The sequence below is a fragment of the Aythya fuligula genome, unplaced genomic scaffold (assembly GCF_009819795.1).
Source record: "Aythya fuligula isolate bAytFul2 unplaced genomic scaffold, bAytFul2.pri scaffold_54_arrow_ctg1, whole genome shotgun sequence".
Lineage (NCBI taxonomy): Eukaryota > Metazoa > Chordata > Aves > Anseriformes > Anatidae > Aythya > Aythya fuligula.
The window spans coordinates 232,280-294,789 of record NW_022473992.1 but is presented as its reverse complement, the minus strand read 5'-3'; the positions used below and the strand labels follow the sequence as shown (position 1 = coordinate 294,789).

At 58.7% G+C, this 62,510-nt stretch overlaps 3 protein-coding genes and 2 long non-coding RNA genes across 5 annotated transcripts; 1 reads left to right on the top strand and 4 right to left on the bottom strand.

Annotated features, from left to right (window-relative positions):
* Window positions 1-12,001: 12,001 nt before the first annotated feature.
* On the bottom strand, window positions 12,002-16,420 carry LOC116501625. The gene is made up of 4 exons (XM_032207213.1): window positions 15,866-16,420; window positions 14,092-14,470; window positions 13,125-13,195; window positions 12,002-12,031 (listed from the first exon to the last, which is right to left on the bottom strand). Exons 1-4 carry the CDS (start codon window positions 16,418-16,420, stop codon window positions 12,002-12,004), a joined length of 1,035 nt encoding a protein of 344 aa, XP_032063104.1.
* Window positions 16,421-19,335: 2,915 nt separating this feature from the next.
* Window positions 19,336-20,161, top strand: LOC116501632. The gene is made up of 3 exons (XR_004254471.1): window positions 19,336-19,353; window positions 19,466-19,485; window positions 20,134-20,161. It is a non-coding gene; the product is annotated as an uncharacterized LOC116501632 (long non-coding RNA).
* Window positions 20,162-26,009: 5,848 nt separating this feature from the next.
* TEP1 (telomerase associated protein 1) lies at window positions 26,010-34,243 on the bottom strand. The gene is made up of 9 exons (XM_032207212.1): window positions 34,188-34,243; window positions 30,825-30,927; window positions 30,567-30,728; window positions 28,783-29,042; window positions 28,562-28,703; window positions 27,665-27,835; window positions 27,487-27,579; window positions 26,700-26,829; window positions 26,010-26,158 (listed from the first exon to the last, which is right to left on the bottom strand). Exons 1-9 carry the CDS (start codon window positions 34,241-34,243, stop codon window positions 26,010-26,012), a joined length of 1,266 nt encoding a protein of 421 aa, XP_032063103.1.
* Window positions 34,244-37,426: 3,183 nt separating this feature from the next.
* On the bottom strand, window positions 37,427-38,618 carry LOC116501631. Its single transcript, XR_004254470.1, has 4 exons — window positions 38,554-38,618; window positions 38,343-38,467; window positions 37,590-37,655; window positions 37,427-37,500 (listed from the first exon to the last, which is right to left on the bottom strand). It is a non-coding gene; the product is annotated as an uncharacterized LOC116501631 (long non-coding RNA).
* Window positions 38,619-42,259: 3,641 nt separating this feature from the next.
* Window positions 42,260-44,442, bottom strand: LOC116501627 (telomerase component p80-like). Its single transcript, XM_032207216.1, has 4 exons — window positions 44,380-44,442; window positions 43,672-43,781; window positions 43,491-43,572; window positions 42,260-42,329 (listed from the first exon to the last, which is right to left on the bottom strand). Exons 2-4 carry the CDS (start codon window positions 43,762-43,764, stop codon window positions 42,280-42,282), a joined length of 225 nt encoding a protein of 74 aa, XP_032063107.1. The 5' UTR covers window positions 43,765-43,781; window positions 44,380-44,442; the 3' UTR covers window positions 42,260-42,279.
* Window positions 44,443-62,510: the final 18,068 nt, after the last annotated feature.

Here is a 62,510-nt window from a genome sequence, read left to right as displayed (position 1 = left end):
CCCCCCACACCAACAAAACGGCACCGAGAATCCCAAAACCTACAGAATTTACCCCAAAATCTGCCCCTCACAACCCCCAAGCCCACCCCACAACATAAAACTGAACCCCAAAACCCCAAAATAGCGAAATTTTACCCCAAAATCTGCCCCCGCACCACCCCAAATCTTGAAAACCTATAAACACCCCTAAAAACCCCAAAATCCCTAAAATTCACCCCAAAACCTGACCCCGCACCACCCCAAACCCCCCCAATATATAAACACCACTAAAAAACCACCAAAATCCCCCAAATTCACCCCAAAACCCGCCCCCACACCCCCCAAACCCTCTAAATCCCCAAAACAACGCAAAAACCCCAAAATCCCTCAAATTCACCCCAAAAATATTACCCCACCCCACCCCAATCCCCACCCCCAACACCCCCCTCCCCTTTCAAAACCCCCAAATCCCCCGATTTCACCCCAAAACCCATCCAATCGGCCTCGAAAGGGCCCCAAAAGGCGTTTTTTTGCCCAAATTTGCCCAAAATTGCCGTTTTTTGCCCCAAAACTCACCTGGCAGCAGGCAGCCCCCCGTGAACCAGCGGGTGGGGCCGTGGGGGGGCAGCGGGGCCCCCCGCACCGGGACCACGACGGCCTCGAACCCCGTCCCGTGCGGAGCCTGGCCCCAAAATCGCCCCAAATTGACCCAAAATCCCCCCCGGGCCGTAATCCCGCCCGTAATCCCGCGTAATCCCGCATAATCCCTCCATAATCCCGCACGATTCCCACATAATCCCAGTCAAAACCCCAAATCATCCCAAATCCCCTCAACCCCATAATCCCCCTCAACCCCATAATACCCCCCAACCCCATAATCCCTGCTAATCCCCAATAATCCCCCCTAATCCCGCCCCAATCCTCCTTAATCTCCCCTAATCCCGCCCCACTCCCCAATAATTCCCCCTAATCCCGCACCAAACCTCTTTAATCCCCCATAATCCAGCCCCAATCCTCCTTAATCCCCCTTAATCCCGCCCGAATCCTCCATAATCCCCCCTAATCCCGCCCGAAACCCCAATAATCCCCCCTGATCCCGCCCCAAATCCTCCTTAATCCCCCCTAATCCCGCCCCAAATCCTCCTTAATCCCCCCTAATCCCTCCCCAATCCTCCTTAATCCCCCCTAATCCCGCCCTAATCCCAAATAATCCCCCCTAATCCCGCCCCAATCCCCCATAATCCCCCATAATCCCGCCCGAAACCCCAATAATCCCCCTAATCCCGCCCCAAATCCCCCTTAATCCCCCCTAATCCCGCCCTAATCCCCAATAATCCCCCCTAATCCCTCTTAATCTCACCAGGTGACACAGGTAGGGGTCCGCCAGCCCCGCCCACAGCAGCCACCCCCCCCCGGGCAGCGCCTGCACCCCAAAAGGGGTCCCGTGGAGGGAGAAGGGGGCGGGGTCTTCGTCCGTGACGTCATCATCCGTGACGTCATTGGTAACGTCATCGGTGACGTCATCGGTGACGTCATCATCCGGGGGGGCCTCGGCCCCGCCCCGCCGCAGCAGCTCCAGGAGCGGCCCCACGGAAGGGGAGGGGGAGAGGGCGACCCTAAAAAAGGGGGGAGGAGGGGGTGGGGGGGACCCCAAAAAAAACCCAAATCCCCCCGAATCCATCCCAAAAGTGCATAATCCCCCATAATCCCCCGTAATCCCCCGTAATCCCCCCAGTATCCCCCCAAAACCCCTTAATCTCCCCCATAATCCCCCGTAATCCCCCCAAAACCCTTTAATGTCCCCCATAATCCCCCGTAATCCCCCATAATCCCTTAATTTCCCCCATAATCCCCCATAATCCCGCCTAATCCCCCCAAAACCCCTTAATTTCCCCCATAATCCCCCATAATCCCTTAATTTCCCCCATAATCCCCCATAATCCCCTCAAAACCCCTTAATGTCTCCCATAATCCCCCGTAATCCCCCCATAATCCCTTAATTTCCCCAATAATCCCACCTAATACCCCCAAAACCCCTTAATTTCCCCCATAATCCCCCATAATCCTGCCTAATCCCCCCATAACCCCTAATTTCCCCCATAATCCCCCGTAATCCCCCCAGTATCCCCCAATAATCCCTTAATTTCCCCCATAATCCCCCGTAATCCCCCTATAACCCCCTAATTTCCCCCATAATCCCCCCAAAACCCCTTAATTTACCCCGTAATCCCCCATAATCCCGCCTAATCCCGCCTAATCCCGTACCGGAGGGGCCGCGCCCCGTCCTTCCCCCAGCCCCAGAGGGCGCCGTCGGCGAGGGCGATGAGCACGGGGGGGGCGGGGCCGGCGTCACGTGATCGGCAGAGGTGGATTATGGGGCACGGCAGGTGGGCGGGGTCAGGGAAGCGCTTTAATCTATGGGATTAAGTGGGATTAGGGGATTACGGGGGATTAGGGGATTATGGTGGGAAAAGGGGGGTATAGGGTCGTGGGATTGGGGGATTATTATGTGGGATTATGGGATTATATGGGATTATATGGGATTAAAACATGGGTTTATGGGATTATATGGGATTATATAGGATTATTATATGGGATTATAGGATTCTGTGGGATTATATGGGATTATTGCAGGGGATTATGGGATCATATGGGATTATATGGGATTATTATATTGGATTACGGGATTATATGGGATTATATTGAATTATTTAATGGGATTATCGGATTATATGGGATTATATGGGATTGTAATATGAGATAATGGGATTATACATTATTATAATCTGGGATTATGGGATTAAATGGGATTATATGGGATTATTATATGGGATTATGGGATTATAAGAGATTATATGGGATTATTACATGGGATTATGGGATTATATGGGGTTATACGGTGAAAGGGGTTATAGGACTGGGATTATGGGATTACGGGAGGAAAATGGGGCTATGGGGCGATGGGATTATGGGATTATGGGGTTGTAGGATTAGGGGATTACCCACCTGAGCCTCCCCTGGCGGCCCCGCAGGGCCCAGAGCTCCAGGCGCCGCCCCGCGGCCACCAGGAGGCGCCGCTGGGCCCAGAAGGCCACGGCCGACACGGGGGGCGGGGCGACCTGCGGGATTATGGGATTATTATGGGATTATTAGGGGATTAGGTGATTAGGGGGACGTAGGGCTGCCCCTAACGTTTGGGGCCACGCACGGGATTATGGGGTCGGCTGTCGGGGTTTAGGGAAACAAGGGATTACGGGGTCACTCGTGGGATTATGGGGTCAACCATGGGATTATAGGGCCAGACATGGGATTATGGGGTCATCCATGGGATTATGGGGCCACCCATGGGATTTAGGGTCACTATGGGATTACTGGATTAAGGGATTATGGGGCCAAACATGGGATTATGGGGTCAGACACGGGATTATGGGGTCGCCTATGGGATTATGGGGCCTCCTATGGGATTATGAGGTCACAGACGAGATTATAGGGCCACCCAAGGCGTTACGAGGGTTACCAACGGGATTATATGGGATTAGGGACGTTACCCATGGGATTATATGGGATTATGGATGTTACCCATGGGATTATGGGGTTTACCCATGGGATTAGGGACGTTACCCATGGGATTATGGGGTTTACCCGCGGGATTATGGGGTTTTCCCGCGGGATTATGGGGTTTACCCGCGGGATTATGGGGTTTTCCCGCGGGATTATGGGGTTTACCCGCGGGATTATGGGGTTTTCCCGCGGGATTATGGGGTTCCCCCGCGGGATTATGGGATTACCGTGGCACGCGCCAGCACCCGGCCGTTCTCCCATAGGGCCAGGTGCCCCCCGGGGCCCCCCGATGCCACCCGCGCCCCCCGAAGGTCCCAATCCAGGGCGGCCACGGGGCCCACGGGGAGGGGCGGGGCGGGGTCGTCGTCTGCGGGGGGAACACAGGGATTACAGTCCCATAATCCCGTAATCCCATATCCCCATTCCCCCCTGCAAGGCCATAATCCCATTTCCATACGCCATAATCCCATCCCGGATCGCCATAATCCCATAATCCCATCCCCCAAAACCCCATAATCCCATAATCCCTACCCCCAAACCCCCATAATCCCGTAATCCCAACTCTTAAACCCCATAATCCCATAATCCCAACCCCCAAAACCCCATAATCCCATAATCCCTACCCCCCAACCCCATAATCCCATAATCCCTACCCCCAAATCCCCATAGTCCAATAATCTCTACCCCAAAACCCCATAATCCCAACATCCCTACCCCCCAAACCCCATAATCCCATAATCCCAACCCCCAAACCCCCATAATCCCATAATCCCTACCCCAAAACCCCATAATCCCATAATCCCAATTCCCCAAACCCTATAATCCCATAATCCCAACCCCAAACCCCATAATCCCATAATCCCAATCCCCCAAACCCCATAATCCCATCATCCCACGCCCCCAAACCCCATAATCCCGTAATCCCTACCCCCCTAACTCCATAATCCCATCATCCCACGCCCTCAAACCCCATAATCCCATCATCTCTACCCCAAAACCCCATAATCCCAACCCCCAAAACCCCATAATCCCGTAATCCCAACCCCCAAACCCCCCTAATCCCATCATTTTACGCCCCCAAACCCCCTAATCCCATAATCCCAGGTCTCCCCGACCCCCCGAGGCCCTAATCCCATAATCCCACAACACCCTAACATCCTAATGCCATAATCCCACATCCCTACACCTCTATAACTCCATAATCCCATATTCCCAACCCCCAAACCCCCATAATCCCATAATCCCACATCCCTACACCCCCCTAACTCCATAATCCCATAATCCCAACCCCCAAAACCCCATAATCCCATAATCCCAACCCCCAAAGCCCCATAATCCCAACCCCCAAACCCCATAATACCGTAATCCCAACCCCCAACCCCCCCTAATCCCATCATTTTACGCCCCCAACCCCCCCTAATCCCATAATCCCAGGTCTCCCCGACCCCCCGAGGCCCTAATCCCATAATCCCACGGCCTCACCTTCCCGTTCCAGGTCCCAGAGGGCCAGGAGCCCGCAGTCGCTCGCCGCCAGCACCTTGCCCCCGGCGCCCCCCGGCACCACCGCCAGCCCCACGGCGCGGCCGGGCAGCGAGCCCAGGGGGCGGGGCGGGGCCGGCTGGGGGCGGGGCCACCAAAAAGACCCGAAAACGGGAAAAACGCCGAAAATCCGGCGAAAATCCGACGAAATTTGGGCGAAATTTGGGCGAAAATCGGGCGAAAATCGGACGAAAATTGGACGAAAATTGCACGAAAATTGCACGAAAATTGCACGAAAATTTGAGAAAATTTGAAAAAAAGAAGGGAAAATGACACCAAATTTGACAGAAATTAAACAAAATTAGACAAAAAATAGAAAGGATGCATTAAAAAGGCAAAAATACAGTAAATAATTAACCCCTAATTAGCTAATTAACGCCCTTAATTAATTAACCCCCCAAATCCCCCATTTCCCACCCAAAACCCCCTTAATCCCTTACCTCCCACCCCCCCCAATCAAGTTCCAACCCCCTAATTAATTAATTAGCATCTCTAATTAACTAATTAACCCCCTAATTAACTAAATAACCCCCTTAATTACTTAATTAAACCCCCAAATCCCTCAAATTCCCCCCCAAAACCCCTTTAATCCCTTACCCCCCACCCCTGCCAATTAACATCCTCCCCCCTAATGACCTAATTACCTTCCCTAATTACCTAATCTCCCTCTTAATTACTTAATTATCCCCTCATTAATTAATTAGCCCCTTTAATTACTTAATTAAACCCAAATCCCCCACTTTCCCCCCCGAAATCCCCCCAAATTCCCCAATTCCCCCCCCAATTCCCCATTAATCGGGCTAATTACCCTCCCTAATTACCTAATCACCCCCTTAATTAACTAATTACCCCCTAATTAGCTAATTAACCCACTTAATTAATTAATTAAACCCCCAATTCCCCCCAATACCCCTTAATCCCTTACCCTCCACCCCCGCCAATTAACATCCGCCCCCCTAATGACCTAATTACCCCCTAAATTAACTAATCACCCCCTTAATTAACTAATTAGCCTCCTAATTAACTAATTAACCCTCTTAATTAATTAATTAACCCCCCAATTCCCCCCCTAAACCCCCTTAATCCCTTACCCTCCACCCCCGCCAATTAACATCCGCCCCCCTAATGACCTAATTACCCCCTAAATTAACTAATCACCCCCTTAATTAACTAATTAACCCCCCTAATTAGCTAATTAACCCACCTCCGTCGGGTGCCAGAGCCGGGTGCGCCCGTCGCTCCCCGTCACCGCCACCAGCGCCCGGGGGGCCCCTGGGGGTCACCCCATAATTAATTAATTAGCTAATTAACTATTAATTAGGGGCGATGACGTCATCACAGGGGGGCGGGGCTTACCCAGCGGGGCGACGTCGCCATTGGCCGGCGCCCGGAGGTGACCCCGGAGGTGACCCCGGGGGCGCCCGGCCCCGTCCCACGAGGTCACGGCCCCACAGCGGGACACGGCCACCAGGACGCCGCCCTGCCCCATAGATCCCGCCCCATAGATCCGGGCCCATAGATCCGGACCCATAGATCCCCAAAGAACCCAGCCCCATAGATCCTGCCCCATAGACCCGGACCCATAGATCCCGCCCCATAGATCCGGACCCATAGATCCGGACCCATAGATCCCCAAAGAACCCAGCCCCATAGATCCCGCCCCATAGATCCGGACCCATAGATCCGGACCCATAGATCTGGACCCATAGATCCGGACCCATAGATCCGGACCCATAGATCCCGCCCCATAGATCCCAGCCCCATAGATCTGGACCCATAGATCCCGCCCCATAGATCCGGACCCATAGATCCTGCCCCATAGATCCAGCCCCATAGATACCAGACCCATAGATCCTGACCCATAGATCCCGCCCCATAGATCCTGACCCATAGATCCCGCCCCATAGATCTGGACCCATAGATCCGGACCCACAGATCCGGACCCATAGATCCTGCCCCATAGATCCAGCCCCATAGATACCAGACCCATAGATCCTGCCCCATAGATCCAGCCCCATAGATCCGGACCCATAGATCCGGACCCATAGATCCCGACCCATAGATCCGGACCCATAGATCCCGCCCCATAGATCCGGACCCATAGATCCGGACCCATAGATCCTGCCCCATAGATCCGGACCCATAGATCCCGCCCCATAGATCCGGACCCATAGATCCGGACCCATAGATCCTGCCCCATAGATCCCGCCCCATAGATCCGGACCCATAGATCCTGCCCCATAGATCCCGCCCCATAGATCCGGACCCATAGATCCACAAAGATCCCAGCCCCATAGATCCTGACCCATAGATCCCATAGAGCCCACCCCATAGATCCGGACCCATAGATCCCCAAAGATCCCAGCCCCATAGATCCCGCCCCATAGATCCCGCCCCATAGATCCTACCCCATAGATCCCATAGATCCCAGCCCCACAGATTCTGCCCCATAGATCCCATAGATCCCAGCCCCATAGAACCCAGCCCCATAGATCCCAGCCCCATAGATCCTGACCCATAGATCCTGACCCATAGATCCCATAGAGCCCAGCCCCATAGATCCAGCCCCATAGATACCAGACCCATAGATCCCAGACCCATAGATCCCATAGAGCCCAGCCCCATAGATCCTGTCCCATAGATCCCAAAACATTCCAGCCCCATAGATCCCAGCCCCATAGATCCCACCCCATAGATCCTGACCCATAGATCCGGACCCATAGATCCCATAGATCCCAGCCCCACAGATCCTGACCCATAGATCCGGACCCATAGATCCACAAAGATCCCAGCCCCATAGATCCTGACCCATAGATCCCATAGAGCCCACCCCATAGATCCGGACCCATAGATCCTGACCCATAGATACGGACCCATAGATCCTGACCCATAGATCCCACCCCATAGATCCTGACCCATAGATCCGGACCCATAGATCCCGCCCCATAGATCCGGACCCATAGATCCGGACCCATAGATCCCATAGATCCCAGCCCCACAGATCCTGCCCCATAGATCCCATAGAGCCCACCCCATAGATCCGGACCCATAGATCCTGACCCATAGATACGGACCCATAGATCCCGCCCCATAGATCCTGACCCATCGATCCTGCCCCATAGATCCCAGCCCCATAGATCCTCAAAAGATCCCGCCCCATAGATCCGGACCCATAGATCCAGCCCCATAGATCCCATAGATCCCTGCCCCATAGATCCCAGCCTTATAGATCCAGCCCCATAGATCCCCAAAGATCCCAGCCCCATAGATCCTGACCCATAGATCCCGCCCCATAGATACCAGACCCATAGATCCCAGACCCATAGATCCCATAGAGCCCAGCCCCATAGATCCTGCCCCATAGATCCCGCCCCATAGATCCGGACCCATAGATCCCGCCCCATAGATCCCACCCCATAGATCCCCATAGATCCCAGCCCCACAGATCCTGCCCCATAGATCCCATAGATCCCAGCCCCATAGATCCTGTCCCATAGATCCTCAAAAGATCCCAGCCCCATAGATCCTGACCCACAGATCCTGCCCCATAGATCCCCAAAGATCCCAGCCCCATAGATCCCGCCCCATAGATCCCAGCCCCATAGATCCCAGACCCATAGACTCCAGCCCCATAGATCCTGCCCCATAGATCCCCAAAGATCCCAGCCCCATAGATCCCGCCCCATAGATCCCAGCCCCATAGATCCCATAGATCCCAGCCCCATAGATCCCCAAAGATCCCAGCCCCATAGATCCTGACCCATAGATCCCAGCCCCATAGATCCCAGCCCCATAGATCCCCAAAGAACCCAGCCCCATAGATCCTGCCCCATAGATCCCAGCCCCATAGATCCCCAAAGATCCCTGCCCCATAGATCCAGCCCAATAGATCCCGCCCCATAGATCCCGCCCCATAGATCCCAGCCCCATAGCTTCCCAACCCCATGTATCCCGCCCCACAGACCCTGCCCCACACACCCTGCCCCACACCTCCCTCCCCCCCCCAGCCCCACACTTGTGGGTCCCGTCACTCACGTGCCCCCCGAGGGCGCAGGGGGGTCCCGGCAGCCCCCCAAGTTGCCGCAGCCGCTGCCCCCCGGCCACGTCCCACAGCCCCACGCTGCCGTCCGCCGCCCCCGACACCTGGGGGGCAGCCCCATAGAAAGGGGGCCGGGGGGGGACACCCGGCCCCATAGGAGGCCCCCCGGCCCCATAGATACCCCATAGAGAGCCCCAGCCCCATAGATCCCCCTCCAGCCCCATAGGGACGCCCCTGCCCCATAGGGAGCCCCCCAGCCCCATAGGGAGCCCCCTGCCCCATAGGGCCCCCCCCAGCCCCATAGGGAGACCCTGGCCCCATAGGGACCCCCCTGCCCTATAGGGAGCCCCCCAGCCCCATAGGGAGACCCTGGCCCCATAGGGAGCCCCCTGCCCCATAGGGAGACCCCCAGCCCCATAGAAACCCCATAGGGACCCCCCAGCCCCATAGATCCTTCCCCAGCCCCATAGGGAGATCCTGGCCCCATAGGGACCCCCCTGCCCTATAGGGAACTCCCAGCCACATTGGGAGACCCCCAGCCCCATAGGGACCCCCCCAGCCCCATAGAAACCCCATAGGGCCCCCAGCCCCATAGATCCCGCCCCATACCCCCTCCTGCCCCATAGATCCCCCCCAGTCCCATAGGGACCCTCCCAGCCCCATAGCGACCCCTGAACCCCATAGGGACCCCCCAGCCCTCCCCAGCCCCATAGATCCCAACCCCATAGATCCCCCCAGCCCCATAGATCCTGTCCCATAGATCCTGCCCCATAGATCCTGCCCCATAGCGCCCCGTACCAGCAGCTCCTGGGCCCAGCCCAGGGCCGTGATTTGGTCCCCGTGGGCCTGGGGCCAGCGCCGCAGCTCCCGACCCACGGCAACGCCCCACACCACCAGGGCCTGCCCCATAGAACGGACCCATAAGTGCACCCGGACCCATAAGTGCGCCCGGACCCATAAGTAGCCCCGGACCCATAAGTAGTCCCAGCCCCATAACCGACCCCGGCCCCATAAGTAAGCCCAGACCCATAAGTGCACCCGGACCCATAAGTAGACACAGACCCACAAGTAATCCCAGCCCCATAAGTAGTCCCAGCCCCATAAGTAGATGCTGACCCATAAGTAGTCCCAGCCCCATAACCGACCCCGGCCCCATAAGTAACCCCAGACCCATAAGTAGCCCCAGCCCCATAACCATCCCTGGCCCCATAACCAGCCCCAGACCCATAAGTAGCCGCAGCCCCATAACCTCTCCCAGACCCACAAGTAGCCCCAGCCCCATAACCCACCCCATAGCGCCCCATAGTGCCCCATAATCCCCCCATAACCCCATAATCCCCCCATAATCCCCCCATATCCGCCCCATAACCACCCCATAGCGCCCCATAACCCACCCCATAGCGCCCCATAGCGCCCCATAGCGCCCCATAACCCACCCCACAACCACCCCATAACCCCATAACCACCCCATAACCCCCCATAATCCCCCCATAACCACCCCATATCCCCCCATAACCCCCCATAACCCACCCCATAGCGCCCCATAGCGCCCCATAACCCACCCCATAACCACCCCATAACCCCATATCCACCCCATAACCACCCCATAACCCCCCATAACCACCCCATATCCCCCCATAACCCCCCATAACCCCCCCATAACCCACCCCATAGCGCCCCATAGCGCCCCATAGTGCCCCATAACCCCCCCATAACCCCATAATCCCCCCATAATCCCCCCATATCCACCCCATAGTGCCCCATATCCACCCCATAACCACCCTACACCCACCCCATAGCGCCCCATAGCGCCCCATAGCGCCCCATAACCCACCCCACAACCACCCCATAACCCCATATCCACCCCATAACCACCCCATAACCCCCCATAACCCACCCCATAGCACCCCATAGCGCCCCATAACCCACCCCATAGCGCCCCATAGCGCCCCATAACCCACCCCACAACCACCCCATAACCCCATATCCAGCCCATAACCACCCCATAACCCCCTATAACCCCCCATAATCCCCCATAGCCCACCCCATAGCGCCCCATAGTGCCCCATAACCACCCCATAACCCCATATCCACCCCATAACCACCCCATAACCCCCCATAACCACCCCATATCCCCCCATAACCCCCCATAACCCCCCATAACCCACCCCATAGCGCCCCATAACCCACCCCATAGCGCCCCATAACCCCATATCCACCCCATAACCACCCCATAACCCCCCATAATCCCCCCATAACCACCCCATATCCCCCCATAACCCCCCATAACCCACCCCATAGCGCCCCATAGCGCCCCATAACCCACCCCATAGCGCCCCATAACCCACCCCATAGCCGCCCCATAACCCCCCCGTACCCGGTCGGTGCCGCCGGTGCCCAGCAGGGTCGCAGTGGGGCTGAAGGCGGCGGCCGTGGGGTGGCCCCGGTGGGGGTGCAGGAGCTGCCCCACGGCCGGGCAGGACTTGGGGGGCAGCCCCACGGCGTCCGCGGGGCACAGCCACAGCGCCCCGTCCTCTGCCGGACACAGACCCCATAGGGACCCCATGGGACCCATAGAATCCCATAGGGACCCATAGACCCCATAGACCCCATAGAGACCCCATAGGGACCCATAGACCCCATAGAGACCCCATAGGACCTATAGAGGCCCCATAGACCCCATAGAGACCCATAGGGACCCATAGACCCCATAGACACCCCATAGGACCCATAGGGACCCATAGAGACCCTCCAGCCCCATAGAGCCCCATAGGGACCCATAGACCCCATAAACCCCATAGAGACCCCAGAGGACCCATAGAGCCCCATAGAGACCCCCCAGCCCCATAGGGACCCATAGAGCCCCATAGAGACCCCCAAGCCCTATAGGGACCCATAGACCCCATAGAGACCCTATAGGACCCATAGGGACCCATAGAGACCCCCAGCCCCATAGAGACCCCATGGGACCCACAGACCCTATAAAGACCCCATAGGACCCATAGAGACCCATAGAGCCCCATAGGGACCCCCAGCCCCATAGAGACCCCATAGAGACCCATAGGACCCATAGAATCCCATAGGGACCCTCCAGCCCCATAGCGCCCCATAGAGCCCCATTGGACCCATAGAGACCCCATAGGAACCATGGGACCCATAGAACCCCATAGGACCCATAGGACCCCATAGAGCCCCATAGGGACCCCCCAGCCCCATAGCACCCCATAGGGACCCATGGGACCCATAGAGACCCCCAAATCCCCCAAATCCCCTCAAATTTTCCCAAATTCCCACAATTTCCCCCCAAATTCCCCCGATTTTCCACAAAAATCCCCCCAAAATCCCCCCAAAATCCCCAAATTTCCCCAGATTCCCCCCAAAATCCCCCAAAATCCCTCAAAATACCCCCAAATTTCCCAAATTTCCCCAAATTCCCCCCAAAATCCCCCAAATCCCCCCAAATTTTCCCAAATTCCCACAGTTTCCCCCCAAATTCCCTCAAAATCCCCCCAAAATCCCCCCAAACTCCCCAAATTTCCCCAAATTTCCCCAAATTTCACCAAATTCCCCCAAATTTCCCCCAAAATCCCCCCAATCCCCCCCAATTTTCCCAAATTCCCACAATTTCCCCCCAAAATCCCCCCAAAATCCCCCAAAATCCCTCAAATCCCCCCAAACTCCCCAAATTTCCCCAAATTCCCTCAAATTTTCCCCAAATTTCCCCCAATCCGCCCCATAGAGCCCCCAGGCCCCGCCCCCTTCCCCAGGCCCCGCCCCCTTCCCCCAGGCCCCGCCCCCTTCCGCCAGGCCCCTCCCACTTCGCCCAGGCCCCGCCCCCTTTTTTAGGCCCCGCCCCCTCACCTGTGCCCACCGCCAGCCCCGTCTCGGCCCCAGCCAGGGCCGTGATTGGTCCGCGCCGCAGGGGGCGGAGCCAGAGGGGGCGTGGCCTGGCGGGGGGGGCGGGGACGGCCCAGCCCCACAGCGTCCCCCCAGGCCCCGCCCCCACCAGCTTGGCCCCGCCCACCCAGGCCAGGTGCGTCACCAGGCCCCGCCCACCGCACCGCCAGGGGGCGTGGTCTAAAAGGGGAGGGGCAAAAAGGGGGAGGGGCAAAAGGGGAGGGGTCGTGACGTCATCGATTGAACCCAAATTGGCAGAATTTTCCCCAAAATTTCCACGAATTGCCCCAAATTACCTCAATTTCCCCAAATAGTCACTTTTTTCCCCAAATTCTCATATTTTTTCCCCAAATTTCCCTAAATTTTCCCAAATTCCAACATTTTTTCTTAAATTCCCACAAAATTTCCCCAAATTCACACAAATTTTCCCCAAATTCCCACAGAATTCCCACAATTTTCCCCAAATCCCCACAAAAATTCCCCTAATTTCCACAATTTTCCCCAAATTCCCACAATTTTCCCCCAAATTCCCACTAAATTTCCACAAATTCCCACAAAATTCCCACATTTTCCCCAAATTTCCACATTTTTTTCCCATATTCCCACAAAAATTCCCCAAATTCCCCACAAATTTTCCCCAAATTCCCTAAATTCCCACATTTTTCCCCAAATTCCCATAATTTTACCCCGAATTCCCCCCAAATTCCCACAATTTCCCCCAAATTCCCACAAAATTTCCCCCAATTCCCCCCAGATTTTCCCAAATTCCCCCAAATCCCCCCCGAAATCCCCCAAATCCCCCGAAACTCCCCAAATTTCCCCAAATTCCCCCAAATTTTCCCAAATTCCCCCAAATTTTCCCAAATTCCCCCAAATTTTCCCCAAATTCCCAGAATTCCCTCCAAATCCCCCAAAATCCCCCCAAATCCCCCCAAACTCCCCGAAATCCCACAAAATTTCACCAAACTCCCCCAATTTTCCCCCAAACTCCCCAAAACTCCCCAAATTCCCCCAAACTCCCCCAAATCCCCCCTTTCCTTTTGGTCACGTGACCCCCGTTAGGCCCCGCCCCTCACCCCACGGGGCCCGGTACAAGGCCACGCCCCCCCGGGGCTGCCCCACGGCCACGCCCCCTCCCCAGGGGTCGAAGGCCACGCCCAGCGCCGTCGTGACGTCATCGAGGGGGGCCGTGACGTCATCGGTGACATCATCAAAGTCTTCGATGACGTCATCAGGGTCTTCGATGACGTCATCGGGGTCTTCGATGACGTCATCAGGGTCTTCAATGACGTCATCAAGGTCTTCAATGACGTCATCGGGCCCTCCGATGACGTCATTGGGCGCCCCGATGACGTCATCGGGGTAGTTGATGACGTCATCACGGCGGGCGGTGACGTCATCGAGCGGGGGGAGCTCCGCCCGCAGCCGGCCCGGCCCCGCCTCCCACACCAGCACCTGGATTGGGGGGAAATGACCCAAAAACGCCCGGATTCGGCCCAAAATCCCATAGAATGACCCCGCTCCAGTAAAAGGAGCGAAACCGAGCCAAAATCAGCAAAATTCACCCCAAATTCCCACTGTTTTCCATGATGTCTTGCAAAATTCATGCAAATTTACACATTTTTTCCCAAATTCCCCCAAATTCACACAAATTTTTCCCAAATTCCAGCAAAATTTCCCCAAATTCTCCAGAATTTCCATTTTTTGTGCAAATTTCTACAAAATTTCCCCAAAATTTCCACAAAAACTCCAAAATTTCCCTCAAATTCACGTAATTTTTCCCCAAATTCCCTAAAATTTCACATTTTTTCCCAAAAATTCAACAAAATTTGCCCAAATTTTCCACAAAAACTCTAAAATTTCTCTCAAGTTCCTGCAAAATTTCCCCAAGTTCCCTAAAACTTCCCAATTTTTCCCCAAATTTCTACAAAATTTACCCAAATTTTGGACAAAACTCCAAATTTTCCCTCAAATTCCTACAAATTTTCCCCAAATTCCCTAAAATTTCAATTTTTTCCCCCAAATTTCCACAAAATTTCCCCAAATTTTCCACAAAAACTCCAAAATTTCCCTCAAATTCCCCAAAATTTCCCCAAGTTCCCTAAAAATTCCCCAATTTTCCCCAAATTTCCACAAAATTTCCAATTTTTTGTGCAAATTCCCACAAATTTTCCCCAAATTTCCCTAAAAAATCCATTTTTGCACCAAATTCCCACAATTTTTCCCCAAGTTTCCCTAAAAATCCCAAAATTTCCCTCAGATTTCCCCCTAATTCCCCAAATTTCCCCAAATTTTTCTAAAAATTTCCAAAATTTGGGCAAAATTCCCCAAATTTCCCCCAAATCCCCCAAATTTTCCTAAATTCCCCAAAATTTCCCCAAATTTTTCTAAAATTTCCCAATTTTTAAAAAAATTTCCTATTTTTTTTATAAATTTTCCCCCAATTTCCCCAAAATTTCCCCAATTCCCCCCAAATTCCTCCAAATTCCTCAAATTCCCCAAATTCCCCCAATTTCCCCCCAAACCTCCCTTTAGGCCCCTCCCCTTCCCCTTAAGCCCCTCCCCTTCCCCTTAGGCCCCTCCCCTTCCCCTTAAGCCCCTCCCCTTCCCTTAAGCCCCTCCCCTAAGTCCCGCCCCTTCCCCTTAAGCCCCTCCCCCTCCCCTTAGGCCCCTCCCCTTCCCCTTAGGCCCCTCCCCTTCCCTTAAGCCCCTCCCCTAAGCCCCGCCCCTTCCCTTTAGGCCCCTCCCCTTCCCCTTAGGCCCCTCCCCTTCCCCTTAGGCCCCTCCCCTTCCCCTTTAGGCCCCTCCCCTTCCCCTTAGGCCCCGCCCCCTTTAGGCCCCGCCCCCTACCTGCCCCCCGGGCCCGGCCGTGAGGATCCGGGTGGGCGGGGCCGGGGGCGGGGCAAAGGCCATGCCGGTCACGTGACCTCCAACCACGCCCAATCGCAGCGGGCGGGGCGGGGGCGGGGGCGGGGCCTCGCCGGGCCCCGCCCACAGCGGGGCGGCCTCGGGCCACGCCCACAGGCGCAAGGCCCCGCCCACCTGGGCGGCGGCCAATCGCGAGCCGTCGGCGCTCCAGCACAGGGCGCAAAATGGCCGCCCCCGGCACGGGCCCAGCTCCTGCACCAGTACAGACCAGTATGGACCAGTACGGACCGGTACGGACCAGTACAAACCAGTATGGACCAGTACGGACTGGTATAAACCAGTATAGACCGGTATAGACCAGTATGGACCGGTATAAACCAGTATAGACCAGTACGGACCAGTATGGACCGGTATGGACCAGTATGGACCGGTATGGACCAGTATGGACCAGTCTAGACCAGTATAAACTGGTACAGGCCTGGAGGGTACAGGCCAGTATAGACCAGTATGGACCAGTATAGCCCAATATGGCCCCATTACCCCTCCCAGTCCCCTCCCAGTCCCTCCCAGTCCCTCCCAGTCCCTCCCAGTATATCCCAGTATACCCCCAATCCCCCCCCAGTCCCTCCCAGTCCCCTCCCAGTGCCTCCCAGTGCCCCCCCAACCCCTTCCCAGTCCCTCCCAGTGCCCTCCCAGTGCCCTCCCAGTATCTCCCAGTACATCCCAGTATCCCCCAATCCTCTCCCAGTCCCTCCCAGTGCCCCCAAACCCCCCAAATTCCCCCCCAAACCCCCCCAAACCCCCTCCCAGTCCCTCCCAGTCCCTCCCAGTCCCCCCCAGTCCCTCCCAGTCCCCTCCCAGTATATCCCAGTCCCTCCCAGTCCCCCTTTAACCCCCCCAAACCCCCCAAAACCCCCCCAAACCCCCTCCCAGTCCCCTCCCAGTCCCTCCCAGTCCCCCCCAGTCCCCTCCCAGTCCCTCCCAGTCCCTCCCAGTCCCCTCCCAGTCCCTCCCAGTCCCTCCCAGTACCCCCCAGTCACTCACCAGTAGGCCCCCTCCCCCCCCCCCCAGCAGGGCCAGGCGCCCCCCCCACCCCCCCACGGCCACCGCCCCTCCCCCCCCGGGCCGGACCCCCAGGGCCAGGAGGGGGGGGCCGAGGGGGCGGAGCCAGAGGGGGGCGGGGCCTGGGGGGAGGGGCCACGCCTAGGAGAGAGAGTGACATCATCAGTGACGTCATCGCGGGGTGGCCACGCCCCCTCCCCGAGGCCACGCCCCTTACCTGCAGGGTCCCATCCAGGCCGGTGCTCAGCACCCCCCCGGGGTGGGGGCTCAGCGCCGTCACGGGGCCACGGTGGGCCTGGGCGCCCCACAGCCTGCCCCATAGCGACCCATAAGTGACGTCAGAGTGACCCCTAAGTGACCCCATGGCTGCCCCATAGCAGCCCCATAGCGACCCCATAGCGGCCCCATAGCGACCCCATAGCCATCCCATAATAATCCCATAAGTGCCCCATAGCAACCCATAAGTGACCCATAAGTGACCCCATAGCTGCCCCATAGCGACCCATAAGTGACCCCTAAGTGACCCCTAAGTGATCCTATAGTGCCCCATAGCCTGCCCCATAGCGACCCATAAGTGACCCATAAGTGACCCCATAGCTGCCCCATAGCGGCCCCATAGCGACCCCATAATGATCCCATAATGATCCCATAGCTGCCCCATAAGTGCCCCATAAATGACCCCTAAGTGACCCCATAGCTGCCCCATAGCCATCCCATAATGATCCCATAAGTGCCCCATAAGTGACCCCTAAGTGACCCCATAGCTGCCCCATAGCTGCCCCATAGCGACCCATAAGTGACGTCAGAGAGACCCCTAAGTGACCCCTAAGTGACCCCATAGCTGCCCCATAGCGGCCCCATAGCGACCCCATAGCCATCCCATAATAATCCCATAAGTGCCCCATAAGTGACCCATAAGTGACCCATAAGTGACCCCATAGCTGCCCCATAGCGACCCATAAGTGACCCCTAAGTGACCCCTAAGTGACCCCTAAGTGATCCTATAGTGACCCATAGCCTGCCCCATAGCAACCCATAAGTGACCCCAGAGTGACCCATAAGTGACCCCATGGCTGCCCCATAGCGGCCCCATAGCCATCCCATAATGATCCCATAAGTGCCCCATAAGTGCCCCATAAGTGACCCCTAAGTGACCCCTAAGTGATCCTATAGTGACCCACAGCCTGCCCCATAGCGACCCATAAGTGACCCCTAAGTGACCCCTAAGTGACCCCATAGCTGCCCCATAGCTGCCCCATAGCTGCCCCATAGCGGCCCCATAGCGACCCCATAATGATCCCATAAGTGCCCCATAAGTGACCCCTAAGTGATCCCATAGTGACCCATAGCCTGCCCCATAGCGACCCATAAGTGACCCCTAAGTGACCCCTAAGTGACCCCATGGCTGCCCCATAGCTGCCCCATAGCGACCCCATAACCATCCCATAATGATCCCATAAGTGACCCATAAGTGACCCATAGCCTGCCCCATAGCACCCCATAAGTGACCCATAAGTGACCCATAGCGACCCATAAGTGACCCCAGAGAGACCCCTAAGTGACCCCATAGCTGCCCCATAGCGACCCCATAACCATCCCATAATAATCCCATAAGTGCCCCATAAGTGACCCCTAAGTGATCCCATAGTGACCCATAGCCTGCCCCATAGCGACCCATAAGTGACGTCAGAGTGACCCCTAAGTGACCCCATGGCTGCCCCATAGCGGCCCCATAGAGACCCCATAGCGACCCCATAACCATCCCATAATAATCCCATAAGTGCCCCATAGCAACCCATAAGTGACCCATAAGTGACCCCATAGCTGCCCCATAGCGACCCATAAGTGACCCCTAAGTGACCCCTAAGTGATCCTATAGTGACCCATAGCCTGCCCCATAGCGACCCATAAGTGACCCCTAAGTGACCCCATAGCTGCCCCATAGCTGCCCCATAGCGGCCCCATAGCGGCTCCATAGCCATCCCATAATGATCCCATAAGTGACCCCTAAGTGACCCATAAGTGCCCCATAGCGACCCATAAGTGCCCCATAAGTGACCCATAAGTGACCCACAAGTGACCCATAGCGACCCATAAGTGACCCCATAGCAACCCCATAGCCATCCCATAATGATCCCATAAGTGCCCCATAAGTGCCCCATAGCCTGCCCCATAGCGCCCCATAAGTGACCCCTAAGTGATCCCATAGCTGCCCCATAGCGACCCCATAACCATCCCATAATAATCCCATAATGATCCCATAGCTGCCCCATAAGTGCCCCATAAGTGACCCCTAAGTGATCCCATAGAGACCCATAGCCTGCCCCATAGCGACCCATAAGTGACGTCAGAGTGACCCCATAGCTGCCCCATAGCGGCCCCATAATGATCCCATAGCTGCCCCATAAGTGCCCCATAAGTGACCCCATAGCTGCCCCATAGCGACCCATAAGTGACCCATAAGTGACCCCAGAGAGACCCCATAGCTGCCCCATAGCCATCCCATAATGATCCCATAAGTGCCCCATAGCGACCCATAAGTGCCCCATAAGTGCCCCATAAGTGCCCCATAAGTGCCCCATAGCGACCCATAAGTGACCCATAAGTGACCCATAGCCTGCCCCATAGCCTGCCCCGTAGCGACCCATAAGTGATGTCAGAGAGACCCCTAAGTGACCCCATGGCTGCCCCATAGCGGCCCCATAGCAACCCAATAATGATCCCATAGCTGCCCCATAAGTGCCCCATAAGTGACCCACAAGTGACCCATAGCGACCCATAAGTGACCCCATAGCAACCCCATAGCCATCCCATAATGATCCCATAAGTGCCCCATAAGTGCCCCATAGCCTGCCCCATAGCGCCCCATAAGTGACCCATAAGTGACCCCATAGCTGCCCCATAGCGACCCCATAGCCATCCCATAATGATCCCATAAGTGACCCCATAGCGCCCCATAAGTGACCCCATAGCGACCCCATAAGTGCCCCATAGCCTGCCCCATAGCACCCCATACGTGCCCCATAAGTGCCCCATAACCACCCCATAGCTGCCCCATAGCGCCCCATAAGTGACCCAGAAGTGCCCCATAGTGCCCCATAGCGCCCCATAACCACCCCATAACCACCCCACCCCCGCCCCATAGCTGCCCCATAGCGCCCCACAACTGCCCCATAACCACCCCATAGCTGCCCCATAGCGCCCCATAGCGCCCCATAAGTGCCCCACACCCACCCCACACCCACCCCACACCCCCCCCACACCCCCCCCACCCCCGCCCCATAGCCGCCCCATAGCGCCCCTCCCCCACCTGTGCCCCTTGCGCAGGTCCCACAGCTCCAGGTCCCCCCCGGCCCCGCCCAGCGCGATGACGTCATCGGTGACGAAAGCCACGGCCGTCACCCCCCCCACGCTGCCCTGCAGCTCCTGCAGCACCTGCAACCAGTACGGACCAGTATAAACCAGTACAGACCAGTACAAACCAGTATAAACCAGTACAGACCAGTACAAACCAGTACAGACCGGTATAGACCAGTATAGACCAGTATGGACCAGTATGGACCCACCCACAACCCCTTCTCCCCCGCCTCCCGCCCCAGTCTCACACCAGTATAAACCAGTACAAACCAGTATAGACCAGTATAAACCAGTATAGACCAGTATAGACCAGTATAAACCAGTATAGACCAGTATAGACCAGTATGGACCAGTATAAACTCATCCCCAACCCCTTCTGCCCCACCTCCTGCCCCAGTCTCACACCAGTATAAACCAGTATAGACCAGTATAAACCAATATAGACCAGTATAAATGCCCAGCTCCCCCTCCCAGTCCCTCCCAGTCCATCCCAGTTCCCTCCCAGTCCCTCCCAGTTTGTCCCAGTTCCCTCCCAGTCCCCCCATTTCCCCTCCCAGTCCCTCCCAGTCCCTCCCAGTTCCTCCCAGTCCATCCCAGTTCCCTCCCAGTTCCCCCCAGTCCCTCCCAGTTTGCTCCCAGTATGCCCCAGTCCCCCCATAACCCCTTCCCAGTCCCTCCCAGTCCCTCCCAGTCCCCCCCAATCCCCTCCCAGTCCCTCCCAGTCCCTCCCAGTCCCCTCCCAGTCCCCTCCCAGTGCTCCCAGTGCTCCCAGTACCCGGCCGTTACTGGTTTCCAGCAGCTGGGCCCCTCCCCGGGCGCTGCCCACGGCCGCCCCCAGCCCCGAGGGGGCCACGGCCACGGCCAGGGGGGAGGGGGCGGCCTGGGGGGGTCTGCGGGGAGGATTTTGGGGTGAATTCCGGCCATTTTGGGACATTTGGGAATCGGGGGGATTTGGGGTGAATTCCGGCCATTTTGGGACATTTGGGAATCGGGGGGATTTGGGGTGAATTCCGGCCATTTTGGGACATTTGGGAATCAGGGGGTTTTGGGGTGAATTCGAGGGAATTTGGGGCATTTGGGATTTGGGGGGTTTTGGGGGGAATTCGGGGGATTTTGGGGCATTTGGGAATTGGGGGATTTTGGGGTGAAATCGGGCGATTTTGGGACATTTGGGAATCGGGGGGATTTGGGGTGAAATCAGGCGATTTTGGGGCATTTGGGAATTGGGGGTTTTGGGGTGAATTCGGGGGATTTTGGGGCATTTGGGAATCGGGGGGATTTGGGGTGAATTCGAGGGAATTTGGGACATTTGGGATGTGGATCATTTTGGGGTGAATTCAGGCAATTTTGGGACATTTGGGATATGGGGGATTTTGGGGTGAATTCGGGCGATTTTGGGGCATTTGGGAATTGGATCATTTTGGGGTGAATTCGGGGCGATTCGGGTCATTTGGGCCGGGAATCATTTTGGGGTGAATTCCGGGGATTTTGGGGCTCACCTGCGGGGCCGGGGGGCTCCGGGGGGGGGGCGGGGGCAGCGCAGGAGCCGGGAGCCGGGGGGCAGCAGCTGGGGGAGGGGCAGCTCCTGCGCCAGCCCCATAGCGAGGGCCTGCCCCATAGCGGGACCCTGCCCCATAGCGAGGGGGTCCTGCCCCATAGCGAGCTCCTGCCCCATAGCGGGACCCTGCCCCATAGCAAGGGGGTCCTGCCCCATAGAAGGACCCTGCCCCATAGCGGGATCCTGCCCCATAGCGGAGTCCTCCTGCCCCATAGCAGGATCCTGCCCCATAGCGGAGTCCTCCTGCCCCATAGCGAGGGGGTCCTGCCCCATAGAAGGACCCTGCCCCATAGAGGGACCCTGCCCCATAGCGGGACCCTGCCCCATAGAAGGACCCTGCCCCATAGCGAGCTCCTGCCCCATAGCAAGCTCCTGCCCCATAGCGGGGGGCTGCCCCATAGCGAGGGGATCCTGCCCCATAGCGAGCTCCTGCCCCATAGAAGGACCCTGCCCCATAGCGAAGCCCTGCCCCATAGTGGAGTCCTCCTGCCCCATAGCAAGCTCCTGCCCCATAGAAGGACCCTGCCCCATAGAGGGGTCCTCCTGCCCCATAGCGATTTCTTTCTGCCCCATAGCAAGTTCCTGCCCCATAGAGAGACCCTGCCCCATAGCGAGGGGGTCCTGCCCCATAGCAGGGTCCTTCTGCCCCATAGAGGGGTCATCCTGCCCCATAGCGAGGGTCTGCCCCATAGCAGGGTCCTCCTGCCCCATAGCAAGCTTCTCCAGCCCCATAGCGATGTCCCCGTGCCCCATAGCGGACTCCTGCCCCATAGCAAGCTCCTGCCCCATAGCAAGGTCTTTCTGCCCCATAGCAGGCTCCTGCCCCATAGCGGGGTCCCCCAGCCCCATAGCGGGCTCCTGCCCCATAGCGGGGTCCCCCTGCCCCATAGCGGGCTCCTGCCCCATAGCGGTGTCCCCCAGCCCCATAGCGGGCTCCTGCCCCATAGCGGGGTCCCCCTGCCCCACAGGCAGCAGCGGCTCCAGCCCCACGGGCGGCTCCTCGGTCGCCAGCCCCATAGCGGCCTCCACGGCCGCCAGCAGCGGCTCCAGCCCCACGGCGCGCACGGCCCCACGGCGCTCGGCGGCTCCTGGGGGACGCGGCAATGGGGCTGGACCCATAGCGACCCATAGGGACCCCAAAGGACCCATAGGGACCCCCCAGCCCCATAGCGCCCCATAGAGCCCCATAGGACCCATAGGGACCCATAGGGAACCCCCAGCCCCATAGCGCCCCATAGCGCCCCATAGAGACCCCCTGGCCCCATAGAGAACCCCAGCCCCATAGAGCCCCATAGCGCCCCATAGAGACCCATAGCTGCCCCATAGCGCCCCATAACCACCCCATAGCGCCCCATATCCCCTCACCCCTGCCCCATAGCTGCCCCATAGCTGCCCCATAGCTGCCCCATAGCTGCCCCATAACCACCCCACCCTGCCCCATAGCGCCCCATAGCGCCCCATAACCACCCCACCCTGCCCCATAGCTGCCCCATAACCACCCCATAGCGCCCCATATCCCCCCACTGCTGCCCCATAGCGCCCCATATCCCCCCATAATCACCCCACCCTGCCCCATAGCTGCCCCATAGCTGCCCCATAGCACCCCATATCCCCCCATAGCGCCCCATAACCACCCCATAACCACCCCATACCCACCCCATATCCCCCCACCCCTGCCCCATAGCTGCCCCATAGCTGCCCCATAACCACCCCACCCTGCCCCATAGCGCCCCATAGCGCCCCATAACCACCCCACCCTGCCCCATAGCTGCCCCATAACCACCCCATAGCGCCCCATATCCCCCCACTGCTGCCCCATAGCGCCCCATAGCTGCCCCATAACTGCCCCATAGCTGCCCCATAGCTGCCCCATAGCACCCCATATCCCCCCATAGCGCCCCATAACCACCCCATAACCACCCCATACCCACCCCATATCCCCCCACCCCTGCCCCATAGCTGCCCCATAGCTGCCCCATAACCACCCCACCCTGCCCCATAGCGCCCCATAGCGCCCCATAACCACCCCACCCTGCCCCATAGCTGCCCCATAACCACCCCATAGCGCCCCATATCCCCCCACTGCTGCCCCATAGCGCCCCATATCCCCCCATAATCACCCCACCCTGCCCCATAGCTGCCCCATAACCCCCCCACCCTGCCCCACAGCTGCCCCATAGCGCCCCATAACCACCCCATATCGCCCCATAACCACCCCATACCCACCCCATACCCACCCCATATCCCCCCACCCCTGCCCCATAGCTGCCCCATAGCGCCCCATAGCACCCCATAACCACCCCATAACCACCCCATAGCACCCCATACCCACCCCATATCCCCCCACCCTGCCCCATAGCGCCCCATAGCGCCCCATAACCACCCCACCCCTGCCCCATAGCACCCCATAGCGCCCCATAACCACCCCATAGCGCCCCATAGCGCCCCATATCCCCCCACCCCCGCCCCATAGCTGCCCCATAGCGCCCCATAACCACCCCACCCCTGCCCCATAGCACCCCATAGCGCCCCATAACCACCCCATAACCACCCCATAGCGCCCCATATCCCCCCACCCTGCCCCATAGCTGCCCCATAGCGCCCCATAACCACCCCACCCTGCCCCATAGCTGCCCCATAGCACCCCATAACCACCCCATATCGCCCCATAACCACCCCATAACCACCCCATAGCGCCCCATACCCACCCCATATCCCCCCACCCTGCCCCATAGCTGCCCCATAGCTGCCCCATAACCACCCCACCCTGCCCCATAGCTGCCCCATAGCACCCCATAACCACCCCATATCGCCCCATAACCACCCCATAACCACTCCATAACCACCCCATAACCACCCCATACCCACCCCATATCCCCCCACCCCCGCCCCACAGCTGCCCCCCAACTCACTCAGGGCCCTGGCGCCGTGGGGCAGCCCCCCGAGGGCCCCGGCCCCCAGCAGGGCGCGGACGAAGCCGACCCCGCGCAGGAGGCCCCACAGCGGGGCCCAGAGCTCCGCCTCCGCCTGGAGGACACGCCCACCACGGGGTTAGCCACGCCCACAAGCCCGTAGCCACGCCCACAAGCCCGTAGCCACGCCCCCCGCCTCCAAAACCCCGCCCCCTGCCCTTATAACCCCGCCCCCTGCCCCATAGACATCGATACCGGGAGCCCTGCCCACCCTTAGGCCACGCCCACCACCCTTAGACCACGCCCACAACCCCTTAGCCACGCCCACAACCCCATAGCCCCTCCCCCTTACCCGTAGCCCCGCCCACAACCCTTTAGCCCCGCCCCCTGCCCTTATAACCCCGCCCCCTGCCCCATAGGGACCGGTATTGGAGGCCCCGCCCAGCCTTTGACCACGCCCACCATCCATAGGCCACGCCCACAATCCCTTAGCCCCGCCCACAATCCATTAACCACGCCCACATCTCTTTAGCCCCGCCCCCTGCCCTTATAACCCCACCCCCTGCCCCATAGGGACCCATATCAGGAGCCCCGCCCACCATTTGGCCACGCCCACCACCCTTAGGCCACGCCCACAACCCCTTAGCCACGCCCCCGGCCCCTTTAAGCCCCGCCCCCCTCCCCCCGGAGGCCCCGCCCACCAGGAGGCGTGGCAGCAGCGCCAGGCTCTCGGCGGCCCCGCCCTCGAAGCTGCCGTCCAATCGGGGGTCGGCGGCGCGAAGCTCCGCCCCTAGGGAGGGCAGAGATTGGCTGAGGGGCTCCACGCCACGCCCCCTGCCCCTAAACCATGCCCCCTGCCCCTAAACCCCGCCCCCTGCCCTTAAACCCCGCCCCTTCCCCTTTAAGCCCCGCCCCCTTGCCCCCATTTTACCGGCCAATAGGATCCGGGCTAGCTTGGGCGTGTCGGGGGCGTGGCCCCGGAAGTGACGTCGTGGCCCCGCCCCCAGGAAGGCCCGGGCGGCCTCGGCCAATGGGGAGCTGCCCAGGTGGAGGCGGGCCCCTGGGGCGGCCAATGGGGAGCCGCAGGCCTCCAGGAGCCTGGGAAAAGGGGCGGGGCCACGTCAGGAGGGGGCGTGGCCAAGCAGGAGGGGGCGTGGCCAAGCCGGGAGGGAGCGTGGCCGGGTGGGCGTGGCCACGGAGGGACAGGGGGCGGGGCTTAGGGGCAGGGGGCGTGGCCTCACCAGCGCAGGTCCCGGAGCAGGGCCCAATGGGGGGCGGGGCAGGGGGCGGGGCCAGCGGCCGCCGCTGCCTCCGCCCACGTGGGGGTGGCCCCGCCCACTCGCTGCCCCGCCCCCAGCACGGCCAGCAGCTGCCCCTCCCCCAGGCCTGCGGGGAACGACCAAATAAGGGCAAAATTACCATATATGGAAAAAAACACTGAAATATGCAAATTAATATGCAAATTAGCCTCGATTTATGCTAATGAGGTGTTGCTGTGGAGGGCAGCTGGATGTCCTTATATGGTAAGGCTTAATTGGCGCCGTATGCTAATGAGCTGCCCGCATAATTACCCATAATGACCATATACGGCAAGCTAATGTGGATATGCAAATGAGGATGCTAATTTATGCAAATGAGGTGTCCATATATGGAAGGGGAAGTGGTATATTAGAAGGAGATGCCCATATATGGCGATGAAACACTAATATATGCAAATGAGGGTGACTATAGATGGAATTAACCCTCCCTTTCCCATATATGGTAATATATGCTAATATATGCAAATGAGATGCCCATATATGGACATAGACATTAAATAAACGGTGTTAGATATGCAGATTATGCAAATTTCCCGCCCATATATGGAGCCGAGGCCCCCTTAATCCCACCCTCTGCCCATATAAGGCGCGAGGGGGGCGTGTCTCACCGTGGGGGGCGGCGTCGAGGGCGGCCAATGAGAGGGCGAGGGCGGGGCCGTGGCGCTGCTGGAGGCGGAGCAAGAGGCGGCCCAGCAGCCCCGGCAGGGTGGGCGGGGCCGAGGCCAGCTCCTGGGTCACCTGGGGGCGGGGCCAATCCGGTGGGCGTGGCCTCCGGGGTTGGGCGTGGTCTCGGGGGGCGTGGCCGGGGGCGGGGCTTAGGGGATGGGGTAGGGGTGGGCGGGGATTAGGGGGCGGGGGGAGGGGTGGGGGAGGGCGTAATCCGGCGTAATCCGGGTGGGCGGGGCCATAATATGGGTGGGAGGGGCTTAATCCGGGTGGGCGGGGTCACAATCCGGGTGGGCGGGGTCATAATATGGGTGGGCGTGGTCATAATCCGGGTGGGAGGGGCCATAATCTCGGTGGGAGAAGTCATAATCTGGGTGGGAGGGGTCATAATCCGGGTGGGCGGGGCCATTATCCGCGTGGGCGGGGTCATAATACGGGTGGGCGGGGTCATAATCCGATGCTAGGGGCCATAATCTGGGTGGGCGGGGCATAATATGGGTGGGCAGGGCATAATCCGGGTGGGCGGGGTCATAATCCGGGGGTAGGGGCCATAATCTGGGTGGGCGGAGTCTTAATCCGGGTGGGCGGGGTCTTAATCTGTATGGGCGGGGCCATAATCCGGGTGGGCGGGGCCATAATCTGGGCGGAGGGGGTTCGGGGATGGGATGCCGGGAAGGGTGCGGGGTTTAGGGAGTGGGCGTGGCTCGTAGGGGAGGGGGCGGGGCTTACGTCCTCATGGCGGGCGAAGGCGCCGAGCTCGGCCAATAGGAGCTTGAGGTAGAGCGGCTGCCGGGCCCCGCCCTTGGCCAGCACCCGCCGCACCTAGGGGTGACGTCACCGATGACGTCATCCAGCGGGATTAGCCAATGGGCGGGGCTCCCGGGATTAAGGGGCGTGGCCTACCCACCTGGTCGGGCTCCAGGCTCCGCCCACTCCGCTTAAGCTCCGCCTCCAGGAGCCGGGCGCGGTCGCCGGGGGGCAGCGGCCCCAGGGGCAGGTGGTGCCAGGCCCCGCCCACTTCCTCCCAGGGGGCGTGGCCTGGGCGGGGCGTGGGGGCGCTCAGCACCAGGGTCACCCGCTGATTGGATGGGGAAGAAGGGGGGCGGGGTCAGGTGATTGGTGGCTCCTCCCCCTTGGATTACGGCCCCGGTATAGCATGGTATGGCCAGATTATGGCCCCGCCCACCCGGATTATGGCCCCGCCCACCCGGATTATGACCCTGCCCACCTAGATTATGGCCCCGCCCACCCATATTATGCCCCACCCCCCCATATTATGGCCCCGCCCACCCTGATAAAGGCCCCGCCCACCCGGATTATGACCCCACCCCCCCATATTATGGCCCCGCCCACCCGGATTATGGCCCCGCCCACCCAGATTATGGTTCACCCCCCGGATTATGGCCCCGCCCACCCGGATTATGGCCCCGCCCACCCATATTATGTCCCCGCCCACCCGGATTATGGCCCTGCCCACCCGGATTATGGTCCATTCCCCCGGATTATGGCCCCGCCCACCCGAATTATGCCCCGCCCACCCAGACTATGGCCCCATCCCCCAAGATTATGGCCCCGCCCACCCGTATTATGGCCCCGCCCCCAAGATTATGACACCTCCCACCCAGATTATGGCCCCGTCCCCCCGGATTATGGCCCCACCCCCCAATATTATGGCCCCGCCCACCCGGATTATGGCCCCGCCCATCCATATTATGACCCCACCCCCCCAGATTATGGCCCCTCCCCCCCAGATTATGGCCCCTCCCCCCCGGATTACGCCCCCCTTTTAGCCCCGCCCCCTTACCGGCGGCAGCGTGGCGGGCAGCCAATCGCGGCGCGGGGCCCCGCCCTCGTGCAGCGCCCCCGGGTCGTCGACCACTAGGACGAGGCGGAGCCCGCGGGGAGGGGGCGTGGCCAGGAGCGAGAGGAGGCGGAGCCTCAGCGACCTGGGGGCGGGGCCGAAATGAGAGTGGGCGGGGCTACAGGCGAAGGGGGCGGGGCTAGGGGGAGGGGGCGGGGCCTCACCCGTAGCTGGTGCCCTCCAGGGGGGTGTGGCCTTGGTGGGCGTGGCCTCCGGAGTGGGTGTGGTCTCCCGGGGGGGCGTGGTCTCCCGGGGGGGCGTGGCCTCGGAGGCGGGCCAATTGGGCGCAGAGGTGGGCGAGGGCCAATCGGGCGTCGGCTTGGTCGGGCCGCGCCCCCGCGAAGTGATAGGCCGGCAGGCAGCGGGGGCGGGGCCTGCGGGGGGAAGGGGGCGGGGCCTGGCGCAGGGCGCCCACCAGGGCGGCCTATGGGAGGGGGAGGGGGAGGGGTTAGGCCACGCCCACTCGGCCTTATAAGGGGGTAGGGCGGGATTATGGCCATATATGGGCGTGGGGTCTGTAGTAACCCAACCGGAAGCCCCGCCCCTTTGTCCTTATATGGTCAACGGGTGGTTATTCCCCACTGAAGCCCCTCCCCTTTGTCCTTATATGGTCATTGGTACAGTTCAAATCCCCAGAAGCCCCTCCCCTTTGCCCATATATGGAAATCTACTGGCTATAGCTCCCTTTAAGCCCCTCCCCTTTGCCCAGATAAGGTCACCACCCCCCATATCTCCTCCAGAAGCCCCTCCCCTTTGCCCATATATGGAAATCCTTTGTCTATTCCTCCCTGGAAGCCCTTCCCCTTTGCCCATATATGGTCATCGTCCCACTTCCGCTCCCCAGAAGCCCCTCCCCTTTGCCCATATATGGAAATATACCAGCTATTCCTCCCTGGAAGCCCCTCCCCTTTGCCCATATATGGTCATCGTCCCACTTCCACTCCCCAGAAGCCCCTCCCATTTGCCCATATAAGGTCATGATCCTCCATATCCCACCCGGAAGCCCCTCCCCCTTGCTCATATATGGAAATACACCACTCTATCTCCCCGGAAGCCCCTCCCCTTTGCCCATATATGGAAAATTTCTGTCCATTACTCCCCAGAAGCCCCTCCCCTTTGCCCATATATGGAAATCTACCAGCTATTCCTCCCTGGAAGCCCCTCCCCTTTGCCCATATATGGTCATCGTCCCACTTCCACTCCCCAGAAGCCCCTCCCATTTGCCCATATAAGGTCATGATCCTCCATATCCCACCCGGAAGCCCCTCCCCCTTGCTCATATATGGAAATACACCACTCTATCTCCCCGGAAGCCCCTCCCCTTTGCCCATATATGGAAAATTTCTGTCCATTACTCCCCAGAAGCCCCTCCCCTTTGCCCATATATGGAAATCTACCAGCTATTCCTCCCTGGAAGCCCCTCCCCTTTGCCCATATATGGAAACACCCCACCCTAGCTCCCCGGAAGTCCCTCCCCTTTGCCCATATAAGGTCACCACCCCCCATATCTCCTCCAGAGGCCCCTCCCCTTTGCCCATATATGGAAACCTACCGGCTATTCCTCCCTGGAAGCCCCTCCCTTTTGCCCATATATGGTCATTGTCCCACTTCCACTCCCCAGAAGCCCCTCCCATTTGCCCATATAAGGTTACAACCCTCCATATCCCACCTGGAAGCCCCTCCCCTTTGCCCATATATGGAAATACACCACTCTAGCTCCCCGGAAGCCCCTCCCCTTTGCCCATATAAGGCCACCACCCCCCAGAAGCCCCTCCCCTTTGCCCATATAAGGCCACCACTCCCCAGAAGCCCCTCCCCTTTGCCCATATATGGAAATCTCCTGGCTATAGCTCCTTTAAGCCCCTCCCCTTTGCCCATATATGGAAATCTCCTGGCTATAGCTCCCTTTAAGCCCCTCCCCTTTGCCCATATATGGCGGCGGGCCCACCAGGAAGACGGTGCGGCCGTCGCCGGGCTCCCCGGTGACCAGCAGGCGGCTGTGGCGGCCATCTTGGATGGCGGCGGCCGTGGCGGCCACCAGGCGGTGGCGGGCGCTGCCGGCGGCCATCTTGGCGGCCAGGAAGGCCTCCTGCAGGGAGGGCGGGGGGCCCTGGCGGGAAAAAAGAGGAAGGGGGCGGGGCCTCGCTGATGACCTCACCGCCGGCAGGAAGTGACGTCACGGGGCCCGGGCGATGACGTCACGCACCTGCAGGAAGTGACGCTGCAGCAGGGCCCAGACGTCGGCCACCACGCGCTCCACGAAGGCCTCCAGGCCCCGCAGCTCCCCGGCCTCCCAGCGGCACCCGTAGCTATAGGGGGGGACACAAGGGGGCCTTGGGGACCCCATAGGGGCTTGGGGACCCCATAGGGGCTTGGGGGACCCCATAGGGGCTTGGGGGACCAATGGGGGCTTGGGGGACCAATGGGGGCTTGGGGAAGCCAACGGGGTCTTGGCGAACCCTATGGGGTCTTGGGGTCCCTATAGGGTCTTGGGGTCCCTATAGGGTCTTGGGGGTTTCAATGGGGTCTTGGGGACCCCATAGGGGCTTGGGGGACCCCATAGGGGCTTGGGGGACCAATGGGGGCTTGGGGAAGCCAATGGGGGCTTGGGGAACCCAATGGGGTCTTGGCGAACCCTATAGGGTCTTGGCGAACCCTATGGGGTCTTGGGGACACAATGGGGTCTTGGGGACACAAGGGGACGTTGGGGACCCTATAGGGGCTTGGGGACCCCATAGGGCCTTGGGGGACCCCATAGGGGCTTGGGGGACCAATGGGGGCTTGGGGAACCCAACGGGGTCTTGGGAAAGCCAATGGGATGTTGAGGAACCCAATGGGGTCTTGGGGACAAAAGGGGACGTTGGGGACCCCAAAGGGACTTGGGGACCCCATAGGGGCTTGGGGGACCCCATAGGGGCTTGGGGGACCAATGGGGGCTTGGGGGACCAATGGGGGCTTGGGAAACCCAACGGGGTCTTGGGAAAGCCAATGGGATGTTGAGGAACCCAATGGGGTCTTGGGGGACCAATGGGGTTTTGGGGACCCTATAGGGGCTTGGGGGACCCCATAGGGGCTTGGGGGATCCCATAGGGGCTTGGGGGACCAATGGGGGCTTGGGAAACCCAACGGGGTCTTGGGAAAGCCAATGGGACATCGAGGAATCCTATAGGGTCTTGGGGTCCCTATAGGGTCTTGGGGGATTCAATGGGGTCTTGGGGACCCCATAGGGGCTTGGGGGACCCCATAGGGGCTTGGGGGACCAATGGGATCTTGGGAAACCCAACGGGGTCTTGGGAAAGCCAATGGGATGTTGAGGAACCCAATGGGGTCTTGGGGGACCAATGGGGTCTTGGGGACACAAGGGGACGTTGGGGACCCTATAGGGGCTTGGGGACCCCATAGGGGCTTGGGGACCCCATAGGGGCTTGGGGGACCCCATAGGGGCTTGGGGGATCCCATAGGGGCTTGGGGGACCAATGGGGGCTTGGGAAACCCAACGGGGTCTTGGGAAAGCCAATGGGGTCTTGGCGAACCCTATGGGGTCTTGGGGTCCCTATAGGGTCTTGGGGGATTCAATGGGGTCTTGGGGACCCCAAAGGGGCTTGGGGACCCCATAGGGGCTTGCGGGACCCCATAGGGGCTTGGGGGACCAATGGGGGCTTGGGGAAGCCAATGGGGTCTTGGGAAACCCAACGGGGTCTTGGCGAACCCTATAGGGTCTTGGGGACACAAGGGGACGTTGGGGACCCCAAAGGGGCTTGGGGACCCTATAGGGGCTTGGGGACCCTATAGGGGCTTGGGGGACCAATGGGGGCTTGGGAAACCCAATGGGGTCTTGGGGAAGCCAATGGGGTCTTGGGAAACCCAACGGGGTCTTGGCGAACCCTATGGGGTCTTGGGGACACAAGGGGACGTTGGGGACCCTATAGGGGCTTGGGGGACTCAATGGGGTCTTGGGGACCCCATAGGGCCTTGGGGACCCCATAGGGGCTTGGGGGACCAATGGGGGCTTGGGGAACCCAACGGGGTCTTGGGAAAGCCAATGGGACATCAAGGAACCCTATAGGGTCTTGGGGTCCCTAAAGGGTCTTGGGGTCCCTATAGGGTCTTGGGGGATTCAATGGGGTCTTGGGGACCCCAAAGGGGCTTGGGGACCCCATAGGGGCTTGGGGGACCAATGGGGGCTTGGGGAAGCCAACGGGGTCTTGGGAAAGCCAATGGGATGTTGAGGAACTCAATGGGGTCTTGGGGTCCCTATAGGGTCTTGGGGGATTCAATGGGGTCTTGGGGACCCCAAAGGGGCTTGGGGACCCCATAGGGGCTTGGGGACCCCATAGGGGCTTGGGGGACCAATGGGGGCTTGGGAAACCCAACGGGGTCTTGGGAAAGCCAATGGGGTCTTGGCGAACCCTATAGGGTCTTGGCGAACCCAATGGGGTCTTGGGGACCCCATAGGGTCTTGGGGACCCCATAGGGGCTTGGGGAAGCCAACGGGGTCTTGGGAAACCCAACGGGGTCTTGGGAAACCCAACGGGGTCTTGGGAAAGCCAATGGGATGTTGAGGAACCCAATGGGGTCTTGGGGGACCAATGGGGTTTTGGGGACCCTATAGGGGCTTGGGGGACCCCATAGGGCCTTGGGGGACCCCATAGGGGCTTGGGGGACCCCATAGGGGCTTGGGGGACCAATGGGGGCTTGGGGAAGCCAATGGGGTCTTGGGAAAGCCAACGGGGTCTTGGTAAACCCAATGGGGTCTTGGGAAACCCTATAGGGTCTTGGGGACAAAAGGGGACGATGGGGACCCCATAGGGGCTTGGGGACCCCATAGGGGCTTGGGGGACCAATGGGGTCTTGGGAAACCCAACGGGGTCTTGGGAAAGCCAATGGGATGTTGAGGAACCCAATGGGGTCTTGGGGGACCAATGGGGTCTTGGGGACACAAGGGGGCGTTGGGGACCCTATAGGGCCTTGGGGACCCCATAGGGGCTTGGGGGACCCCATAGGGGCTTGGGGGACCAATGGGGGCTTGGGGAACCCAACGGGGTCTTGGGGAAGCCAATGGGATGTTGAGGAACTCAATGGGGTCTTGGCGAACCCTATAGGGTCTTGGGGACACAAGGGGATGTTGGGGACCCTATAGGGGCTTGGGGACCCCATAGGGGCTTGGGGACCCCATAGGGGCTTGGGGGACCAATGGGGGCTTGGGGAAGCCAATGGGGTCTTGGGAAAGCCAATGGGGTCTTGGGAAACCCAATGGGGTCTTGGGGACACAAGGGGACGTTGGGGACCCCAAAGGGGCTTGGGGACCCTATAGGGGCTTGGGGGACCCCATAGGGGCTTGGGGGACCAATGGGGGCTTGGGGGACCCCATAGGATCTCGGGACAGCCAATAGGATCTCGAGGAACCCCATAGGGTCTTGGCGACCCCATTGGGCCATCGAGGACCCCGCAGACCCCAGAGGGCATCAGGGCCCCCCCGATGACGTCACCGCCCCCGTGATGATGTCACCGCCCCCCTGATGACGTCACCGCCCCCTTGATGACGTCACCGCCCCCTTGATGACGTCACCTCCTGACGGCCGCCACCCCCGGGTGCTCCTTAAGCTCCGCCTTCAGCGCCGCCATCATGGCCGCCGCCTCCGCCGACTCCGCCCCGTAGTCGCCCCGCCGGTCCTCGGGCACCTCCCTGCGCCCCCATTGGCTGGATCAGGCCACGCCCCCTCCCTCCGGGCCACGCCCCCTTCCCCGGGATTAACCACGCCCCCCCCGCGCGGCTGGTGGCCGTGCCCCACTAGGGTGGTGGCCACGCCCCCTGGTTGGTGGCCACGCCCCCCCTTTTGGGTGGCCACGCCCCTTTAGGTGGTGGCCACGCCCCCTTGGTTGTGGCCACGCCCCCTCTGTGGTGACCACGCCCCTCTAAGGTGATGGCCACGCCCCCTAGGTGGTGTCCACGCCCTCTGAGGTGGTGGCCACCCCCCCTGGGTGCTGGCCACGCCCCCTTTGGGTGGTGACCACGCCCCTTTGGGTGGTGGCCACACCCCCTAGGTGGTGGCCACGCCTCCTTTGGGGAGACCACACCCCTTTGTGGTAACCACGGCCCCTTTTGGGTGACCACGCCCCTTTGGGTTGGTGGCCACGCCCCCTGTATGGTGACCACACCCCCTAGGTGGTGGCCACGCCCCTTTTTGGTGGTGGCCACGCCCCCTGTATGGTGGCCACACCCTCTACGTGGTGGCCCAACCCCCTTTTGGTGGCCAGGCCCCCCGTTTTTAGCCCCTCCCCTTTCCGATGGTGGCCCCGCCCCCTGTCCCCGCCCTTACCGGAGGAAGGCGGGGTCTCGCATGTAAATGAGGGCGGGGGCGGGGCCGTGGGCGGGGCTCCAGCGCTGGAGGAAGGTGCGCAGCTCCAGCTCCGTCACCGAGCGCCCGGGGGGCAGGCCCTGGACAGGAGAAATTGGGGTGAAATCAGGGGAAAATGGGGCTGATGGGGATAATGGGGACAATGGGGACACAATGGGGTCAATGGGGACCCAATGGGGTCAATGGGGAACCAATGGGGCCAATGGGGTCAATGGGGACCCAATGGGGTCAATGGGGACCCGATGGGGAGCCAATGGGGTCAATGGGGTCAATGGGGTCAATGGGGACTCTATGGGGTCAATGGGGACATAATGGGGACAATGGGGACCCAATGGGGTCAATGGGGACATAATGGGGACAATGGGGTCAATGGGGACTTAATGGGGTCAATGGGGACATAATGGGGACATAATGGGGACAATGGGGACCCAATGGGGTCAATGAGGACATAATGGGGACATAATGGGGACATAATGGGGTCAACGGGGTCAATGGGGACCCAATGGGGACAATGGGGACCCAACAGGGACCCAACGGGGACCCAATGGGGTCAATGGGGACATAATGGGGTCAATGGGGAGCCAATGGGGTCAATGGGGTCAATGGGGACCCAATGGGGACAATGGGGACCTGATGGGGAACCAATGGGGTCAATAGGGTCAATAGGCCCAACGGGGACCCAACGGGGTCAACGGGGCCAACGAAGACCCAACGAGGACCCAGTTGGGATCCAATGGGGACAATGGGGCCAATGGGGACCCAATGGGGGCCAACAGGGACAATGGGGACCCAATAGGGTCAATAGGGACCCAATGGGGCCAACAGGGACCCAACGGGGTCCCAACGGGGTCAACGGGGCCAACGGGGACCCAATGGGGACCCAACGGGGTCAACGGGGCCAACGAAGACCCAACGAGGACCCAGTTGGGACCCAATGGGGACAATGGGGCCAACGGGGACCCAATGAAGACCCAACGGGGACCCAATGGGGACAATGGGGCCAATGGGAACCCAACGGGGCCAACGGGGACCCAACGGGGCCCCAACGGGCACCCTTGGGTGCCCCCTCACCGCGGGCGGCGTGCCGGCGCCGCGCTGGCCGTAGCGCTCGCCCAGCACCCCCAGCAGCACGTCGCTGCGCGCCACCTCCTCCAGGCACAGCTCCTGCCTCCTGCGGGGGGGGGGGGGGCGGGGTGAGCACCCATGGGTGCTCCCCACCCCCCCCCCCACCCTCCCTGTGACCCCTTGGCTGACCTCTGGGGGTCGGGGGCGGCCACCCCCCAGCGCAGGTCGATCTCTTGCAGGCCCAGACCCCGAGGGGCCGCCAGCGCCCGCAGCCGGGGCAGCGCCGCCCGCACCAGGGCGTCTCGCTCCGCCCCCAGATCCCGGAAGGTCGACGACACGAAGAGGCGGACGCAACGCCATTGGCTGGCCGAGGAGGAGAGGGGCGGGATCACGGGGGAGGCGCCGGGAGAGCTTGACGGGGCGCGGGGACCACCCGATCCCCACAGATCCCGCAAGATCCCCACCAGATCCCACCAGATCCCATCAGAACTGCTCGGATCCTCCGTAATATCCCACCAGATCCCACCAGATCCCACCAGATCCCACCGGAACCCCTCAGATCCCACTGGATCCCAGCAGATTCCGCAAGATCCCCCAAAATATCCCAGCAGATCCCACCAGAACCCCTCAGGTCCCACCAGATCCCATCAGATCCCCCATAATACCCCACTGGATCCCACCAGAACCCCTCAGATCCCACCGGATCCCACCAGATCCCATCAGAATACCCATAATATCCCACTGGATCCCACCAGATCCCATCAGATCCCCCATAATATCCCACTGGATCCTGCCCGAACCCGTCGGATCCCTCTGGATCCCACCAGATCTCACGAGATCCCCACCAGATCCCCCATAATGTCCCACCAGGCCCCACCAGAACCCTTTGGATCCCACCGGATCCCACCAGATCCCCCCATAATACCCCACTGGATCCCACCCAAACCCCTCGGATCCCACTGGATCCCACCACATCCAAACAGAAGCCGACAGATCACTCCAGATCCCAGTGGATCCCTCCCAGATGCTCCCAGTAGATCCCAGTTCAATCCCAGTGCCCAAGTAAACCCCAACAGACCCCAGCAGATCCCAGTAGACCCCAACAGACCCCGGTAGATCCCAGCAGCTCCCAGTTGATCCCACTGGGTCCCAGTAGATCCAATCGGGTCCCAGTGGATCCCAGTATGCCCCAGTAGATCCCAGTACGCCCCAGTAGATCCCAGTATGCCCCAGTAGACCCCCCACCCCCCGAAGACCCCCCCGGGATCCCCTCGATACCCCTCCCTCCCCCGGGATCGAGTGGATCCCCGGACTCACCTGATCAAGGGGGGCGGAGGGGGCGGGGCCTCGCCGGTGGGCGGGGCCGGGGGCGGGGCCGGGGGCGGGGCCAGGCCGTAGCGGGCGGGGGCGGCCTCGACGTAGGCCAGGATCTGGGAGGCGTCGCCCTCGGCCACCAGCCTGGGGGGGCGGGGCCAGGTCAAAAGGGGGCGTGGCTTAACGAGGCCACTCCCCCTCCCTCGATAAGCCCCGCCCCCTTCCCGGCTCACCTGAGCACCGATTCGTTGAAGCCGGCCAATGTCAGCGTGTCGCTGCGCCAGGGGGGCCAATGGAGGCTGGGGACGAGGGGGCGGGGCTTAGGGGGGGCGTGGCCTACAGAGTGGGCGTGGCCTACCTAGGGGGCGTGGCCAAGGAATGGGCGTGGCCTGGGGAGGGGCGTGGTATAACAAGGGGGCGTGGTGTATCGAGGGGCGGGGGTTGGAGGAAAGGGGGCGTGGCTTAATGAGAAGGGGGGCGTGGCCTCGTAAGGGGGTGTGGTCGTTAATGGGCGGGGCATGGTGGGAGGGGCGGGGCCTAAAGAGAAGTGGGCGTGGCCTATAAGGGGCAAGGAAGCAGTGCGGCTCAATAAGAAGGGGGCGTGGCTTAGTGGTAGGGGGCGTGGCCTGGTAAAAAAGGGGCGTGGCTTAGCGGGGTGTGGTCAGGGACCAATCAGAGGGGGTGGTGGGAGGGGGCGTGGCCTGGTTAAAAAGGGGGCGTGGCCAAATGCAAAGGGAAGGGCGTGCATTAAACCGGGGTGGGCACGGGAAGGGGGCGTGGCTTAATGAGAAGGGGCGTGGCTTAATGGGGCGTGGCTTAATGAAATGGGCGGTGCTATGGAGAGGGGCGTGGCTTGAGGAGAAAGGGGCGTGGCCACGGGGTCTTATAAGGAGAGGGGCAACAGAACAAGGGGCGTGGCTTGGGTATTGGGGGCGTGGCTTTGCAGGGAGGGGGCGTGGCTTCCCGGAGAGGGGGGCGTGGCTTACTCGAAGGGGCGTGGCGTGACGTTGATGACGCGGCAGGGGCGGGGCTGGCGGCTGCGCAGGCAGAGCAGCGCCTCATTGGCTGCCGGCAGATCGGGGGCGGGGCTTAGGATGAGGAGGGTGGAGACCTGGGGGGAGGGGAGGGGGCGTGGTCAGAGCCAGGAGTGGGCGTGGCCTCGGTGGGGGGGCGTGGCCTAAAAGGGGGCGTGGCCACCTCCTCGCCGCTCTCCACCAGCTCCCAAATGGCCTCGACGGTCGCCGACGAGTCCGAAGGGGGCGTGGCCTAAAAGGGGGCGTGGCCACGAGTGGGCGTGGCCACGGAGAAGGGCGTGGTCACTGGGTGGGCGTGGAAACGAGTGGGCGTGGCCACAACGAGCCCCGCCCCTTCGTTTAACCCCGCCCATATAGGTTAATCCGAGCCATACCCTTTACGTTAGCCCCGCCCCTTTCCCTTTAGCCCCGCCCCTTTCCCGTTAGCCCTGCCCCTTCCATTTAACCACGCCCCTTCCTTAAGCCCCGCCCCCGCTCCCTTCCATTTTAGCCCCGCCCCCTCCCCGTACCCCCTCCCTTAAGCCCCGCCCCTTCCCAAAGCCCCGCCCCCTTTCCCTTTAGCCCCGCCCCTCCCCTTTAGCCCCACCCCTTTCCCTTTAGCCCCACCCCTTTCCGTTAGCCTCGCCCCTTCCTTAAGCCCCGCCCCCTCAAGCACCCCAATTTAGCCCCTCCCCTCCCTTTAGCCCCTCCCCACCCCCCTTAAGCCCCGCCCCCTTAAGCCCCGCCCCCTTAATCCCTCCCTTAAGCCCCTCCCCCTCCCTTAAGACCCGCCCCTCCCTTTAAGCCCCGCCCCTCCCTTAAGCCCCACCCCCCTTTAGCCCCACCCCTTCGTCCCTCCCACCCCGAGACCCCTCCCTTCAAGCCCCGCCCCCTTCAAGCCCCTCCCCCTTTAAGCCCCGCCCCCTTTAGGCCCCGCCCCCACCTGCAGGCTCCGCCTCAGGGCCCTGGCGGCTCCCAGCAGCCCCCCGGGGCCCGGAGGGGGCGGGGCCTGGCTCTGGCCCCGCCCACAGATCAGCAGACGCCCCGCCCCTTCCGGGGACAGGCCCCGCCCCAGCAGGGCCAGCAGGGCCGCCGCCTCCTGCGCCTAATTAGGGGGTCATTAGGGTAATTAGGGGGGTAATTAGGGTAATTAAGGGTTAATTAGAGTAATTAAGGGTTAATTAGCTTAATTAGGGCTTAATTAAGCTTCCCCAGCCCCAAATCCCCCTTTTTTCCACCCAAATCCCCCCGGATCCCCCTCCCCACCCCCTCCCCGACCCCACAACCCCCCCGACCCTATAACGACCCCATAAGTCCCTATAGCCCCTATATGGCCCTATAACGCCCCGATACCTTCCCCAGCCCCAAATCCCCCATTTTTCCACCCAAATCCCTCCCTTTTCCCCCCAAACCCCCTCCCCAGCCCCTCCCTGACCCCATAACCCCCCAACCCCATACCGACCCCATACGGCCCTATAACGCCCTATAAGTCCCTATAACCCCTATATGGCCCTATAACGCCCCGATACCTTCCCCAGCCCCAAATCCCCCTTTTTTCCCCCAAAATCCTCCCGGATCCCCCTCCCCGCCCCCTCCCCGACCCCACAACCCCCCCGACCCTATAACGCCCCCATAAGTCCCTATATGGCCCCATAGCCCCTATATGGCTCTATAACGCCCATATAACTTCAGTGGCCCCATAACCCTTATTTTTCCCCCCAAATCCCCCTTTTTTCCCCCAAAACCCCCTCCCCGCCCCCTCCCCGACCCCACAACCCCCCCGACCCTATAACGACCCCATAAGTCCCTATAAGTCCCTATAGCTCCTATATGGCCCTATAACCCCTTATAACGCCCCGATACCTTCCCCAGCCCCAAATCCCCCTTTTTTCCCCCAAAATCCTCCCGGATCCCCCTCCCCGCCCCCTCCCCGACCCCACAACCCCCCCGACCCTATAACGGCCCTATAAGACCCTATATGGCCCCATAGCCCCTATATGGCTCTATAACGCCCATATAACTTCAGTGGCCCCATAACCCTTATTTTTCCCCCCAAATCCCCCTTTTTTCCCCCTAAACCCCCTCCCCGCCCCCTCCCCGACCCCACAACCCCCCCGACCCTATAACGACCCTATAACATCCTATATGGCCCCATAGCCCCTATATGGCCCTATAACGCCCTGATACCTTCCCCAGCCCCAAATCCCCCTTTTTTCCACCCAAATCCTCCCAGAACCCCCTCCCCGCCCCCTCCCCGACCCCACAACCCCCCCGACCCTATAACGCCCCCATAAGTCCCTATATGGCCCCATAGCCCCTATATGGCCCTATAACACCCCGATAACTTCCCTGACCCCATAACCCTTATTTTTCCCCCCAAATCCCCCTTTTTTCCCCCAAAACCCCCTCCCCGCCCCCTCCCCGACCCCACAACCCCCCCGACCCTATAACGACCCCATAAGTCCCTATAAGTCCCTATAGCTCCTATATGGCCCTATAACCCCTTATAACGCCCCGATACCTTCCCCAGCCCCAAATCCCCCATTTTTCCACCCAAATCCTCCCAGAACCCCCTCCCTGACCCCATACCGACCCCACAACCCCCCCGACCCTATAACGACCCCATAAGTCCCTATAACCCCTATATGGCCCTATAACCCCTTATAACGCCCCGATACCTTCCCCAGCCCCAAATCCCCTTTTTTTCCACCCAAATCCTCCCGGATCCCCCTCCCCGCCCCCTCCCCGACCCCACAACCCCCCCGACCCTATAACGCCCCCCTCCGGCCCTATATGGCCCCGTACCCGTGGGGTGCCCCCGGGGCGCAGCAGGAGGTGGGCGCCGTGGGGCAGGGGGGGCAGGAGGGCGGCGGCCACGCGGGCGGCCTCGGACAGGGCCCCCAGCAGCTGGGGGGGGGCGGGGCTAAGGGTAATTAATTAGGGGGCGTTAATTAATTAGGGGGTGGTAATTAGTTAGGGGGCGGGGCCCCATATGGCCCCGTAAGGCCTCATAGGGCCCCATGGGGCCGGGGTTGATTATAGGGGGGGACCCAGGGGTTGGCCCCAGTAATTAATCCCCGTTAATTAATCCCCATTAATTAATCCTCATTAATTAATCCCCGTTAATTAACGCCGTTAATTAACACCATTAACACCATTAGTTATTCTCCATTAATTAATCCCTTTTAATAGAACCACGTTGACCCCACTAATTAACACCATTCATTGACCCCATGAATAATCCCCATTAATTAATCCCCATTAATTAATCCTCATTAATTAATCCCCGTTAATTAACGCTGTTAATTAACACCATTAACACCATTAGTTATGCTCCATTAATTAATCCCTTTTAATACAACCACGTTCACCCCGTTAATTAACACCATTCATTGACCCCATTAATTAATCCCCATTAACTAATTCCCGTTAATTAATGCCAGTAATTAACACCATTAATTAACCCCCATTAATTAATCCTTATTAATAGAACCCCATTAATTGACCCTATTAATTGACCCCCCATTAATTAACCCCATAAATTGCCACCCACACATTTCTCCCCGTTAATTAATCCCATTAATTAACCCCCACTAATTAACCCCATTAATTTATCCCCCATTAATAACAAAACATATTTCCCCCATTAATTAACCTCCCATTAATTAATCCTCCCCCATTAATCCTCCCCAATTAATCCTCCCCAATTAATCACCCCAATTAATCACCCCAATTAATCACCCCCAATTAATTAACGCCATTAATTACCCCATTATAAACCCACCCCCCTCCCCCTTAATCCCCATTAATCCCAATTAATCCCCATTAATTATCCCATTAATCACCCCATTAATCCCCCAATTAACCCCCCCGGTTCGTTACCCCGCTAATTAACGGCCCCGTTAATTACTCACCGGCTCCGTCTCCTCCGCAGCTGGCGGCCCCGCCCACGGGGGACGCCTGGGGGGGGGAATTGGGGCAAATTTGGGGGATTTTGGGGGTATTATGGGGTCGTGGGGATATGGGATTATGGGATTGGGTTATGGGATTATGGGGTTGGGATTATGGGATTATGGGATTGGGTTATGGGATTATGGGGTTATAGGGTTGGGAAATGGGATTATGGGATTGGGATTATGGTATGGGATTGGGTTATGGGATTATGGGATTATGGGATTGGGAAATGGTATTATGGGATTGGGATTATGGGATTATGGGATTATGGGATTGGGTTATGGGATTATGGGGTTATAGGGTTGGGAAATGAGATTATGGGATAGGGATTATGGGATTATGGGATTATGGGATTGGGTTATGGGATTATGGGGTTATAGGGTTGGGAAATGGGATTATGGGATTGGGATTATGGGGTTATATGGCTGGGATATGGGATTATGGGGTTATAGGGTTGGGAAATGGGATTATGGGGTTGAGCAATGGGATTATGCGGTTGGGATTATGGGATTGTGGGATTGGGATTATGGGATTATGGGATTAAGGGATTGGGTTATGGGATTATGGGGTCATAGGGTTGAGAGATGGCATTATGGGGTTGGGACTTTGGGGTTATGGGGCAGGGGTTTGGGATTATGGGGTTGGGCTATGGGATTATGGGGTTGAGCTATGGGATTATGGGGTTATAGGGATGGGAAACGGGATTATGGGGTTGAACTATGGGATTATGGGGTTGGGCTATGGGATTATGGGGTTGGGCTATGGGATTATGGGGTTGATCTATGGGATTATGGGGTTGGGCTATGGGATTATGGGGTTGGGCTATGGGATTATGGGGTTGAGCTATGGGATTATGGGGTTGTAGTATGGGATTATGGGGTTGTCCTATGGGATTATGGGATTATGGGGTTGGGCTATGGGATTATGGGGTTGAGCTATGGGATTATGGGGTTGAACTATGGGATTATGGTATTATGGGGTTGTCCTATGGGATTATGGGGTTGGGTTATGGGATTATGGGGTTGAACTATGGGATTATGGGATTGGGCTATGGGATTATGGGGTTGTAGTATGGGATTATGAGGTTATAGGGATGGGATATGGGATTATGGGGTTGTCCTATGGGATTATGGGCTCGCGGGGTCCCGACCAATCAGGAAGCCTCACCCGCCTCAGGCTCCGCCCCCATCAGCGCCTCCAGCGCCCGCAGGAACTGGGAGGGGGGCACCCGGCTCCGCCCCACGGCCTCCTGCCCGACCCCAAAAGCGGGGTCACAGCGGGGTCGGGGCCCCCCGACCCCGTTAATCCCGACCCCGTTAATCCCGGCCCCGTAATCCCGGCCCCTTACCGGGTTGCGGAGCCTTCCCACGATGCTTTGCAGCGTCCGGGGCCGCAGCCCCGCCCTCAGCACGCCCCGCAGGTTGCGTAATAGGGCCAGCATCGGGACCGCCCCCGCGGCTGGGGTCAAAGGTTATGGGGTCAATGGGGTCAATGGGGTCAATGGGGTCAAGGGGGTCAATGGGGTCAATGGGGTCAATGGGGTCAATGGGGTCATTGGGGTCAATGGGGTCATTGGGGTCAATGGGGTTAATGGGGTCAATGGGGTCAATGGGGTCAATGGGGTCAAAGGGGTCAATGGGGTCAATGGGGTCAATGGGGTTAATGGGGTTAATGGGTTAATGGGGTTAATGGGGTCAATGGGGTCAATGGGGTTAATGGGGTCAACGGGGTCAATGGGGTCAATGGGGTCAATGGGGTCAAGGGGGTTAATGGGGTCAATGGGGTCAATGGGGTCAACGGGGTCAAAGGGGATTAATAGGGTCAATGGGGTCAAGGGAGCTTAATAGGGTCAATGGGGTCAATGGGGTCAATAGGGTCAATGGGGTCAATGGGGTCAATGGGGTTAATGGGGTCAATGGGGTTAATGGGAGATTTATAGGGTCAAGGAGGTCAATGGGGTCAATGGGGTCAATGGGGTCAGTGGGGTCAATGGGGCCAATGGGGTCAATGGGGCCAATGGGGCCAATGGGGTCAGGGGTCAGGGGTGGTCACCGACCAATCAGGCGCTCCCAGGTGTCCCGGCGGGGGAGGCGGGCCCTGCCCCCGGCGCTCAGGGCCCGGTCCCAGGTGAGGGGCGGGGCCAGGCGGGGGCGGGGCCTCGAGGGGTCGCAGCCGGGGGGCCTGGGGTCAGAGGTCACCACGGGGTCAGCCCCGACCCCATAAATCCCAAATATTCCCAAAACGTCCCCAAAAGACCCCAAAGACCCCAAAAGACCCCAAAAGACCCCAAATGCACCCAAAAGACCCCCAAAAAAGACAAAATCCCAAAAAGTCCCCAAAAACCCCAAAAGACCCCAAATACCCCAAAAGACCCCAAAGATCCCAAAAGACCCCAAAAGCCCTCAAAGACCCCAAATACCCCCAAAAGACCCCAAAAGACCCCAAAGACCCCCAAAAGACCCCCAAAAAAGACAAAATCCCAAAAAGTCCCCAAAACCCCAAAAGACCCCAAAGACCCCAAAAGACCCCAAAGACCCAAAAATCCCCTAAAACCCAAAAAGATCCCAAAAGACCCCAAAGACCCCAAAAGATCCCAAAGCCCCCAAATGTCCCCAAACACCCCAACGCCCCCAAAGCCCCCCAAGACCCCCATGACCCCAAAAGCCCCAAAAAGCCCCGAAATGACCCCAAAAAAACCCCAAATCCTAAAGACCCCAAACACCCTACAAAAGCCCTAAAACCCCAAAAAGACCCAAAGACCCCAAAAGACCCCAAAAGATCCCCAAAACCCCAAATGTCCCCAAACACCCCAACGCCCCCCAAGCCCCCCAAGACCCCCAAGACCCCAAAAGCCCCAAAAAGCCCGGAAATGACCCCAAAATCCTAAAGACCCCAAAAGACCCCAAAGACCCCAAAAGATCCCCAAAACCCCAAATGTCCCCAAACACCCCAACGCCCCCCAAGCCCCCCATGACCCCCCAGACCCCAAAAGCCCCAAAAAGCCCGGAAATTACCCCAAAATCCTAAAGACCCCAAAAGACCCCAAAGACCCCAAAAGACCCCAAAAGACCCCAAAAGACCCCAAATCCCCGAAAACCCCAAAAGACCCCAAAGACCCCAAAAGATCCCCAAAACCCCAAATGTTCCCAAACACCCCAACGCCCCCAAAGCCCCCCAAGACCCCCATGACCCCAAAAGCCCCAAAAAGCCCGGAAATGACCCCAAAAAAACCCAAATCCTAAAGACCCCAAACACCCTACAAAACCCCTAAAACCCCAAAAAGACCCAAAGACCCCAAAAGACCCCAAAGATCCCGAAAACCCCAAATGTCCCCAAACACCCCAACGCCCCCCAAGCCCCCCAAGCCCCCCATGACCCCAAAAGCCCCAAAAAGCCCCGAAATGACCCCAAAATCCTAAAGACCCCAAAAGACCCCAAAAGACCCCAAATCCCTGAAAACCCCAAAAGACCCCAAAGACCCCAAAAGATCCCCAAAACCCCAAATGTCCCCAAACACCCCAACGCCCCCAAAGCCCCCCATGACCCCAAAAGCCCCAAAAAGCCCCGAAATGACCCCAAAAAACCCCAAATCCTAAAGACCCCAAACACCCTACAAAAGCCCTAAAACCCCAAAAAGACCCAAAGACCCCAAAAGACCCCAAAAGATCCCCAAAACCCCAAATGCCCCCAAACACTCCAACGCCCCCCAAGCCCCCCAAGACCCCCATGACCCCAAAAGCCCCAAAAAGCCCCGAAATGACCCCAAAATCCTAAAGACCCCAAAAGACCCCAAAGACCCCAAAAGACCCCAAATCCCCAAAAACCCCAAAAGACCCCAAAGACCCCAAAAGACCCCAAAAACCCCAAAATCCCCTAAAACCCCAAAAAGACCCAAAGACCCCAAAAGATCCCCAAAACCCCAAATGTTCCCAAACACCCCAACGCCCCCCAAGCCCCCCAAGACCCCCAAGACCCCAAAAGCCCCAAAAAGCCCCAAAATGACCCCAAAATCCTAAAGACCCCAAAAGACCCCAAAGACCCCAAAAGACCCCAAATCCCCGAAAACCCCAAAAGACCCCAAAGACCCCAAAAGACCCCAAAAGATCCCCAAAACCCCAAATGTCCCCAAACACCCCAACGCCCCCCAAGACCCCCAAGACCCCCAAGACCCCAAAAGCCCCAAAAAGACCCCAAATACCCCAAAATCCTAAAGACCCCAAAAGACCCCAAAGACCCCAAAAACCCAAAAATCCCCAAAAACCCCAAAAGACCCCAAAAGACCCCAAAAGATCCCCAAAACCCCAAATGTCCCCAAACACCCCAACGCCCCCCAAGCCCCCCAAGACCCCCATGACCCCAAAAGCCCCAAAAAGCCCCGAAATGACCCCAAAATCCTAAAGACCCCAAAAGACCCCAAAAGGCCCCAAAAGACCCCAAATCCCCAAAAACCCCAAAAGAACCCAAAGACCCCAAAAGACCCCAAAGACCCCAAAAGATCCCCAAAACCCCAAATGTCCCCAAACACCCCAACGCCCCCAAAGCCCCCCAAGACCCCCAAGACCCCAAAAGCCCCAAAAAGCCCGGAAATGACCCCAAAAAGGCCACCTGCGGCCCAGCAGCGCCCCCACGTGCTGGGCGGGCTCCCGGATGTGCAGGCGCCGAACCAGCGAGCGCAGCGAGAAGAGCGACGGGGGCAGGGGGGGCTGCGGGGACACGCGACCCCAAAAGGGACCCCAAAAGGGTCACGGGACCCCAAAGGGGCACCGGGACCCCAAAAGGGTCACAGGACCCCAAAAGAGACCCCAGGAACCCAATAGGACCCCGAGATCCCAAAAGGGACCCCAAGATCCCAAAAGGACACCAAGACCCTAAAAGGGACCCCAAAGGGACCCAGGACCCTAAAAGGGACCCCAAAAGGGTCACAGGACCCCAAAGAGACCCCGGGACCCCAAAAGGGTCACAGGACCCCAAAAGACACCCCAGGAACCCAATAGGACCCCGGAATCCCAAAAGGGACGCATGACCCTAAAAGGGACCCCAAGAACCCAAAAGGGACCCCAAGAACCCAAAAGGACACCAAGACCCTAAAAGGGACCCCAAAAGGGTCATGGGACCCCAAAGGGGCACCGGGACCCCAAAAGGGTCACAGGACCCCAAAAGAGAGCCCAGAACCCAAAGGGAGCCCGAGATCCCAAAAGGGACCCCAAAAGGGTCACAGGACCCCAAAGGGACCCAGGACCCTAAAAGGGACCCCAAAAGGGTCACGGGACCCCAAAGGGGCACCGGGACCCAAAAAGGGTCACAGGACCCCAAAAGAGACCCCAGGAACCCAATAGGACCCCGGAATCCCAAAAGGGACGCATGACCCTAAAAGGGACCCCAAGAACCCAAAAGGGACCCCAAGAACCCAAAAGGACACCAAGACCCTAAAAGGGACCCCAAAAGGGCCACGGGATCCCAAAGGGGCACCGGGACCCCAAAAGGGTCCTGGAACCCCAAAAGGACCCCAATAACCCCAATAGGACCCCAATAACACCAAAGGGACACACGACCCTAAAAGGGACCCCAAAAGGGCCACGGGACCCCAAAGGGGCACCGGGACCCCAAAAGGGTCACAGGACCCCAAAAGGGTCATGGAAACCCCAAAAGAGAGCCCAGGAACCCAATAGGACCCCGGAATCCCAAAAGGGACACACGACCCCAAAAGGGACCCCAAGAACCCAAAAGGACACCAAGACCCTAAAAGGGACCCCAAAAGGGTCACGGGACCCCAAAGGGGCACCGGGACCCCAAAAGGGTCACAGGACCCCAAAAGAGAGCCCAGAACCCAAAGGGAGCCCGAGATCCCAAAAGGGACCCCAAAAGGGTCACAGGACCCCAAAGGGACCCAGGACCCTAAAAGGGACCCCAAAAGGGTCACGGGACCCCAAAGGGGCACCGGGACCCCAAAAGGGTCACAGGACCCCAAAAGGACCCCAATAACCCCAATAGGACCCCAATAACACCAAAGGGACACACGACCCCAAAAGGGACCCTAAAAGGGCCACGGGACCCCAAAGGGGCACCGGGACCCCAAAAGGGTCACAGGACCCCAAAAGGGTCATGGAAACCCCAAAAGAGACCCCAGGAACCCAATAGGACCCCGGAATCCCAAAAGGGACACACGACCCCAAAAGGGACCCCAAGAACCCAAAAGGACACCAAGACCCTAAAAGGGACCCCAAAAGGGTCACAGGACCCCAAAGGGGCACCGGGACCCCAAAAGGGTCACAGGACCCCAAAAGAGACCCCAGAACCCAAATGGAGCCCAAGATCCTAAAAGGGACCCCAAGAACCCAAAAGGACACCAAGACCCTAAAAGGGACCCCAAAAGGGTCACGGGACCCCAAAGGGGCACCGGGACCCCAAAAGGGTCACAGGACCCCAAAAGAGACCCCAGGAACCCAATAGGACCCCGGAATCCCAAAAGGGACGCATGACCCTAAAAGGGACCCCAAGAACCTAAAAGGACACCAAGACCCTAAAAGGGACCCCAAAAGGGTCACGGGACCCCAAAAGGACCCCAATAACCCCAAAGGGACCCCAATAACACCAAAGGGACACACGACCCTAAAAGGGACCCCAAAAGGGTCACAGGACCCCAAAAGAGACCCCAGAACCCAAAGGTACCCCAAGATCCCAAAAGGACACCAAGACCCTAAAAGGGACCCCAAAAGGGTCACAGGACCCCAAAAGGACCCCAATAACCCCAAAGGGACCCCAACGACCCCAAAGGGACCCCAACGACCCCAAATGTCCCCAACGACCCCAAAGGGACCCCGCTGACCCCAAAAGGACCCCAATGACCCCAAAAGGTCCCCAATGACCCCAAAGGGACCCCAACGACCCCAAATGTCCCCAACGACCCCAAAAGGACCCCAATGACCCCAAATGTCCCCAACAACCCCAAAAGGACCCCACTGACCCCAAAAGGACCCCAATGACCCCAAAAGGACCCCGCTGACCCCAAACATCCTCAGTGACCCCAAAAGGACCCCAATGACCCCAAATGTCCCAAACGACCCCAAAAGGACCCCGCTGACCCCAAAAGGACCCCAACGACCCCACAGGGACCCCAATAACCCCAAAGGGACCCCAATGACCCCAAAAGGACCCCAATGACCCCAAATGTCCCCAACGACCCCAAAAGGACCCTAAAAACCCCAAAAGGACCCTGCTGACCCCAAAAGGACCCCAATGACCCCAAAGGGACCCCAACAACCCCAAAGGGACCCCAACGACCCCAAAAGGACCCCAATGACCCCAAAGGGACCCCAATGACCCCAAAAGGACCCCAATAACCCCAAATGTCCCCAACGACCCCATAAGGACCCTGCTGACCCCAAAAGGACCCCGCTGACCCCAAAAGGACCCCGCTGTCCCCTCACCTTCTCTGCCGTCCCCCGTTGGGGTCTTCGGGGCCGCTGGGATTGGGATTGGGATTGGGATTGGGATTGGGATTGGGGTCGGCTCCGGCCCCGTCCCCGGGGGCGCTGTGGGGTCACAAATGGGGTCAAAAAGGGGGAAATGGGGGCAAAAAGGGGGAAATGGGGTCAAAATGGGGCCAATAGGGCCGTAATAGGGCCAATAGGGCCATAATAGGGCCAATAGGGCCATAAGGGGCTAATAGGGTCGTAATAGGGCCAATGGGGCCAAGAAGGGGCTAATAGGGCCGTAATAGGGCCAATGGGGCCAAGAAGGGGCTAATAGGGCCGTAATAGGGATAATGGGGTCAAAATGGGGCTAATGGGGTCAAAATGGGGCTAATAGGGCCATAAAGGGGCTAATAGGGCCGTAATAGGGCCAATAGGGCCATAAGGGGCTAATAGGGCCATAAAGGGGCTAATAGGGCCGTAATAGGGCCAATAGGGCCATAAGGGGCTAATAGGGCCGTAATAGGGCTAATGGGGTCAAAATGGGGCTAATAGGGCCATAAAGGGCTAATAGGGCCATAATAGGGCCAATAGGGCCATAAGGGGCTAATAGGGCTATAATAGGGCTAATAGGGCCGTAATAGGGCCAATGGGGTCAAAATGGGGCTAATAGGGCCAAGAAGGGGCTAATAGGGCCATAAGGGGCTAATAGGGCCAAGAAGGGGCTAATAGGGCCGTAATAGGGCCAATAGGGCCGGGGGGCGCTCACCTTGCCGGGCCGGCCCCGGTACTTGCCCAGTTGGTGGGGGTCGAAGGCGGCGAAGGCGGCGGCCAGCGCGTCCCGAAGGGCCCGCGGCAACGGGGCCAGCACCCCCGGGTCCGGGGCCAGGCTCTGCGGGGACACCGGGAACTTGGTGGCCACCACCGGGATCTTGGTGGCCACTCCGACCTCGGTGGCCACCACGAGGATCTTGGTGGCCACCACGAGGACTTTGGTGGCCATTTCGACCTCGGTGGCCACTCCGACCTCGGTGGCCACCACAAGGACCTCGGTGGCCACTTTGACCTTGGTGGCCACCAGGAGGACCTCGGTGGCCATTTCGACCTCGGTGGCCACTCTGACCTTGGTGGCCACCACCGGGCTCTTGGTGGCCACTCCGACCTCGGTGGCCACCACAAGGATCTTGGTGGCCATTCCAATCTTGGTGGCCACCATGAGGACTTTGGTGGCCATTCCAACCTTGGTGGCCACCCCAATGACCTCAGTGGCCACTCTGACCTTGGTGGCCACCACAAGGACCTTGGTGGCCACTCCGACCTCGGTGGCCACCACCAGGCTCTTGGTGGCCATTTTGACCTCGGTGGCCACCAGGAGGATCTTGGTGGCCATTCCGACCTCGGTGGCCACCCTGATGACCTCAGTGGCCACTCTGACCTCGGTGGCCACCACAAGGATCTTGGTGGCCACCACGAGGACCTCGGTGGCCATTTCGACCTCGGTGGCCACTCGGACCTTGGTGGCCACCAGGAGGACCTTGGTGGCCACTCTGACCTCGGTGGCCACCACGAGGACTTTGGTGGCCACTCCAACCTCGGTGGCCACCACGAGGATCTTGGTGGCCACCACGAGGACCTCGGTGGCCATTTCGACCTCGGTGGCCACTCTGACCTTGGTGGCCACCACCGGGCTCTTGGTGGCCACTCCAACCTTGGTGGCCACCACAAGGACTTTGGTGGCCATCCCGACCTCGGTGGCCACCACCAGGCTCTTGGTGGCCACCACGAGGACTTTGGTGACCACTCCAACCTTGGTGGCCACCACGAGGACCTTGGTGGCCACTCTGACCTCGGTGGCCACCACGAGGACTTTGGTGGCCACTCCGACCTCGGTGGCCACCACCAGGCTCTTGGTGGCCACCACGAGGATCTCGGTGGCCATTTCAACCTCGGTGGCCACTCCGACGTCGGTGGCCACCACCAGGCTCTTGGTGGCCATTCCGACCTCAGTGGCCACCCCGATGACCTCAGTGGCCACTCCGACCTTGGTGGCCACCACCGGGCTCTTGGTGGCCACTCTGACCTCAGTGGCCACCACGAGGACTTTGGTGGCCATTTTGACCTCGGTGGCCACCAGGAGGATCTTGGTGGCCACTCTGACCTCGGTGGCCACCACAAGGATCTTGGTGGCCATTCCAACCTTGGTGGCCACTACGAGGACCTTGGTGGCCACTCTGACCTTGGTGGCCACCACCGGGCTCTTGGTGGCCATTCCGACCTTGGTGGCCATCAGGAGCACTTTGGTGGCCATTCCGACCTCGGTGGCCACCACAAGGATCTTGGTGGCCACTCCGACCTCGGTGGCCACCACAAGGACCTTGGTGGCCATTTTGACCTCGGTGGCCACCACCAGGCTCTTGGTGGCCACTGTGACCTTGGTGGCCACCAGGAGGACCTTGGTGGCCACTCCAACCTCGGTGGCCACCACAAGGATCTTGGTGGCCATTGCAACCTTGGTAGCCACCACGAGGACTTTGGTGGCCATTCCAACCTTGGTGGCCACCATGAAGACCTTGGTGGCCACTGTGACCTTGGTGGCCACCAGGAGGACTTTGGTGGCCACTCCGACCTTGGTGGCCACCACGAGGACTTTGGTGGCCACTGTGACCTTGGTGGCCACCACTGGGCTCTTGGTGGCCACCAGGGGACCTTGGTGGCCACCCCGCCCCCGGTTGGCCACCAGGTCAACCCCGGTGGCCAGCGGGCGCGGCCCTGGGGGGCGGGGCCTACCTGGAAGAGGCGGGGCACGGCCAGCCAATCGGAGGGCAGCAGGGTGACGGCGCCCAGGAAGTGACGTAGGTGGGGGCGGGACCAGGGCGACCCCGCGGCCAGGGCCAGCAGCAGGGAGGCCACCGAGCGCAACCCCAAATCCCGGCGGGCAAATAGGGCCACCTACGGGGTTATGGGGTCAATGGGGTCAATGGGGTCAAGGGGGTCAATGGGGTCAATGGGGTCAATGGGGTCAATGGGGTCAATGGGGTTAATGGGTTAATGGGGTCAATGGGTTAATGGAGTTATTGGGGTTAATGGGTTAATGGGGTCAATGGGGTTAATGGGGTTAATGGGGTTAATGGGGTCAATGGGGTTAATGGGGTTAATGGGGTCAATGGGGTCAATGGGGGCAATGGGGTTAATGGGGGCAATGGGGTTAATGGGGTTAATGGGTTAATGGGGTTAATGGGGTTAATGGGGTTAATGGGTCAATGGGGTTAATGGGGTCAATGGGGTCAATGGGGTCAAGGGGGTCAATGGGGTCAATGGGGTCAAGGGGGTCAATGGGTTAATGGGGTTAATGGGGTCAATGACAATGGGGACAAGGAAGGTAATAGGGTCAATAGGGTCAATAGGGTCTATAGGGTCAATAGGGTTAATGGGGTCAATGGGGTCAATGGGGTTAATGGGGTTAATGGGGGCAATGGGGTCAATGGGGTTAATGGGGTCAATGGGGTCAATGGGGTCAATGGGGTCAAGGGGGTCAAGGGGGTCAATGGGGTCAAGGGGGTCAATGGGGTCAAGGGGGTCAGTGGGGTCAATGGGGTCAATGGGGTCAAGGGGGTCAATGGGGTTAATGGGGTCAAGGGGGTTAATGGGGTCAATGGGGTCAATGGGGTCAATGGGGTTAATGGGGTCAATGGGGTCAATGGGGTCAATGGGGTTAAATGGGGTTAAATTGGGTTAATTTTGTCAATGGGGTTAATGGGGTCAATGGCAACGAGCGTAATAGGGTCTATAGGGTCAATAGGGTCAATGACAACGGGTACAATGGGGTCAATGGGGTCAATAGGGTCAATAGGGTCTATAGGGTCAATAGGGTCAATAGGATCAATAGGGTCAATGACAACGGGTACAATGGGGTCAATGGGGTCAATGGGGTCAATGGGGTCAATAGGGTCAATGGGGTCAGTGGGGTCAATGACAATGGGGACAAGGAAGGTAATAGGGTCAATAGGGTCAATAGGGTCTATAGGGTCTATAGGGTCAATAGGGTTAATAGGGTCAATAGGGTCAATGACGATGGGTACAATGGGGTCAATGGGGTCTATGGGGTCAATGGGGTCAGTGGGGTCAGTGGGGTCAATGGGGTCAATGGGGTCAATGGGGACAATAGGATCAATAGGGTCAACGACAACGGGTACAATGGGGTCTATGGGGTCAATGGGGTCAATGACAGTGGGGACAAGGAAGGTAATAGGGTCAATAGGATCAATAGGGTCTATAGGGTCAACAGGGTTAATGGGGTTAATGGGGTCAATGCCAACAGGTACAATGGGGTCTATGGGGTCTATGGGGTCAATGGGGTCAATGGGGTCACTGGGGTCAATGGGGTCAATGGCAATGAGTGCAATAGGGTCAATGGGGTCAATAGGGTCAATAGGATCAATGACTATGGGTACAATGGGGTCTATGGGGTCAATGGGGTCAGTGAGGTCAGTGAGGTCAATGGGGTCAGTGGGGTCAATGACAATGGGGACAAGGAAGGTAATAGGGTCAATAGGGTCAATAGGGTCAATAGGATCAATAGGGTCTATAGGGTCAATAGGGTCTATAGGGTCAATAGGGTTAATGGGGTTAATGGGGTCAACGACAAGGGGTACAATGGGGTCTATGGGGTCAATGGGGTCAGTGGGGTCTATGGGGTCAATGGGGTCAATGGGGTCAATGACAGTGGGGACAAGGAAGGTAATAGGGTCTATAGGGTCAATAGGGTCTATAGGGTCAATAGGGTCTATAGGGTCTATAGGGTCAATAGGGTCTATAGGGTCAATAGGGTTAATAGGGTCAATAGGGTCTATAGGGTCAATAGGGTTAACGGGGTCAACGGGGTCAACGACAACAGGTACAATGGGGTCAATGGGGTCTATGGGGTCAATGGGGTCAGTGGGGTCAGTGGGGTCAATGGGGTCAATAGGGTCAATGGGGACAATAGGATCAATAGGGTCAACGACAACGGGTACAATGGGGTCTATGGGGTCTATGGGGTCAATGGGGTCAGTGGGGTCAATGGGGTCAATGACAATGGGAACAAGGAAGGTAATAGGGTCAATAGGGTCAATAGGGTCAATAGGGTTAATGGGGTTAATGGGGTCAACGAAAACGGGTACAATGGGGTCAATGGGGTCAATGGGGTCAATGGGGTCAATGGGGTCAATGGGGTCAGTGGGGTCAATGGGGTCAATGACAATGGGGACAAGGAAGGTAATAGGGTCAATAGGATCAATAGGGTCTATAGGGTCAATAGGGTTAATGGGGTCAACGGGGTCAACGACAACGGGTACAATGGGGTCTATGGGGTCAATGGGGTCAATGGGGTCAATAGGGTCAACGGGGTCAATGACAATGGGGACAAGGAAGGTAATAGGGTCAATAGGGTCAATAGGGTCTATAGGGTCAATAGGGTCAATAGGGTCTATAGGGTCAATAGGGTTAACGGGGTCAACGGGGTCAACGACAACGGGTACAATGGGGTCAATGGGGTCTATGGGGTCAATAGGGTCAATGGGGTCAATGGGGTCACAATGGGGTCACAGTGGGGTCAGTGGGGTGATTTGGGGTCGGGGGGGCCTCACCTTGAGGGGGAAGCGGGGGTCGTGCGGGGCCAGGCGGGCGCAGAGGTGGCGCAGGCGCTGCCGCAGGGGGGCCCCGGGGCGCTCGGGGTCGGCGCCGGGCACCAGGGCGCAGCACACGGCGGCCACCAGCTCCAGCTGGGGACATCGGGGGACATCGGGGGACATTGGGGGTCACCAGGGGTCATTGGGGGCATTTGGGGACATTTGGGGACATTTCGGGACATTTCGGGGCATTTCGGGATGTTTGGGGACATTTGGGGACATTTGGGGACATTTGGGGACATTTAGGGGCATTGGGGGCAATGGGGACATTTGGGGACATTTGGGGCATTTGGGGACATTTGGGGCATTTGGGGACATTTGGGGACATTTGGGGTCACCAGGGGTCCTTGGGGACATTTGGGGACATTTGGGGCATTTGGGGACATTTCGGGACATTTGGGGGCATTTGGGGACATTTGGGGGCATTTGGGGGCATTTCGGGACATTTGGGGACATTTGGGGGCATTTGGGGCATTTGGGGACATTTGGGGCATTTGGGGGCATTGGGGACATTTGGGGACATTTGGGGTCACCAGGGGTCACCAGGGGACATTGGGGACATTGGGGGACATTTGGGGTCATTGGGGGCATTTCGGGACATTTGGGGACATTGGGGACATTTAGGGACATTTCGGGACATTTGGGGACATTTGGGGTCACCAAGGGACATTTGGGGGCATTTGGGGACATTTGGGGACATTTGGGGACATTTGGGGTCACCAGGGGTCATTGGGGACATTTGGGGACATTTGGGGACATTTGGGGACATTTCGGGACATTTGGGGGCATTTGGGGGCATTTGGGGCATTTGGGGACATTGGGGGACATTTGGGGGCATTTGGGGTCATTTGGGGTCACTAGGGGACATTGGGGATGTTGGGGGACATTTGGAGACATTGGGGACATTGGGGGACATTTGGGGGCATTTGGGGACATTGGGGACATTTGGGGTCACCAGGGGTCCTTGGGGACATTTGGGGACATTTGGGGACATTGGGGACATTTGGGGACATTTGGGGACATTTGGGGGACATTGGGGGCATTGGGGACATTTCGGGACACTGGGGGACATTGGGGACATTTGGGGGCATTTGGGGACATTTCGGGACATTTGGGGTCACCAGGGGTCATTGGGGACATTTGGGGACATTTTGGGACATTTGGGGACATTGGGGGCATTTGGGGACATTTCGGGACATTTGGGGAGATTTGGGGTCACCAGGGGACATTTGGGGACATTTGGGGACATTTCAGGACACTTGGGGGCAATGGGGACATTTGGGGACATTTGGGGGCATTTGGGGACATTTGGGGGCATTTGGGGACATTTGGGGACATTTGGGGACATTTGGGGTCACCAGGGGTCATTGGGGACATTTGGGGACATTTGGGGACATTTGGGGACATTTCGGGACATTTGGGGGCATTTGGGGGCATTTGGGGCATTTGGGGACATTGGGGGACATTTGGGGGCATTTGGGGTCATTTGGGGTCACTAGGGGACATTGGGGATGTTGGGGGACATTTGGAGACATTGGGGACATTGGGGGACATTTGGGGGCATTTGGGGACATTGGGGACATTTGGGGTCACCAGGGGTCCTTGGGGACATTTGGGGACATTTGGGGACATTGGGGACATTTCGGGACATTTGGGGACATTTGGGGGCAATGGGGGGCATTGGGGACATTTCGGGACACTGGGGGACATTGGGGACATTTGGGGGCATTTGGGGACATTTCGGGACATTTGGGGTCACCAGGGGTCATTGGGGACATTTGGGGACATTTTGGGACATTTGGGGACATTGGGGGCATTTGGGGACATTTCGGGACATTTGGGGAGATTTGGGGTCACCAGGGGACATTTGGGGACATTTGGGGACATTTCAGGACACTTGGGGGCAATGGGGACATTTGGGGACATTTGGGGGCATTTGGGGACATTTGGGGGCATTTCGGGACATTTGGGGTCACCAGGGGTCATTGGGGTCATTGGGGACATTTGGGGATGTTTGGGGACATTTGGGGGCATTTGGGGCATTTGGGGTCACTAGGGGACATTGGGGATGTTTGGGGACATTTGGGGACATTTGGGGACATTTCAGGACATTGGGGGACATTGGGGGACATTTGGGGCATTTGGGGTCACCAGGGGTCATTGGGGGCATTTGGGACATTTGGGGACATTTGGGGCATTTGGGGACATTGGGGGCATTTGGGGACATTTGGGGGCATTTTGGGACATTTGGGGACATTTGGGGGCATTTGGGGGCATTGGGGACATTTGGGGTCACCAGGGGTTACCAGGGGTCATTGGGGACATTGGGGGACATTTGGGGTCATTGGGGGTCATTGGGGACATTTGGGGGCATTTCGGGACATTTGGGGTCACCAGGGGTCATTGGGGTCATTGGGGACATTTGGGGATGTTTGGGGACATTTGGGGGCATTTGGGGCATTTGGGGCATTTGGGGACATTTGGGGCATTTGGGGACATTTAGGGACATTTGGGGTCACCAGGGGACATTGGGGACATTGGGGGACATTTGGGGTCATTGGGGGTCATTGGGGATGTTTGGGGACATTTGGGGACATTGGGGACATTTCGGGACATTGGGGGACATCGGGGGACATTGGGGGACATTGGGGGTCACCAGGGGTCACTGGGGACATTTGGGGTCATTGGGGGACATTTGGGGACATTGGGGACATTTGGGGTCACCAGGGGTCATTGGGGACATTTGGGGACATTTCGGGACATTTGGGGACATTTGGGGGCATTTGGGGACATTTGGGGACATTTAGGACCATTTGGGGACATTTGGGGGCATTTGGGGACATTTGGGGACATTTCAGGACACTTGGGGGCAATGGGGACATTTGGGGTCACCGGGGGTTACCAGGGGACATTGGGGGCATTTGGGGACATTTGGGGACATTTGGGGACATTTCGGGACATTTGGGGACATTTGGGGACATTTCGGGACATTTGGGGACATTTGGGGGCATTGGGGGCATTTTGGGACATTTGGGGACATTTCGGGACATTTGGGGGCATTGGGGGATATTTGGGGGCATTTGGGGACATTTGGGGACACCAAGGGACATTTGGGGACATTTCGGGACATTTGGGGACATTTGGGGTCACCAGGGGTCATTGGGGTCATTGGGGACATTTGGGGATGTTTGGGGACATTTGGGGGCATTTGGGGCATTTGGGGCATTTGGGGACATTTGGGGCATTTGGGGACATTTAGGGACATTTGGGGTCACCAGGGGACATTGGGGACATTGGGGGACATTTGGGGTCATTGGGGGTCATTGGGGATGTTTGGGGACATTTGGGGACATTGGGGACATTTCGGGACATTGGGGGACATCGGGGGACATTGGGGGACATTGGGGGTCACCAGGGGTCACTGGGGACATTTGGGGTCATTGGGGGACATTTGGGGACATTGGGGACATTTGGGGTCACCAGGGGTCATTGGGGACATTTGGGGACATTTCGGGACATTTGGGGACATTTGGGGGCATTTGGGGACATTTGGGGACATTTGGGAGCATTTGGGGACATTTGGGGACATTGGGGGACATTTGGGGACATTTCAGGACACTTGGGGGCAATGGGGACATTTGGGGTCACCGGGGGTTACCAGGGGACATTGGGGGCATTTGGGGACATTTGGGGACATTTGGGGACATTTCGGGACATTTGGGGACATTTGGGGACATTTCGGGACATTTGGGGACATTTGGGGGCATTGGGGGCATTTTGGGACATTTGGGGACATTTCGGGACATTTGGGGGCATTGGGGGATATTTGGGGGCATTTGGGGACATTTGGGGACACCAAGGGACATTTGGGGACATTTCGGGACATTTGGGGACATTTGGGGTCACCAGGGGTCATTGGGGACATTTGGGGACATTTGGGGTCATTGGGGGACATTTCGGGACATTGGGGGACATTTAGGGACATTTGGGGTCACTAGGGGACATTGGGGATATTTGGAGACATTTGGGGGCATTTGGGGACATTGGGGATGTTTGGGGACATTGGGGACATTTGGGGACATTTGGGGCATTTGGGGGCATTTCGGGACATTGGGGGACATTTGGGGACATTTAGGGACATTTGGGGCATTTGGGGTCACCAGGGGAGATTTGGGGGCAATGGGGACATTTCGGGACATTTGGGGCATTTGGGGCATTTGGGGACATTGGGGACATTTGGGGTCACCAGGGGACATTTGGGGACATTGGGAGCATTTGGGGGCATTTGGGGACATTTGGGGACATTTGGGGGCATTGGGGACATTTGGGGACATTTGGGGTCACCAGGGGTTACCAGGGGTCATTGGGGACATTTGGGGACACTAAGGGACATTTGGGGACATTTGGGGGACATTTGGGGACATTTTGGGACATTTGGGGTCACCAGAGGTCATTGGGGGCATTTGGGGACATTTCGGGACATTTGGGGCATTTGGGGTCACCAGGGGTCACTGGGGACATTTGGGGATGTTTGGGGACATTTGGGGACATTTCGGGACATTTGGGGGCATTTGGGGACATTTGGGGGCATTTGGGGCATTGGGGGACATTTGGGGACATTTGGGGACATTTGGGGACATTTCGGGACATTGGGGACATTTGGGGTCACCAGGGGCCACCAGGGGACACCAGGAGACACCCAGGGGACATTGAGGACACCGAGGGCCACCGGGGGTCACCGGGGGGACATTTGGGGACATTTGGGGTCACCGGGGGACATCGGGGACACTGGGGAACATTAGGGGACCCCAAGGGACACTGGGGGTCACCAGGGGTCACCAGGGGACATTTGGGGTCACCGAGGGCCACCAGGGGTCACCGGGGGGACACTTGGGGCCACCAGGGGGTCATTGGGGGTCACCAAGGGACACCAGGGGTCACTGGGGGCCACCAGGGGACATTAGGGGACACTAAGGGACATTTGGGGACATTTGGGGCTACGAGGGGTCACTGGGGGTCACCGGGGGTCACCAGGGGACACTTGAGGACATTTGGGGACATTTGGGGGACATTGGGGACACCAGGGGACACCGGGGGACACCAGGGGCTACCAGGGGACACTTGGGGACACTTTGGGGACACTTTGGGGACATTTGGGGCCTTTTGGGGACCCTGAGGGGTGGCACTGGGGACACTTTGGGGACACTTTGGGGACATTTTGGGGTCCCTTAGGTGGCTTTGGGGACACTTTGGGGACACCGGGGGTCACCGGGGGTCACCGGGGGTCACCGAGGGGACATTTGGGGACATTTGGGGACATTCGGGGACATTTGGGGACATTTGGGGACATTCGGGGTGTCCCCTCCCCCCCCCCTCCCCGTGTCCCCTCCCCCACCTTCAGCTCCTGCAGCTCCTCCGGGGGGGTCCCCCCCGATGACGTCATCGATGACGTCACCTCCGATGTCCCCTCCATTGTCACCTCCGATGTCACCTCCGATGTCCCCTCGGTGTCACCCGGGGGGGGGAGGGGCGGCTCCCAGCAGGCCCTGCGGCAGGGGACAAAGGGGAGGGGGAGGGGACAATGGGGGGGAGGGGAGGGGACAATGGGGGGGGAGGGGACAATGGGGGGGGAGGGGCAAGGGGAGGGGACAATGGGGACAAAATGGGGACAATCAGGACGGGGACGGGGAACTGATGGCCCCAAATGGCCCCAAATGGCCCCAAAATGGCCCCAAATGTCCCCAAAGTGACCTAAAGGGACCCAAAGGACCCCAAATGTCCCCAAATGTCCCCAAATGGCCCCAAAGTGACCTAAAGGGACCCCAAATGTCCCCAAATGTCCCCAAATGTCCCCCAAATGTCCCCAAAATGTCCCCAAAGTGACCTAAAGGGACCCAAATGACCCCAAAATGTCCCCAAATGTCCCCAAAGTGACCTAAAGGACCCCAAAATGTCCCCAAATGTCCCCAAAATGTCCCCAAATGTCCCCAAAATGTCCCCAAAGTGACCTAAAGGGACCCCAAATGTCCCCAAATGTCCCCCAAATGTCCCCAAAATGTCCCCAAATGGCCCCAAAGTGACCTAAAGGACCCCAAATGTCCCCAAATGTCCCCCAAATGTCCCCAAATGTCCCCAAAATGTCCCCAAATGTCCCCAGTGTCCCCCCTCGGGGTCCCCAAAAGTCCCCAAGTGTCCCCAAATGTCCCCAAATCGTCCCCAAAGTGACCTAAGGGACCCCAAAGTGTCCCCCAAATCCCCAAAGTGTCCCCAAATGTCCCCAAAATGACCTAAAGGGACCCCAAATGTCCCCAAAGTGTCCCCAAAATTCCCTCAGGGTCCCCAAAATGTCCCCAAATGTCCCCAAAGTGACCTAAATGTCCCCAAAGTGTCCCCAAATCTCCCCAAATGTCCCCAAAGTGTCCCCAAATGGCCCCAAAATGTCCCCAAATGTCCCCAAAGTGTCCCCAAAGTGACCTAAGGGTCCCCAAAGTGTCCCCCAAATGTCCCCAAATGTCCCCAAATATTCCCCAAATGTCCCCCAAATGTCCCCAAATGTCCTCTAAATGTCCCCAAAGTCACCTAAGGGACACCAAATGTCCCCAAATGTCCCCAAAATGTCCCCAAATCTCCCCTCAGGGTCGCCCAATTGTCCCCAAATGTCCCCAAAGTGACCTAAAGGGACCCCAAATGTCCCCAAAGTGTCCCCAAATGTCCCCAGAGTCCCCTAAGGGTCCCCAGAAGTCCCCAAAATGTCCCCAAAGTCACCTAAATGTCCCCAAAGTGTCCCCAAATCTCCCCTCAAAGTCCCCAAATGTCCCTAAAAGGGACCTCAAATGTCCCCAAATGTCCCCAAATGGCCCCAAAGTGACCTAAAGGGACCCCAAATGTCCCCCAAATGTCCCCAAAATGTCCCCAAATGTCCCCAAATGTCCCCTCAGGGTCCCCCAAATGTCCCCAATGTCCCCAAATCTCCCCAAAATGTCCCCAAATGTCCCCAAATGTCCCCTCAGGGTCCCCCAAATGTCCCCAATGTCCCCAAATCTCCCCAAAATGTCCCCAAATGTCCCCAAATGTCCCCAAATGTCCCCAATGTCCCCAAATCTCCCCAA

Coding starts and splice junctions, on each gene's coding strand:
- TEP1 (XM_032207212.1), bottom strand. CDS start 34,243: ATGGCGGCGCTGAAGGCGGAGCTTAAGGAGCACCCGGGGGTGGCGGCC. Junction 27,836..28,561: donor TGCCCGCCACGCTGCCGCCG/GTAAGGGGGCGG, acceptor CCATCCAATCAG/CGGGTGACCCTGGTGCTGAG. Junction 26,159..26,699: donor CCTCGACGCCGCCCCCCACG/GTGAGACACGCC, acceptor CGTTCCCCGCAG/GCCTGGGGGAGGGGCAGCTG.
- LOC116501625 (XM_032207213.1), bottom strand. CDS start 16,420: ATGGGGCCATATTGGGCTATACTGGTCCATACTGGTCTATACTGGCCT. Junction 14,471..15,865: donor CGGCCGGGCCCGGGGGGCAG/GTAGGGGGCGGG, acceptor CCCCCAATCCAG/GTGCTGGTGTGGGAGGCGGG. Junction 13,196..14,091: donor CTTGTACCGGGCCCCGTGGG/GTGAGGGGCGGG, acceptor CTCCCCTTTTAG/ACCACGCCCCCTGGCGGTGC.
- LOC116501627 (XM_032207216.1), bottom strand. CDS start 43,764: ATGCTGGCCCTATTACGCAACCTGCGGGGCGTGCTGAGGGCGGGGCTG. Junction 43,573..43,671: donor TGGGAAGGCTCCGCAACCCG/GTAAGGGGCCGG, acceptor GGGGTCGGGCAG/GAGGCCGTGGGGCGGAGCCG. Junction 42,330..43,490: donor GGGGGCGGAGCCTGAGGCGG/GTGAGGCTTCCT, acceptor TCCCCCCCCCAG/GCGTCCCCCGTGGGCGGGGC.